The following is a 72,089-nucleotide window of genomic DNA, read 5'->3' as shown; positions in this document are numbered from 1 at the left end:
TTAAAATATCGTCATTGCCGTGTAATACTTCCTGGCCCAATTCTTTCTGCTGAAACTTCAGTTCCTGAAGAGAGTAAAGGTGGGAGGTTGCTGCTGCTCTGTTCCCCAGATGCAGCGGTGCCTGAAGGGCAGTCTCTGTGCAAGAGCGATGTCTGCCGCCTCAGCACGTGGGAGCCCAGGTGTGCTGCGGGATGGAGGGGGCTCAGGAAACCAGAGCTCTATTTCTGGCTTTGTCAAGGACCTGGCATATGACCTGGGGAAAGGCACTCTGCCTCTCCCTGCCCGCATTTCCTTTCCTGTTTATATAGCCTGCACGCTCATCAGGCAGAGTTTTCTCTGGCTGTGTTCGGTGTTGAATGTCTACTTCTCCTTCATCTCTGAAGGGCTATGGCCCTTGACATCTGATGGTGGATAAATTAAGAGACAGGGGGGTCCATCATGATCCTGGTGAGGGATTTGCCTGGGAACAGCAAACACATCTGCTCTTTCCTGTGAAAAATAGATGGTTCTTTCTGTCATGACAGCTATGTCACTTTTTCCCCAGTTAAATTGCCTTGATCTAAGTTCCAGAGAATTACTAAGATAGTAGCCACTGAATTTCTTTTTTTTTTTTTTAAAAGGTCAGAACGGACTTGAGAAGATAGGGTGCTGAAACAATAATTTGTTGCACATAGGTCTTTCTTGACGATTAGAGTACATTATGAAACATACTTGTGGTAAGGAGTAGTGACAACAATTTATGTGCAAGTAATAATAATTCAGAAACGAGTACTTTGTTAGGGGAAAATACGTCATCAGTGGCCTGAGATAGGTGAGGCTGCTGCATCCCCAGGTCCAACCAGCAGCAAGGCTGACAATGTGTTCCCGGACAGCAGCAAAGGCCGTATCCCGCTCCCCTCCCTGGCTGAGCAGGACAGAGGTCCTCTAGTGAGGGGTGGGGGAAAATAAGTTTTGGTGGGGTTTGGTTTTTTTTTTCCCCCCCCCCCTGGTCTCCAGTAGCCAACTCCCCCACGTTCTTGCCCCTAAAGGCACCCCCCCATTGACCTCCTCAGTGGCTAGTCCAGCTTGCTCTTTGCCAGCACTTACACACTCACTCGTGCACCTGCGCTCACTCCCTGGACCCACGGGCCCTCCCACCTGAGCTGCACTCAGACCCCCATACGCACATACACAAAATGAATAGAGTCCCTCACCCAGAAAAAGTTAGAAATGAATTTAATAAGAAGATAGGGCAGGGTGCAGCCAGACAAGTGTACCAAACAGCCAGGTGGTTACATGTGACCAACCTTTTATATCCCCTTACCCCTGTATTTTCCCCACACTTGTTCATCCCAAAATCACCTAAATCCATCCCTTTTCCCACCTCTGGTGCCTTCCCTAAACATTCCGTAGTAAGTCTTGTGCAATCCCAAAATGCTTTTCTCCAACATCCCATAACGTGTCCCATACACCTGGGCAGTAACCTCTCTCCATCCAAAAGGTGCTCTAGTATTGATACGTCTTGATGGATTTCATGCCCGGACACCAGGGCTGAGGCCCTGCTGGGACAGCCCCGGGAGGGGCTCAAGCAGGGTGTGCCTTCTTCTGAGTCCTTAATTTGGGTTCCCACCTGTCCTTGTGCCTCTGCGCTTCTCTGGGCTTGTGGAAATCAGGCTGTGGTGGGCTGATGGCTCCTGTGATGGGCTTGGGAGTAGCCACGGCAGGGTATTATTTGGGCTTCCCCTCCTGCCACTCTCTCTGTGCCCATTTGGGCGTGTGCAGATGAATCTTTTTTGTCGCATAACCTAACACTCCTGAGGTTTTCTTTTTAACTTCATAAATGACTAGGGAAAATGTGAGTAAGCAGGAAACCCCAAATCTGTAGCTGGCTAATTCATGGCCACCCAATATGCTTAACGCCTGAGAAACGCATGCATCATCCTTGTCAAAACCATATAGTGAAACCTAAGGCAAAACAATGTAGCTACTTTTCCATATTAGCGATTCATCTCTTGCTTGCTATTTTTTTAAACATTTTTCAAACTGTAAGCACAAAACCATGATTAGTGCACAGAGCAGATACAGCAACTTCAAAACCAGAAATCAAGCAATAAACCCCGAGGCAACGTAACCACATCTTGGTTGTCACTAGCGTGTTATAGAGGCAATAATGATATACGGAAGTGAATGGTTTCATGGGAAGATGAGATAGGAGGCATTTAGGAAGGTTAACACAATTTCTGCACAAAAATTGAAGGGCTTTATCTGACGATGATGATGTTGGTAACAGACTCCTGGTCTTGTCCTTGTGGCGGGTTAGGTTGCTTATCCTGCTAGTTACTTGTCAGGCTGTTCTCTGTAGCGAGGTGAAAGCTAGCAGGTTCCCTCTTCTACTCCTTTATCATTTAGTTACCAAATTGTTCTACAAGCTACCAACTTTCTTATCAGCCTGGGTGAACGTCAGACCTGAAAACAAGTTTGCTCTCCACCCTCAGCTTTCATAGAAATTATTTATTTTGCAAATTGCAAAAGCAAACTGGAAGAAAGGCACAGATCGTGAGTCTTTCTCTTCTGTGCACTGCTGGGTAGTGGTTGCGTGTTTAGCACAGAGCAGCCTTTTATAAAAAAGCACTTGCTCCAATTTGAGCAGGCTGAGTGCAGGGCTGTGGCTGGTCAGAGCTCGTGTGAGAGCTCGGTGTGGAAATACAAAGGGATTAGTTGACTGCAAGCCAGAATCAGATAATCAGTATCTCAGGTCTTGTCTGTGCTAAAAAATTGCACAGCCTTAACTATACCGGAGAACCGTATTTTACGCAACCCACAAACACAGTTGAACTGGTACCGCCAGTGTTGCGGTATTTTATATTGGAGTATCTTTGCTGTTCATTCCCGTATGTGACACCGTGAATGATGCTGGTAGAAGACACTTAAATAAAGCTGTTTCCACATCACTGTACCAATGGTCTCAAACAAATGCACTTTCTCACTGTCACAGTGACTGACTGGTAACCAGGGAGGACCTTGCATGATGGCACTTTGCACGCGTGTGTGCATCGGTACGTACAAAGCCTGACTGCAGTCAACAGACCTTTACGTGACTGATAATAGAAGGAATCTTTAAGTGAAACGCACCCCAGACCCAGCCATGCCCCTACGCCTTCGGTGGGAAAGGAGCCAGGCGTGCTGCACAGGCAAGGAGTCTGCCTCTTCAAGGAGCTCTGAAAAAGGGATGAGTGGAGATGAGAATCGGGTCAAAATGGGTTACTTTGGGAGTAGGGTGAGTAAGGGTCACAAAATTTGGCCCTGAATTGTAATCTGGAAGGAGAAAACTGTATTAATGATAACGCTTTGAGGCGCAAGGGAAAGGAGGAATAGGGTAAACAACTCCACTGTTTCTCAAAAAAATAAATCCCCTGTGGTTTTTTACTGAGGTTATTTTCCAGGTGCAAACACATAAGAGAGCAGTTACAGCTACTCTGTGAGGTGCCCTGTGCCAGAAGCCTTCTGTCCTCTCCCGGAATGGGAATTAGTTATATGGTTCTGAGCAGTTGTAGACTAATACTACAATGTTTACCCTTGGAGAACTTGTTATCTATGATAATCTGGGTAAAGCAACAGCACTTCAAAGCGCAGATAAAACAAAGATATTTTTCCACCTGTGACCCTACTATTCCACTCTATTATTCTGTATTTTGATCAGGCAGTTTCTAATTTCTTTTCCCTTCTTCTGATAAAATAATTTGTAGGTTTAATTGAGGTTTTCTGAACTGAAAACTGATGCCTAACACTTTTTTCTTTTCTTTTTTTCCCACGAGAACCTCTCACTTTGTGGTTGCTTGAGGAAGTTGACTTAAGCAATTTAAAATGTAGTCGTGGCTTATTTGGAAAGACACACTGGCCGTTAACACAAAAATATATGCCTAAATATGCTAACAGGTGCAAGAGCTGTCTAATCACATGATGGCTACAGGAAACCTATTAACCATAGTGTTTGGGTTAAAGACAGGTCACGCTGATAATTAAATACAGAAAGTAAAATTTTTTGCTAGATCTTTTCTTTTTTTTTCTTTTTCTTTTCTCCCCTCAGTTTTTCCTGCTACTGCCTGTGCTTACAGCTGGAAGTTGAAGTTTTCTGTGTTCTAGGGTTAGTATGAAAGGTTGTGACACTGATTAAAATCAGTGACAGTCATAACTGTAGTAGGAACAGAAATAGAGGTGTGAGGTTAAGCAGATGTCAGCCTTCATTATGAACTTCTGTGCTCTTTCAGGTTTCAGGTCAGAGGTTCCAAATACTTTCTACATACCACTAAAATAAAGCTCCTGAAAACATATTGTGAAAAATCTTAAGTTATTGTCTAAGTTACTGCTCAGATTGCTTTTAGCTTTAGAGGTCTTACATAAGGCAACACATTTGGGTTTGGTTTTTTAGAGCTAAGACTTTTCTTCCTCCTTGTAAGGAGAGAGCATACCAAAAAAAAAAAAAATCTTTTATTTCAACTCTAATAAGGAGAGGCCTTCTTCTATACTACCTATTCTATCAGGTCTATAGTCTGAGCATGTAAGTGTGTATATAGCCCATCTCAAAGCTCTCTAAGCAGCTGAGTAAAAGTCTGTTGGCTTTCTGCATCACAGATTTCTGTAGGCAGGGGAATCCTGGTGATTCATCCTTAGCTGCGATCCAAAGCATTTCATACCTTTGATATTGATGTGCTTACTGGCTGGAGGTTCGATGTGCAGGTACCATTTACTCTCACCTCCTGCCCTCTCACCCCCTGCCCCAGTCATGACTTCTAGATGATGTAAATTATCTGAAAGTTGGTTGGTGCCATCTTGCCACAGTACCTAATTTTGAATCATCAAAACACGTTTATGGAGCATATAACCACAACTGGGACTGAGCGTAGTGACATTTCTGTTTGAAATCTACTTCCTAAGGATGTTTAGGGAAAAATCCCAGAGAGTCTTCTCCAACGTCTATCCTTTCCAGGGCAAGAAGCACATTTGCCTGTCTACAGCAAAGCCAGTGGTTCTCAGAGGTTAGGTCCACTGTGCCTGTGTAGTAGGGCCAGTCTTGCAGCAGCAAAGAAGAGATATGTGATTCTGTCCTTCCAATGGAAGAAGATAAGTGACTCATCTGGTTGGAAGGCTGCTTACTCTGCTCACCTTCCCTTGTCCCCAGCAGGGCAAGGCAATGTGAAGAGCAAGATTTTTATTTTCCAAGATGCCTTCCGACATGGTGAGGTGACTTCATCCCTGTCTGGCCTCTGCCTGCTAGTGACTAAACTGGCCTACAGTGCACCCTCGGATCTTGGTGCCTAAACCTCCATCTGTGGTTCAAACGTCTTGCTTTGTTAGTCAGCTTGTGCTACTGTCCACACCTTTGAAACTGTATAGCAGCTAGAAGTTGCTGGGTGTTTCCTTTAGGATTGTAACTGTCCTAATCCTTTCAGTATTACGGTGGAAGGTTGATGGTGAGGTAAAATTAGTTAGAAAATATGAAAGCTAGACTTCAGTGGCAAATCTGTAGATTTTGATGCTTCTACATGATGCTTCTTACTTTCAAGGTGGGAGCATGTGAACAGCAGTTCTCTGTAGTGTTCCAGAGACACGCAACAAAGCTCTTGCAATCTTTCGTTATAAACCATTTGCCTTGGTGTAAAAACCCAAGCACTGTAAGGCTGCAGTAGACGCCTAACTTCTGTTCATACGCTAACTGGTTTTCTCCTTTAAACTGTCATTTAAGGATTTTTAAATTGCAAGCATCTAGCAATGTTGGTAAGGAGTGATGATCCAGTGATTAAGGGATTGAGTTCAGTTTGTTCTGCTACAGATTTCTTCTGAGCCTTCGACATGTTGCTTAGACTCTCTGGCTTTAGAGCACATATTCCTTGCTTGGCAAGCTATCTTAAAAGATAAGGATGACATGGGAAACTCCTGCCTCGTAGTCAAGTAGTCTGTGGTACCTGGCTTGTCACCACTGACATCTCAGGAACTCATCTGTGTGTACGATAACCCTTTATTATACAACTGCTGTTGCAAGTGTAAAGTTTTGTATTACTCTTCTAGTAAGCAATCATTTTTATTCTCGTAACTATTCCTTCCTTGTGTTGTTTAAACACTCTGATTTTGTATAAACTTGGTTTGCTTACCTGATTATTTTTAAGATATCAGTATATTTAAACACTTTTCCGACATGATACTTGGGTTATTTACCGAAGGTGGAAAACATGTCTAAGGTTAGGTATCTTCTGAGTATTCCCTGGTGACTAGAGTAACATGTTTGCTTCTCTGGATTCTCCATACCCTACATGTGGTCTTTGCTTGAAGTTGCAAAGCGCCCACCCAGATTGCCCACTCCTGATTGCATATATTTTAATTGCATAACTGTAGGAGAAACTGTAGAGAAGGGGGCAGAAGGGTGATTTAATACTATGACCCCTTGTTCTGCTGTGGTCTCTCATGTCACAAGTCCATTACCATATTTGATTGTAGAAAGTATTCTGGAAGGCATGGGCTCTGCATTTAGCAAAGGCAAAAAGAAACGGTATTTTGTGCCATATTTACATCAATGATGGCAGATGTTTTTGTTAGCGGAAAGTAAGGGAGGAAACAGAGTTATCAGAATATTATATCATGAGCTGCAAATAGGGGTGATCCAAGCAAATAAGAGGTGGAAAAAAAGGTATTTGCATTGCAAAAGGCTGCACAGTTCTCTGTTGCTCAGTACAGTATTGAATAAAGCCACAACAGATGCAGTGACATCGAATCTGTTCCCCAGAGAGGAGGAAGCCACCTTCTCTAGTTAATGGCAAGTCTTGGAGGGAGTGAAAAGAATTAATTTGTCTGCATTTCAACGTTGTCTTTTGTTCTTGTATCAGCTTTGAAACAGCTTCCTTCAGGAGAGAATTTGGAGAGGAGGTAGACATTACCAGTTGCTCATCTGGCATAGCCTCAGGCTATTCCATGCATGAGGAAACAGATAGCCTTCTCAACAGTTGTATCAATGGTATTTTGCTACCTGAGCCTGGTGCTCCAGTCTAAATGTCACGGTTGTCTCCACTGCTCACATCCTGACTCAAACGGGGAGTAAGTTGAGTGACCCTTCCAGGTCAATACTGGCACGAGGAGAAGGGAGGATTGGCATAGTATTAAAGTTTGCCTGAAGAGGCATACTGCTTTGTCCACTACAGAGATATGTATGGGATGGAGTTTGGAAGTTGGGCACCTCTTCTGGAACTCTTTTGGGTATATGGGTAGCAGAGCCCCTACATCCTAGAGATACAAAGTTCTTGTCAACAGTTTGAGGGAGGCTTTGAGGTTGGCCATACCAGAAAACATTAATCTGTGGCAATGACACTGCACCTGTGTCAGGGCAGCTTTACCGAAAGACCCATTGATGTAAAATAGAGAAATTGAAGAGCATGCGTATGTCAGTCGCAGAGGACTGAACTAGAGTCTTTAGTTTCTAAATACGTGTCCATCTTATGAGGATTCACAGGAAGTCTGCAGAGCTGTTATTGCTGAGCTCATATCTGTGCTGTGTTTTCCTAGGAGCACTCGTATAGCCTGTTGATGCCTTTGCTTGTCTATTCCCATCTCTCCAGTACAGATCTCTATAAATAAGGTACCTCGTACAAACTTCTGGAGTTTGCATGCAGGTTGCCAGCACACATAATAGAAATCCAGGACTCAACTGACTGAAGGAAAAGAGATTGTATTTTTCATGTGGGATTGGAGCACACCCCAGTGATGTAGCAGACCCCAGCACTCCTTTTCACTTGCCATGTTCTCTTTTCCACTCTCTCCTCCCCTAGTATCACTCAATCTGTCATTCCTGCCCTTCTCACCAAGTTACTGAGCACTGAACAGTATTTTCTGAAAATACAGCTTCTGTACCTCTCCTTTTATTCCCAGCTTGGGTCATCCCACCAGTGGTATTTGTCTTTGTTCTTGAGAAAAGGAAGCCTTTGGAGGGTGAAGAAGGGACAGATGCAGCTGTGGTTCTGTCCTCTGCAATGCAAACAAAAGGCGTTTGGAGATTTGTACACAGCTCTTCTGCAATGACTGCAGCACCCTGGAGGTAGATCAGAGGCTAAAACCAGCACACTCTTTGAGGTGCTCTTGCCTGTCTGATGCAGTGCAGGAAGTCTGAATTGCTCTGAGCTGAGGTCCCTGTTACTCTTGCTAACAGGCACTGTGCTGATGGAGAAGAGTCAATATAAATGGTGAAAGGGCTGACAATGTGTTCCTTACAAGGTGCATGACACAGCTTGGATAAGCAACACATATGAGCCAAGAGGCCTGGGACAGGTGATCTTGTAGATGTATGAAATAGCCACTGAGCCTGAATTTGGCCATCTGCATAGGCATGAATCAAGTTCATCTGGTTCACTGAATGTGAATCAGGATTGAGACATGACTACTAAAGGCAACAGATGTATCATAAGATACTAAAGCCAAAGTACAAAAAGTATTTGAACATTGCTATGGTTCTGTTGACACAAGAAAATACCTTTGTGCTCTGCTGAATCCATGCTATTCCACAATTACAGGCAGAATTGAAAGCCATAGATTTACAAGATCAGTATCTGAAGTCCTTAGTCCTGTTGAGCTGCTATTTTGTTGGCATTGCCCAGTAAAATATTTATCTTCTCGAAAAAAATTGTTTTCATTTCTTGTCTAAAATACTGAACTTCCATGAGATGGGCTTTATGTTTGGAAATAATTAAAAAAACACTGAACAGGTGAAGAGACAGAGCATTCTGAAATACCTGACTTGGGAAGAGGTGACAGGAGTTGCTTGTGAACTGGAATCTGGGTGTGGTTCTTGCATCCACACTCCTTTTGTATTTCAAGCAATAGCAGGTCACATAGGTATTCACCTATGTCCTGTAGATATGAACAATAAAAACAGCTTGAGAATTATTTTTCTTATTCCACCCTGATGGCTGGCTGTGTTCGGGAGAAGAGTTTAACAATGTGCTCTTCAAGTTTATGGCCTTTAAATGCTTACTGTGCCTATCAAAGATGGAAGAACATTTGTATGCTTTATAATGAGGAATATTACATAGAGCATTTTATTCTCTAAGTACTTTGCCATATTCAGTAATGACCAATGCTTATTTTCACTTTACTCTCTGAGAAACTAAGACAAAAAGACCCTGTGTAATTTCCTCTTTGAGCTACCTTGGAGCTTCATGCAGGTATAAGGGATAAATTTCAGTCTCACAAGCAGAAGTCTGCATTACTACATTTTATAGTTAGGCTTATATTTTAGCTGTGAACTAAATATAATAAAAAATTGTTTGAAGGCTTCTCTGACCAGAACTGAATAATTCTTTGCTTGATTTTTTTCCATGCTTACGGCAAAGTAGATATGATTATTAACAAAGTCTCCACAATGGTTTGGTGACGTTTATACTTACAAAAAGACATTGCATATAAAGACAGTCTAGGATCAGTAAACAAAAGAAGAATAGCTAGACCAATTCAAGTGGTTTGTGAAATACCTTGTGAGATAGGAGAATCTGCTGTGGGCACAGGAGTGAATGAGGTCACTCTTGGGCACGATCTCTCCCTATTCCTAGCAAACCATGGTTACAGTCTGTGAATTCAAGCCTGAAAAATCTTGAACAGAACAAAACCACAGGAGGTGAATACCTCAAACTTGCAAAAACCCCTAAATTTAAAAGAGGAAGTTAATATTTGTACTTGATAAGAAAGAATATAGTTTTAAAATTGGGCTAGTAAGTCTCAATGCTGCATTAGAGCTTATTTTTCACAGGATACATAGGAGAGAGTTGATTGGGGGGGGGGGGGAGGAAGTAAAGGAATAGCTCTGGCAATGCTTTTATATCCTGTTGTCCCCCAATAACAAGGTTATGTAGATGACCTAATGAATAGAAACAAAGTTTTTGGAGACAAGGTACCGGTGAATTCCGTACAAGACAGGTATGCCTTTGGCTATGAACTGTGATTGACATTTGAGCCTGGGTGGTAGGATCACTTTTGACAAAGAAGAGCTCATGTTCAGAAAAGATGTGAAGAACTTGGATGGAAACCTGCTTATGGGGCAGGAAGCCATGTAAAACAGGGAAATAATTTCTAGCCTGCTTATTTGCCAATAAATGTTAAACTCTGTAACACAAGGTTATTGCCTATCCAGCAGTTGCTTAGCAATATTAGAAGTTCACTTACCCCCTTCCCTTTTCGGCTTCTTTCTCTGTTACAAAGTTACTTTCAGCTGAGGAGATGATCTAGACCATATCAAATGTTACAGTGGGAACAGTTCACGCTGTCATACTCCAGACAGAAGAAACCCTGATTCTGATTTCAGGAGGAATATGAGTCCTAGTACGCTCCCAAAACCCATGGGACTATCTAAGTCAACCCTGTGTGGGGAGTGCAAAATTTGAGATAGCAGGGAGGTCTAGTCTGGGTTTTGTCTGGTATGCAAAGGATGAGAGCATGAAACCAAATAGGCAAAATTAGCAATAAATTAGCTAGTCCAAAGATCTTTCATCGTCTTCTGTTATGACTGTGTGTGTTTTATCAGGCCTTTGTACCACCAAGATCAAAGGCAGGGTCTTCCACAGGGCAGTTCAGTGGTGGCTCTGAGTAGCCCTGTGCAATAATCTACCTCTTGTCATTGCCAATAGAGTGAACCAGGAGAAAAACTGGCATTCAAAGACTAAAGTTTGGGGTTTTTTTAAATGAATACTGTGCCCAAAATGCATATAAAGTCATATCTTGAGAAGACAGCTCTTACCGCTTGGGTCTAGAAGGGAGGGATTTTTCTAGTCTCTAGTTTATCTCTGATAATTGCTGTCCATTATATGGGTAAAACAAAAGGAGCATACCAAAAATTGTGACTCTTGCCAACATCTCAAGCAGTTGAGCATTATAAGTGATAATTATGCTCCTGGCAACAGGTTAAGCCAGATGTTCAGGAGCAGCTGCTGTCGACCTGTTGGCAAAGCTAGGTGTTTCATGGTATGATGGAGTGATTCTTGGCATCTTTCTAGGGAAAGAGGGCTTAAAATTGAGGGGAAATGACATTGACTGTAAGGTGTCACAATATGCCATGATGATAGAAATGTACATCAGTAGTTGAGAATGGAGAATCTTGAAAATTGTGGCAGCAGGTAGAAAAATACCTCCTGGGCATCATTAGTCAGTGATTTCTGCTCATCAAAAAGGGCCATTAGGAGTGGCATCTGGATCTGTTTCAAATAGTCTAGCTTTGGATTGTGGGAATATGACCTAGAGGCTTTTCTTCCATCACAGGTACTCAAATTCAGGCACTTGGGATTTCTTTGCTAGCAAGTTTTGTGAGGAAAGGAAATACAAGGTTACAGTGGAAGGTCACAGGTACTTTACCACTGGCACAGTGGAGGGGAAACGAATGATAATCTTGGTACTAACATTTCTTGAACCCTCATGTACTTGTGTAATTCCTCTAACTCCACTTCATAAACAGCCCAGAAGGCATCTCAGCAATTGTGGGAGCAGTTGCAATGATGAGCACTTGCTATCACAATGAGGATTTTATGACTTTCCCGTAGAGAAGTGGACCATGCAGGGAAAGGTTTTGAAGGAGCTTTAGTCCTCTGTTCTCTAATGGATTCAGAAGTAAATTTTAAAAGCTTGTCTTTATGGATAGGAAAAATGTAACAAGTTTTTTTTTTCTTTACATTTTATAACATGCTTGAAAATGTTCTGAATGGGATGGTTTTGCATCTGTAAGTACACTCAAACAGGCCGTATTGCCTTAATCGTACATTTGCACAGATAATTCAGTCTCTAGACCCAAGTTCATTTGTGTTTTGTCATCCCTGAGAAGAGTAAACAACTCGCTCTGTCCATGAAATGCATCTTTTCTGCGGCATCTATAGGAAAACTGAGTAGCACAGAGAAGATGAAAATACGTATTTATATTCTTTCCAAATATAAAACTGAAAGTGGACAAGCTTTGCATACTGTGTGGTGTATCTGTAACTAAAATATAATTTACCTTTATGTATATCTGAGATTTACTTAACTGAATTGTCAGCATTTATATATGCAAAACGCTTGGTACCAGGCATCTGCCTTCAGAAGCCCAATGCTGACCCGACTGTGTGTCATCATGACCAAGATCGATTTCTCACCACGGAAGTTTTAAATTCCAGCACCCAGAACCTCTGGTTTTAAGGTCTTGTTTTCACTAAGTTGTGACATTTTGACTCAAAAGTACCTTCGAATGAGATCCCAAGTCTCAGCCTTTGGTATTCATGCACATGTTTGCACATGAATGAGCTTACATAAACAGTCGTTTGTGTGCTTCATTGCTTCACTTTTCTTAGGTAAATGCTCATGAGAAAATATGCATGCATCTGGGAAGAGACATTAAAAACTCCTTATCAGGGCTAAACTGTTTCAGGGATCCTAGGGGGATGATAGAGTTCATTTGCCGTCCTTCAAAAGAATATTGCTAAAGGGCAAGCTGTGTAGGGGAAAGAAAAAAAAAAAAAAAAGTAATTTTACCCGCTGCTTACTGGAGAAGCATAAAGAAAGTTCAGGTTTTCGACTGCACAGTTGTTTTGGTGAAGAAACATATGGCGTGATACTTGCGCTTGTCTAGATGTTCTTTTCTGCTTACTCATCCCAGAGGGCTTAGTCTGTTATGGTTTTTCTGTTATAAGCATAAACATTGTCTAACCATTGGGGAGACTTTGTCTGTGATCAGATCTGCTGATGTTAATGTTTCCTTTAGGAACTAATAAGAACACCTCAAGAAAAAATGTTTTTATATTGAGGAAAGACTGTAGAGTAAAATATACACAAATTATTGCTGTGTGTTTCCCTGAAATAAGTATGAAGGGTGGATGGGTGAGAACATGTATCAAAAAGCTCCAAGAATAAATGAAATAATATTGTGATGTTCCTTTTTTATGGCTGTCGTTAAACTATATTGTTCTGTTTCATAACATCTTTGTGTTAAGCTCTACTCCCTCAAAACTAACTTTGGGATGTGTAAACCCTTCTTCAGGTCCAAAATCTTGCCTGAAATATATGGGGGGGGGGGGGGGGGGGAACCTGTCTGTCTCCCCCCCCTCCCCCCCCCGTTATAACCATTAAAATGTATAACCCTATATACTTCCTGCTGTGTAGGTATTCTGCCTTTAAAGCCATCCTTTTAGAACTAAAGCAATTGAGGGGAGAGATGGTACTTTGGGAGTTTCAGTGTTTATTTTTCTTGTATTTCTAAGTGTGTGCCCTTCATGATACCCTGCAGCATTTCTTGACAATTTCTCTGCAGAAAATTTTGAAAAAATTTGTGGAATAAACTTTAAAAATTTATTAAACAGCTGTAGCTCAAAATCCTAGAGTAGTATAGTATCTCTTATTTCTTGCTTTCCTAAGGCTGTTAACAGCTGGGCTCCTTACAATTTGGGACAGTCTTAAGGTCCCTGTCCTACGTTTAGATCAGTGAAGTAGGCTCCCATTCTTTCACATGTTTCTGTTGAATTCGGAAAGTCTCCACACCGAGATCAGACTGCACTAGCTGAGGACGTGGAAGAGAAGAGCAAATGAGATGGGAAGGGTTAAGCGTGAAAAATAACCATAACAATAATGTGATCTTTCCTGATGGTGGGCTGTAGACTATCATTTGTTCTGCAAATGGTTTTGCTTGTCCAAGCAATGTGTGGTTGTTAGTTTTGAAATGGAATTGAGGCACTGTTACTTAGTTTTGTTTGTCTTTGCTCACTTTGTGTAGCTGAACTTCCTTCAGAAAGATATGGTGGTTCATCCGGAGTATTTAAAAACTGCTAGAATAGCGGCTGGGCTGGGAGATGGTGAAGGACTAGAGCTCTAGATGAAATTCAGCATTTTAACTTCACAGGGGTAGGTCTGTTAGCTTGCTATGAGGGGGGTCTGCTAACTGCCCTGGATCTCATTGTGTCCAGGGTGGTCAGTGCAGCAGGCTGTAGTTTGTGTGGTTTGAATGAATATGTATTAACTGATGCTCATGGACTCACCCCTGCCACTACTTATGATTAGAATTTGGGACTTGGCTCTTAGTGATTGAAGACATTAATGCTGAAGACAGAAAGTGTTGCTCTGTCAAACAGGGAGAATGCTACGCCCTGCCCTTGGGAATGCAGGGGAAAAGGGTTGTCGTGAAGCTGTGATGCTTTGCCTCTAGTTGGGAAGTACTCCAATCAGCAGGCCTATTGATTATTTTGTGTGAAATGCTGTTTTTGTTGGTGCAAGGGAAGATGGGCTGGGCATGAAGAGGTGACCAAAAATTGCCTAGAGGATTCGTATGTAATGCTGATGTAACGCATTGCTAAGCCAAAAAGAAGTGCACAGCAGTAGTGTGAAAGCATTACTGGTGAGTGGTAAGTGCTTAGAGGTAGAGCCGGATATAAATACCTCTTCTACATTGTCATCCTGTGATTTAAATTCCTCTTTCTTGCTTCGTATTATTTATATCTCTGGAAATTTCTGTAGGGCCACAAATGGCTTCAAGGTTCCGTCCTCAGAGGTACTTTGAAAACCAGCAGGGAGAGAAAATCCCTACACCAGAGAGCTTCAAATCTAAATGGACTAGCAAGGCAAGGAAGAGAAAGGGGTGCTACCCCCATCCTCCTTCCACACCTTCGGTTCCTCCCTGTGTGGCTGCAGAGCCTTCTTCCTTCCCGTGGTCAGCAGTTGGGAACTTGCTGTCCCCTGTGCACACACCTTCTCAATTTCCAAATGTAGCCTCAAGACTAACCTTCAGGACCTTCCTGAGCACCCTCAAAAGGTCTGCAGACCTCTGGTGCTAAAATGAGGCAAAACGTGCTGTTGGGGGTTGGCTGGCATGGTCCCCATTTCTTAGTCCTCCTGCTGAAACTGATGCTCCTGCCTGTTGCCCCAGTGCCCTTTGGTGCACCCAGCAGGCTCTTGTGGCCACAAAGGATGAAGGTGAGGCCCCATGGCTTCCTGGGGCACAGACTTTCAAAGAAGAGGTGCACTGTTGTGGTGGGGGTGCTGTTGTTCATTGCTCTGCTCTCTCCGTGCTGCTTTTTGGCCCTCTCTGCCGTGCCCTCCCTCCCTCCCGTGCCAGTGCGTGCCGGTCCCCCCCTCGCCGGAGGAGTGCCCAGCTGGGCCATGCAGCTGGCGTGGCGGGGGCAGGAGGCGAGGGCAGCCCCCGTACCAGCTGCACCCTCACGCAGGAAGGCCTCCGCAGGCTGTTTCCACATCTGCTGGAGAGGCGACGTGTCTGCCGACTTACCAGTCGTGTGTGGCTCGCTGCCCTTACAGCTGTGCAAAAGCAGTGGGGCTCTGTCCCATCCGCCACCTGTGCCCCCCACGGGAGGATGAGGGTGCCCGGGGGATGCTTGCAAGGTGGTGACTACCCCCTGCTCTGCTGAGCGTGGGAGCTGCAGCTGGCAGCACAGGGGGGACGTTCTTCAGGTCAGGGCATGCGCCTCCGGAGGGGCAAAGCACAGATTGCGCCAAAAACGAGGGAAGTCGGAGGTGTGGTAGGATGGTAAAGGCTGTGCTCCCCCGCTTTGAGGAGTGCCATCATCCTTTTCCATTGCTCCTCCCATATCTTTGATGACTCTAAACGATATTCCACCTTTAAACTTGCTTGAACGTGCGTTGCCGTGTCACCTGCTTTTCACCCACACGCTCTAATTCACGAGCTTCCCCTTGCACTACTCCCAGCGACGTGACTGACTTCTTTTCGGCAGAAGGTAGTTTGTCTTAGGGGAGCATTTGTTAAACACGCTACAGTCTTGAATTAACATCTGACATAAGTGTTGCTGAAGGAAAATGGATCCCATCTATTGTGCAGCAGGTATAATGGGGCTTCTTAAACAGCAAGGTTTGGGAATAACCCAGTTCCTTAATTAACTCTCTTTTTCTATGCCAAACCCGAGCTGCTCGGGCGGTTTTATTCTTTTCCCATGTCTGGGAGGCAGTATGGTGTTTAAAGACTTCAGTAACGCTACATGTTGATTTTTAATAACACCTATGTCTTGAGGCTGATTGTGGGGGATCGCTGCCTGTCATTAGTCAGTCATCTTGTTTAAGCTTACTAACTAGTTTGTTGTCAACAATATCTCTGTTTTGCAAGAAATCTGACACCTTTTTGCTCTATTTCTTTAACAGATTAGTTTGCTTTTCTTCAGCTCCTGTGCGAAGGGAGTCTGCCACCCTGAAACCAAGCTCCCGTTTGAAATAACTAGCGTATACCTATGTAGTATTCATGAAAGGATTCAGGCTTTTTGTTTGTTCTTTAATTATTCCTAATTAAACATCAGAGGATCACTTGAGATAGAAAAGCCATTTTAGCTTTCAACTGCACAGAACTCTTCGGATCCGTCAGCTCTCAGTTATTTACCTGCCATGGTACTGCTGATGAGTGGCTCAGGTTTGTCTCCTGTGAAGGAGAAAAACAAAAGTCCTTTCAAATGTCTGGTTTCTGTGGGTGGATGTAGGCACTGGCTAATAGTCATGCACACGTGCTGTGGTGGTAGCTATCAGACTGGTCCTGTGACCCTCCGTGTACTCTGCCCCAGTCCTCCCACACCCATCTCCGCAGGCTCCACCTGATACGGAGGGTGCTGCTATGCTGTGGGTCTCTTTGCTCAAGGAGCGGGAAAGGGCGGGAGGTAAACAGCCTTTTTCTGTATTCTCACCAGTGATGCTCCTCCTTTCTCCTAGGAAAGTGCTGAAGGTTAACCAGGCAAAGACCATATGGAGGTACTGTTGGCCTCTACTGTGGCATGATAAATCTTCACCCCGTCTCCATGGACTGGTTGGGGACAGGAGGTTTAGTGACTTGGTACCTCTAATCCTCTAAAGGCCCACTGACTCTCAGCTCAGGATGTTATAGGTGACGTGTGAAGGACTCAAAGCTTCTGTCATAGCCTGGGATATATTGTAGCGTATTTCTCATGTTTGGCTTATGGGTTTAGGAGGAAACAGGTTGCCTGGATTTTGTCTATAGATGCATTATGCTTTGAATCTGGGAGCCATCCTTCTCCCGGGTTTAAGCCATGGCACTGTGCTTGTTGTGGTATCATCCTGCTACAATCTTAAAAGATAATCTTGCCCCCTCCCCATCTCCATGCCCTTTTACAGGTATAGCCAGTGTCTTTCAGACAACTCTGAACCACAGCTGAACCTTATATATTCACACTGGGCAGCTCTAGTGACACCCATAGTTTAGGATGCCCTGTGGCATCCTAAACCTGCAATGTCCTTGCCACTTGTTCAACAGATGGTCTGGCAGCTACTTAGGTGTTTAGAGGATCAGAAACAAGCCTTCCTCTGATTGCTATTATATATTGGCTACTACTTTGCTTTCCAAAGCAAGGGTGGGATGGAGAATGGTATGTGATATTCAACAACAACAACAACAAATACTCAAGAATGAGCAAATTCAAGCCAGGAATGTTTTGAGATTACGATTTCAAGTTTATTGGAGTTGTGTGGGGGTTGACAGTGTCACCTTTTGTGGCACCATCCTGTAATTGCGTGTATTGCCTTGTAAGTCTCTTTGTGTGCCCTTCTGTACTCCTATTGACTTGCGACAAAAAGCTCCGAGGAGCACTGGCAGGTTTGTACTGCAGCCCGGGATGGCTCTGTAATGAATCTCCGAGTGGGAATTTCCATCTCCGCTTCTAGCTTCTGCCTCCTGCCGGGGATTATCTATATACATGTAGCTCATGGTTTAGATGGATTAATGACCCAGGAAGGTCCCAGTCCCTACGCAGGTCCTAGACACATCATATGCGGGCACGGGGGGAATCGGCTCCTTTGTGTGGGAGTGTGGTCAGCACAGCACAAACTCCCCGCTGCCTGCAGACAGGCGTTTGCTCACTGGACCATCTTAAGCCACTGATTTGGAACTTACGGAACATATTTGTGACCCTACCAAAGCAGTTAATAAGATTTTATTTTCATTTAAGCGTGTTCACAAAGGGGAAGGCACTGTGACTGCCTTACATCAACATACAGCCCGTGCTCCTGTAAATTACAGGGGATGTTGTAATAAGATGGCTTTCTGCCTCTAAGGTTTAGCAGAAAAATTCTCTAATGCCATTTTTTTGCTATTACTTGCAAATGGGGATTGAACCAGCAAAGAAAAGCCATTATAACTGTGGTATCAGAGGCTGTTCAGCTTGAAACAAAGAGATTTCTTCACATTCAACCTCATTAGTCTGATTAGTGGGCTTGTAAACTGAAGAGTGAAAATGAAACATGACATAGACAGGAATTGATTGTACTAAAATTTACACAAATTGCTGCTTGGAAATGAAAGGATGACAGCCATCTTCTCTGAGCTGTTTAAAAAGTTTTCAACGTAGGTAATTTTTTTTAGAGCATGTAAATTACATTTGTGTAGCCGCTAAGGGGAGATGCTAAGAAGCTAAAAAACCTAAATAAATCAGTCAAGTGATTTTTTTTTTTTTTTTTTTTTTTTAAATAGAGCAGAAAAATCTGAAGATGTAACAAATTATCAGTAGAAAGAAATGTTGGGCAGGAACATGTTATGATTGGGTAGAAATGGATGGACAGTCTACTTGTTTCCCTTTTAAAAATGGAGAGAATAGTCCGTATTATTTTCAAAAAGGCCTCTTTGTATCCTGCTGCATTCTGCCTTCAAACGCATGCTGTCCTGTTTCCTTGGTTATCGCAAAAATACCTGTTTGGTTGGATCCTGACTGGAGATCCTGAAGGAAGGCGGGTTTACTCTTTCAGCATTAGTTCAGTTACTGGCATCGTGTGGCGCAGGTGCAACACGGTCTCCTATATCTAGCATTAGCTGTACAGCTACAGATATTATCTTTAAAATTCAGTTTTGCATGCCTAGTTTTCTTAACAGAGCTTAGTCCCACAAAGCCCATATCTTTTTGGGTATGGACTGATTTAGTTCTATGTACGTCTCATACTGTCAAAACTAGGCCTGTCCAACTGCAGTGTGCTGCACGTGACTGCGTGACTGTCCATGTCCTTTTTCTTCTCTAGCTCACTTTTAAAAAAAAAAAAGAGAAATTCACAAATAATTTGAATGCATGTTTCAGTGCTGCTGCAATGCTCCTTTCAAAGATGAGTCACAGTGGTACAGATAAGATCCCAGAACTCCTTTTGCAATTGTGTGGTCTGCATTTCCAATAAGAGCATCTGGAAAAGGATTTCTAAATTTTGTTGGATGTTGTGAAAAAGTGAGATGGAGATACTCACTTGGGAGAAGAATCTGGCATTCTTGGCAGTTAAGAAAGGGAGGCTACGGCTGTGGGGTGCAGCAACTCGGGGAAGTACGGGATTGCTGTGAAATTAGCTGTGTGAGTGAGGGCTGCTGAGCACGAGTGTGCTTGGGGGACCCTGCAATGCTGCTTTTGGTCCTAGCAAGCTGGTGCCATTATGGTTTGGCTCTCTGGGAAGAGCAGGGTAGGACGTTAGCCGTAGCATAGTGGGTATGCTATGCTGTTGCCCTTTGGGCAGTGAAGCTTGGGGGTCTAGTGCAAAAGAGGAAAGTATGGTTTATGGAAAGCTTCCTGGGGCAATCTCCTATTAAGCAGCTTTTGCCATGCATGGTGTTGCTCTGTAATGTGCAGCCACAAAGTATTCCTGTGAACCATGGAAGAAATGCATCGCCAGGCTGTCGTGGTTTAGCCCCAGCCAGCAACTAAGCACCACGCAGCCGCTCACTCACTCCCCCGACCCCGATGGGATGGAGGAGAGAATCGGAGGAGTAAGAGTGAGAAACACTCCTGGGTTGAGATAAGAACAGTTTAATAATTGAAATAAAGTAAGATAGTAATGATAATGCTAACAATATAATAATGATGATAATAATAATAATATACAAAGCAAGTGATGCACAATGCAATTGCTCACCACCCGCTGACCGATACCCAGACAGTTCCCGAGCAGCGATCGCTGCTCCCTGGCCAATGCCCCCCCCCAGTCCATATACTGAGCATAACGTCATATGGTATGGAATAGCCCTTTGGTCAGTTTGGATCAACTATTCTGGCTGTGCCCCCTCCCAGTTTCTTGTGCACCTGGCAGAGCATGGGAAGCTGAAAAGTCCTTGACTAGCATAAGCAGTACTCAGCAACAACTGAAACATCAGTGTGTTATCAGCATTCTTCTCATATTAAATTGAAAACACAGCACTATGCCTGCTACTAGGAAGAAAATTAACTCTATCCCAGCCGAAACCAGGACACAGGCTTATTTAACCTCTTGCTCCATATAGAAGTGGATTGTGCATTATCTACGTTAAACCTAAGTAAATGGGTTTCACGTAGGTGACCTATGTTGGGGACAGCACGTGAAATGAACGGTTTGTTCAGGCACTGCGCTTCTGGCCCATGACTCAATGTCTGCTGGGCACAGCCGCAGCATGTCCTGCAACATGCTGGGTGCTCCCGTGTCAGGGTCAGGAGTGCCCTATGGACAGCACGAGTTCCTGCCATAAGCTGCAGAAGACCCAGTTTTCAGGGGCTTGGAAACGGTCACCCCTCAGCAACCAGTTTGTGGAGTAGGCTTTGCAGACACTTGGTATTTATTTCCTTGGTATGAGTCAGGACATGATTTTTCCCAGAAGACTCAAAGTACTCTTTGAGACATTTCTATGGAAAGGAGGTGTGATGTGGGGAAAAGGGAAGGGGAGGAAGGAGGATCACTTTTGTTTTCTTGGAAATGTCCTGGGGAATGGCTCAGCAGGAGATGGCACGAGCATTTCCTGCTCTCCGAGGTGGCTCATTTGGGATCCACCAGGGAAAGCATTCTCCTGGTAGGTTTTGAAGCAGACTTGCTTTGAGCAGGTTTTAGGACAAGTCTTTTGAGTGTGCCCAGCATGGCAGTCTGCAGTTCACCTGTTGGTTCTTGAACACTCAGCACAGGCACTTTTCACCCTGTTTATTTTTTTTCAGCACAGGTTTGTGGAATTCATGCACTGAATGTCCTGTTCCAAAGAAATCCCAGATAAACAAAATTGTATTTAGCTAAGTGTGTGCATGTGTTTCTAATACAAAATCTCAGTGCAAACAAACCCTGCCCACCAGGGACTATGTTGTAGAAAGAAGAATGAGAGCACTGTTGACTTGAACATTCCCTGTCTTTCAAAGGAACCTAAATGAGTTCCAGATATTTCATTGGTTCCTGGTTCCTCTGCTGTTACCCAGATGAGTATTTTATTTTTTAGACTTTCATTTTTTCTAGAGATGCTTTCTTCTTGGTTTTGCATGGCGGGGGGGGGGGGGGAGAGAACATGTAAGGCAGGAGGTTGGAGAAGTCACTCGAAAAATGAAAGCAAAAGTTAAAAGTGTTTATTCAGTATATTACGATATAATTGATGGTTGCCAAAGCCGGGTGGTTGTCCATTTTTCAGAGTGCTTGGGTGGCTTTGCATGTACTTTGCTTGCTGTGGATCTGGGGAAGGCAGAAAAGGGTGCTAGATAAGGGCAAAACCAGCACATGGTTGTTCAAGGTGTTGCCTGTCATTAAACAGAATCTCTTCTGCAGAAGAGCAGTTTCAAGAGGTGAGAGGGAGGTTGACCAAAAATTAGTGTGTTCAGTGTTGGTGTCTCCTTTATCTTTGAGATTTCTGGAGTGACCACAGTAGCACTGAAAGAGATGATACTGTGCACTCCAAAAACTGACCAAAGTTTAAACAAATTGAAGTTGTGAACCACAAGCTGTGTTAAAAGGTGTAAATACGCAGAGAAGTACAAGCATTTCTGTAGTTGAGCAAGGCACAGGAAAGCTCATCTTGAGGTTTGTGGCTGAAGTTAAAATAATGGGGAGTGTTTTCCCAGTAAACTTCCATTGGTTTGCTTTCTGTTAACTCCAGTGTGGTTTGGGGGCTACAGTTAAGGACAGCACTGTCTGTGTTAGCAGTAAGGCGATAGACACAATCAGTATTGCCGGCTCTTCCAGGAAAAAAGCCAAAAATGTCATGCAACGGATCTAAAAATGGACAGTGACAACATCCATTTTATGCTTCGTTTGATCCAGTGTAATACTGTTGTGGTGCTGCTGTGTGGAGGAGGGGCTGAATTAAAAATATATATGTTTGTATTGATCATGAGGCTCATTGTATGGTGTAACTTTTGTGGTTTGCCAACTAGAAGTTCCTGCAACTTCTGCTACAAAGTAATGTCAGGGAGCTTTGGTCTAGGTTTTTGGCAATTGTGAAAAAGAGACTAAGACTTCCAAGCTGCTGTTTTTTTTTTCACTAGAGAATCTAAAATAAAATTCAGTTGCATAAACAGTTGTAACTGGGAACATGCATCCCCATCGATGTCTTTAGAAAGAGCTTTATTCTGGAAAACTCTGCTGACCATGATGAAATTGTGATCACTTTACTGTCACTCTCTCCGGCAAAGATACGAGCGGGTTTTAGTTTGCCTGCGGGAGCATTAACCTTTGATTTTTCCAGACTTAGCAGTTATAACCGGACAGAGAGATCCCCATGGATCACTCTCCTCCAGGGTACCCCAGAGTTCTCCAAATTCTGAATGGCCAAACTCTGGAGTGAGTGCCTAAGGATTGCCCAGGGCTGAAAATACCAGGGGACGGAGCTGGACTCGGAAATCACATCCTAAGTGAGCTTGTTGGTGTCTGTCAAGCACGTAGCAGTGTCTGGAAGTGCTCTAACAAGGGTATGTGCTGCGCTCTAGCTCAACCTTAATTTTTGTCCTGAACACAAAATTATTTGTATGGGGACAAGGTTTGGGGAACCACAAATACGGATTCTCTTCCCCTTAGTGCTAGCTCTGTGGTGCTGATAGGACTAAAAGAGCAAAACCATACTGCTTCTCTTATGGCTGGGAAATTGTTCTGCCTTGACAGAGAGAGTCCAGCCATCTGGGGAAACGGCTCAACTCTGCCCTCATTTCCAAAACTGCAGGAGAAACTATATGTATGTCTGAAACTTGTTAGGATTTTGCTTGAGGTGCAGTGTCAAGGGGATGATGAAAGAGATAATGTCTGTGAACCAGCAGAACCTTTTTCATCCATAGCCTGCCATGGCTGGCTTGAGTAGCACATGGAAACAGCCACCTAATAGCTGAGGGGGATGTCTGAAATGAATTGGTGGTGGTGCAGTTCTCGAAGGGGGGATGCACTCGCCTCCTGTGACTTGGAGCATTAAATCCGCTTTCATGTCAGGGCAAGGATTGTGGTCTGTCATGCCCAGCAGCTAGGGAGGAAATGGGGTTTGGATCTTTTTTTTTCAGTTTCAGTAGTGATCATAACGTGTATCTATACCTACCACGATGCTGAGAATTTCCTATTGTATTTTGTTGTAGACATTTGGTTGATAAACGGTGTGAATCTTGCCTGCATGAAACATTGGCTTCATCTTAAAAAAAGATGATAGACTTGAAAAATCAGCTGGAGACTGAGACCAGCCCCAGTCACGAGCATTTGGCAAAACTGCCTGATTTTTTTTTCAGGACGATATCATGAGTCTTGAACAACCTAGTTGTGATCAGTTCTGGCTATGGTATTGGAGATGCAAGCTCTGATGCCAAGAAATGGTGTTTTTAGGCAGCGAAAGATGATGTACGCTTGATTTTAAGCACCTCTGCTGGCCTACTGGGGAGGGGAAAAAAAAAAAAAAACAAAACCCCAAAACCACCACACCCAAAACACACCAAACCCCTATGTATTTAAAAAGCTGTAATAAAACCCCTGTTCAGCAGCACAAAGTTCAGCTATGGCGCAATCTAGGTATTAGGTTTCTGGCCAGGATTGGGTTCTTTTGGGTACATAAATTGCAGTGTCAGAGCTTAGCTAACCAGGACATTCATATGCATAAGGGAAAAACCCACTAAAACTCACTAACATGAGAAGTGGTTAGCTGTAGTAGACTAAGGGAGGGGGGGGAGCTGAAGGTACTAGTATGTTCCTTAAGCTTAAGGTGAGTGGGATACCCCCAAAAAAAGGATGCCTGGCAGTACTGTTTTACGGTTGCAGTTAGTGATTACAACTTTTGAAAGCTAGAAATTGATCTGAACAGGTTAAGCTCTACTTAAGCGATTGCCTTTTCTTTTAACACTCAGTTGGATAAGGCTCTGACATGCTGTTAGTCTTTGTCCAGGTGCCCTGAAGAGCAATGGGACACTTTAAAAGCAGGGGTTAACAGGCACACCACCATTCCCTGTCATGCTGGGCTTTGTGTGATTAAGTGTTAATTAAAACAGCTTTAGAAGCAAGGAGTTACCTTCTAGGCCTGCTGAGCATCCATCTAGAAAAGGAGGCGATGACAGCCCGCTTATGCAGATTATTCAGAAGATCCTCAGAAGTGTCTGTATGGGCACTGCACCTTTCAAAGGCAGTTACTGGAAGGGTCAAGCACCAACAGCTTCCACACCTTCCCCTCTGAATTTAAGTATGTTTGGAAATGAATTTCTTAATGTGTCTGTCCTCCTACAGCGTGATCAGTGTTATAAAACAGGCAATTTCTATATGGAAAAGGATTGGCATGGTTAGCAGCACTGGGATACAGGACTGGGGGGGTTGAAGCAGAGGCTCCGATGGGTGAAAGCCCATTGTTCCTGGGCTTGTCAGGACTGCCAGAATATGGCAGCTTATGTTACTGCCACAAAAATTGAAGTGGGCAGCTGTGGCAATTCAGCCTCCAAAATGTCATTTTGTCAACGGATTTTTTTTTTTTTTTTTTTTTTTTTTTTTTAGGGTAGCATTACCAGAGGCACCCTCAGCTCCTCAGACAGAAATACACTCTTGAAATGGAAGCAGCAGTCTGAACCATAGGACGTGTTTCAGAAGGGTGGCCTGCAGGGCATTAATCCTCCATTGAGAAAAGCTGGGTAAACTCTACAAAAAGGTTGGTGTTACAGACCTTTGGCAGGCTACTTCCCAGCTCTCAAATACGGGTAACCTGTGTTTGTTCATTCTTCAAAGATCAATGCAAACCTTTATTTTCTATAAATAATTTAATAAATACTTTTGTTTTACAATGATACAACAAATAACAAATTCATTGCAAATGAGTCACAAAGAATTTAGGATCAGTATACTTTAATAAGGTATCAGTGTCAAAATACATTTCCTTATCAAGTTAAAGTTCCCATACAGTTATAATATTGTCAATAAGAAGTCAGCAATATAGATTAGGAAATAATTATGATAAAAAGTATGATTAATATTAAGACATGGAATATTTTTTCAGAGTGTTTTAGTAAACTGTTAGGGTATAACATTTTTAATGCCGAAACTACACAAATAAGAAACAGAAGAGCAGTATTCAAGTGTCTTTTAATCCTTGAAGCCTTTAAGTCCTTGCCACTGCAAATTTGTCAAATCTGGCTTGCCAATTTTCATCACATTTTGATGCTTACAATGTATTTATTCCACATGGTAATAACTTCACTTTAGGAGTAGGTTATTTTTGGTAATAACCTCTTGGAAGATTGCCTACAATAGGTACTATTTTTTTTTTTTTTTTTTTTTACATTATGTACCAATAACAAAAGATCTTCAGCTTTTCTAAGTATGTGTGGTTAAGACTCAGTGAACTCTGAAGTGCTCAATGAACCCAAGACTCCCTCTCTGCAAGTGTCAGTGCATGATACAAAGCAATTTTATAAACCAGGCTTCAGCGGAATCGGAAGTCTCAAAAGAATATATCTTTGCTCTAAGTTTCTGGGCCAGATTTTGACCTTTTGTACGTTGCCACTGTTCCACTTTCTTCAATGAAACTACAACAATTTATACCAGTGGAAGAAACAAGATGGTATATCCCAACATATATCTAGGTCTTTATGTATTTTAAAGTCAGAACTGCTCACCTGCCTTTTTATTACTTTAATATTTTTGCTGTTTAAGTATGTTGTAATTTAAACTTTCAAAGCCCTTTGCCTTTGAAAGCATTCAAGGCCTTATATTTTAAGATATGTGCATGACAACTAATGATAGTTGTAAAGGAGCTCTGAAAATGTCTGGCTGCCTTTCAATGACGTTTCAGCTACTGATTAATGTAAGGCAAGTAACAATTGAGAGAGACCTGCCTGCCAGCTAGCTATTCATTGCACTACACAATCCTTAATTCTTTTTGTCTACTTATAACTGATAAATAATAATATGCTGGGAAATACTACTTTTAACTTTTAGTTTTAATGATTCAACGTTGCAATTATATTGCTAGCTAGCATGTAAAATGCTAAAGGGTAACATTAATCAGAGGTGTTAGTACTGGCCGCTGGTCGGATTCCTGAATATCAGCAACACCGTAACAAATACTACTAGTTCTAGCAGAAACAGCTCTTAAAATTGTTGTGTCCTAGATATAGCAAAAGTATCAAGAGATGATTAACAACTGACCCAGAGAGAAATTAAAAAAAAAAAAAAAAAAAGGGTTTTGTGTTTAAAAAACCCAACAACAAACCATACCACCAACCCCCCGCCCCCCCAAAACAAAACAAAAAGAACAACAAAGAACAAAGCAAGAAACCCGAACACAAATGAAAACACAGGTCTAAATCCTCCACTGGGGTAAATCTGTAGGACTCCCTTGGCTGTAGAGCTAAGCCAGGTTAAGGCAGCTGAGAACGTGGCTTGCTTCTGAGGAAAAAAGCTTACAACGTGCAACTTTCACAGATACCCACAAACATTGCAGTTCACCATTCACATTCTTTCAACAAATGTATAAAAAATGAAGGGAAGGGGGGAAGGTGGAAGGCTGGGATTTTTCCTTAGTATGCTTTTCCAAAAGTTATGAAAGTTACAATACAATAAATGCTGGAAAACAGAAAGACGCGAAGGATTTCAATTTGGCAGATCAACAAAAAACTGTGGTTGGAGATCAAATTTGTTTCATTCATCTTTGGCAATAAAAATAAATCTTTGCAGTACTGCAGCCAAAGTATCACATGATGAGGCATTTATACCACAGCTTTTTATTAGCATGAAATTTGAAGAAAATTTCAGAGTATAAATTACAAGTAATGAGATAAGGGGAGGAGGGTAATCAAACTCTCTAAACAACACTTTAATTGCAATAGAGAAAATACAGTAGATGTATTTCTTTAATATGAATAATAAAGTGAGTAACTTCAAAAGGCCACTATTTGGTAACGTGGACAGGTTCAGTATCTAAGTAAAATCCTGTAAAAGTGTATTGATATTAGAAATTGTCTACTTGCAAAAATATATTTAAAAACTGAAGCTGTTTTGAACTGTATAGGCCACGGAATATTGCAGGATCGCTCAGGTTGCCTGGTCCAGCGCTCTGAGCAGTTCACTGCCCTGCAGAAGCGTAGAGCTGCCCAAAACGGGGACATTCACCTCACAGTCATATCTCGTTAACTCGGGCAACAAGTAGGGTTCAAAGGAGGGCCCCAGCAGACGACTGGTCATACCTGGAAGAGATTAGTGAAGTAAGTCATGGTGCTGAGACCAGAGAGAGGACTTCTTTCCTCCCCCTTCTGTTTATACCAGTTATAATTTCATTTTGTGTTTAGGTCAGTATGCCTCAAACCACCAGCAGTTACAGGTTTCGGAGCAAACCTACGCATCGCTCTGCCTTAAACTGTTGTAAGCGCATCACACGGACAGGTGCAGTTTTTCACCTCCACCCCCAATTTAGATTGTTCTGAGAAAAATGCTACTGGTGCAGATGAGGAAAACTCTAGTAAACAACACGGTTTCTAACTTGATACCCACTCCCCTTATATCTTAAAAGGGACATATATGTGTCCCCTTTAATTACTTATTTTAACTTTTAGAAGGCACGTGTTAAGACTTTAACAAACCTCCAATATCAATGCTGCAGTGAAGTTGTTTAGTACAATTTAATCAATTACATCACAAGACAAGAGTATGGATGGAGGATGACTGGACCTCGAAGGTAAAAATGTATTAAGTTTAACTGAAATGAAGGGCAAGAAAAAAAAATATTTCCTCATACATTACAAATGTAAACATTAAAGTTTCACACTAAACAACAGAACTAATTTTTCATTCTGCGAAGCGATACATATTTGGTTCTTGGTTTATCATCCTCCTCCGTATTTTTTTAAGTGTTTTCTTTCATGGAATCAGTACTGGAACTAAATACCAACACTTTGCAATTTCTGTATTTGGCAACTCTTACCTGATGCTTTATGAGCTGGCTGGACAGTATAGTCCTGATAATGGGAACTGTAAAATGGAGGGGGAAATGCTCCTGCTTTCAGATTCTCACCAGGACTGCCACAGGTGGGTTGTTGCTGCTGCTGCTGCAGTTGATTCATTGTTTGGCTCAGACCTCTCGAGTTACAGACAAATTCATCTGATTTACATAGTAGGGAAAAAAAAGAAGTTAAATTAAGCCAGTGTAGTAATTATAGTAGATAATACTAATTCAAAGCAAAGTGATACTCGGTCTGACGGTCACATGGCATAGGCATATCTACATCTTGTCACAAAGGAAGTCCAGAAACAGCACTAGCTCTAGAAAAGTAGTATTGCACCCGCGATACGCTTGTGTAAGGAAACACAATGTTGTAGAGATTAAGTATCAGTTCTAGCTCCGAGATGTCCACACCTTGGATCAGCACAAGGTAAACTCATCTCCATTAAGCTGATCTGCGCTACCTCCAAAGCAAGGGTGTGAACATACACGAAACCATCTACCCGGTAGTTACCAAATTTACCTTAAATTGTTCAGCTCTTAGTCATACAATCTGATCTTTAATTTTAGCTTAGTGTACTATTTACAGATCTTATTTACATTCCTTTTGAAAGAGTTTTTCTTTGTATTCGAACTGTCTTAAAATTGTGTTTCAACACTTAACATTGCAAAACCACTTTCTTTTCTCTTACCAGTAAGAACACTTGTGCTGAGAGACTTCTTTTCTGTAACCAAGGAACAGTTTTCCCCTTTGAGAAATTTCATTCTCTTCCACATTAGGTGAGATGGGTTAATGACAGATGGATCTCCCTAGAATGCGAAGAAAAGCGAAACAAATAATTACACCGATGACCGTGGTGAGTCCAAAGTTGTGAAGGGGATACATTTCTTATGATTACCCCACTCAGCTGTTGCAACGCTTGCTCTTCATAATCCAGTTGTCGCTTCAGTTTCAAACTGTTAGACAGAGCAATTCTTGCTGGGTTTATATCTATGCCTCGTTGCCCAAAAGCATCCAGGGGCCTGCTGAGAAAAGATCTCTGGGTGAGTGAGCAGGCAGGCAAATCTAAACCATCTTGTTCATTTATACAGATTCTTCTTTCATTTAAAGACATTTAAGGTGTCTTTGACACATGACAGTGGACAGACCTCAAACGCCAAATGTTTTTATTTCCTTTTGTTAGTCATCCCACAAGCTTTGGAAAATTTTGACTTTTGGGATCAAAGACTAATGAAGGTCTAGTATAAACAGCCTCTAGGAATCTCCGGGCAGACATAAAAATGCTGTGGAAAAGAAAGTCATGCGATTTTTAAGGATAGGATTTTGAGAGCCACGCCTGTCCCCTTGCTTTGTGTACTAAATATGAACATACGGGTTGCCATTTGGGGACAAACCCTCTCTTTCCAGATGCATATCTGGTATTTCTGCCAACAACAAGAAATCCCAGAAAGCAAACTGCAGGTAAACCGCATGGCTTCATGTTTTAAAATTACCATTGCTATTTTACGTACTTCCTGAATGTTTTAGCATGACCAACACTGAAGACCCACACTCTGCATGCTACCCAAGAGCTACAGAGAAACTTCTGGCTGTGATATGAAACTTCTAGGACTGTAGCCTCTGATCCACATCTGATCCCATACACATGTGAACAGTAAGAAAGTGATCAAGGCAAAGAAGGGCTGTAGAAAAAAAAACCTTGTAATTTCAAATCTTAGTTGTAATATTTACGTATGCCAACCATAAATGTACTGTCATCCCTCCCTCTCCCCTATTTTCTGTTGTGCAAAAAAATACGCGTAAAATAAGAAAGTATGCGTGGGTCCCAGTTTACTGCTGGACCAGTAAGCCTTTTCAGAATTTTTTTTTACATCTGCATAAAGTCAGGCAGGCTTTGCAAAATTACTTTGGTAATCTTTATCCAACCAGCAGGAAATCCATTCATGCATCCTTACAGGCAGCAAAAAACTAGCCCACTTCTGATTCCCCGAGACCAACTGCTGCCAGGAGAGCATCACACTAATTTCCCCAAAAGTGCAGTCTGATGCCTATCAAAACAACAATTCCAGATGAACTGAGAAAACAGAATTTTTCAGTATTATGACACACCACCCCCATCCCCGAAAATCTTTTCTGAGTAAAATACATAGCTATACCCCAAAAATTCTTACCTTTTTTTATATATGGGCATGCTGGGAGAATGTACTGGTGGCCCTGAGGGGGAACTTGATAGGGATCCTGAGTATTTATCCATGCGTCTCCATTTAGCAGGAACATATTCTAATGGGGGATCAGGTGGCCACTGGGTGTTTGGTCTTCCTCCCATCGAAGACAGGGGAGTGCTGGCTTGGTCATGGTATGGTGGCAGCGATGATCTACTCACATTGTTGAAGAACACCGATGACAGGGACCCGTGACCTGGGTTAATGTTTTTATTTGACAGTTGTGGGCAATATTTCTCTGGAAGGAACTGATTCTGCGAAGCAGAAGCAAGGGGTTGGAAGATGGTACTCATGCTACTTAGACTCTGCTGGGTATTTTGTGCACTTTCAGAGAGAGGACGTTCTTCTTGGCAGATTGGGCTGAGCTGGAAATCTTCTCCATCCATAGGAATGTAAGGAGCCAAGGTTTCAAGGTCCAGTTCATTGAAGTCAGTCTGCACAAAAATAAATTTCAGTTGATAAAGAAATTAAAAGTTAGTAAGATTTGTGGCAGTTAGTGTGATTTGAAATACTAGTAGATGTGAAGCTGAAAAAATCACTGTATGCCAAATTTACCTACATGAAACTGGCCAGCTTCTAATTAAAGATGTCCTATTTTTATGAGTAGCATACATGCTCATTGTATCATCATCAGCAAAGACAACAACTGAAGAAAAAAACCTTCCAGATACTCAGTATTTGGTAAAGCAGCTTGCAACATCACTGTGATCTGAACTAGCTCTTGTGTTTCATTAAGCTTTGAATAACTTGTCTGCCAAGACTCTACAACAAGTGGCATGTAGCTTTTTGTGCTAAAATAGAAAACACAGCTTTCTCATAATCCAGCTACATGAAAAAAAAGTGTCTGAAAATGCAAAAGTTTTTAAAAATGTAGTTGGAAGGACACTATTGCACTTCAATCTGTTTTTTTATTTGTTTCTTGGAGAACTAGTCATATTTAAATTCATTTCTCTTGGCGTTTGACCAGAGCTGAACAGATAGGGAAATGAATGTTGGCCCACCAGTCAGCTCATGACAGGGGCACTTTCCCACCAGACAAACCTGCTGATGTGGTGGGACACACCTGTGAAAGCAGATGCTGAGTCTGACAAAACTGAAGTTTGCACGTCAAGTCTTGCTCCGAGTTTGATCCTGATCCACATTTTCCTCCTATCTGTCCACTCTTTCTATTGTTTTCATTGCTATTTCTATGTCCAAACTTAGATGAAATTTCTTCAGGATACGGACTACAGCCTACCTGTATCTTACTTAGTTTGCAATTTGCACTGGCAAATTGAGGCACCTCATTGGGGCCCAAATCACCCCAAACTTTCCGTAGGATTAACAAAAGGAGATGAGTCTAAGGTCTGAGCTGCCAGCCAGCAATGCCTGTTCCTTTCTTTTAAGAAATATGAGTTCTTAACAAGGCATTTCAATAAGTACCTAAAGTTAGGTGGGCTGAATCAGGCCTACGCTTTTTATTAGTGGAGGATTAAGAGAGTTATTTATAGAGGGAATTTCTACACTTAAACCCTGATTTAGAATGCAGGAGACTGATACTTCATGTGCAAATAATTGTCACATCTCTCTGAAATCCTCCAAGAAGTAAAACAAGAGGAATATATCCCAAATGAAGTTTTCATTTTGTAGTTAAAGGAGGCATGTGCTATGAGGGGCATTTTTTTCTCACTTTGAGGTTTTGTAAGAATTAGTTTATTTACATTTTGTTCTAGAAAGGACGTTTACTCGCTAGTCATTAGGCCAGTTTAAAAAAAAAAAAAAAAGCTGCTGCTTATATTCCTTATCCAGTCTACAGAAGCTTCCAAATTCTGAAAGCTCTCTGCTTCTTTCTTCTTAGCAGTGCCACCACAGTGACACCCTGAGGCACTTGCTTCAGAGAGTTAGGCATAGAAATTTACACCCCAGCTTTTGAATGTGTATATTTTTGTTAGTATTGTGCATCAAAGTTTTGGTGTACATGTATTAATGCAGTTTGCATGTATGTTGCTATATCTGCACATACAGTATGCATCTGTATTACCTGCTAGCAGGGGACTGATTCTTACGGCTTTTGGAAGAGATACTAGCTCCTTACCTGGGAGTTGCACTGACTTTTTGATTCCGTGTCCATGGCAAAGAGTTTTTCAATGACCTCAATCTTCAAATCTTCATCCACAGAACTGTAATAATCTCCTGGGCTGCTTGGCTGCACAGAAATAAGAATTTGCGATAAGCAGCAAGACCACCACAGTACTGGCTTAGCATCATGCAGTTTATACTGTGCTATTCAGTAACAGAGCTTTCCTATGATACCAGGCTGTCATCAGAACCCGAAACTGTCCGCTTCTATCATATGCTTTTCTCCAACACAAGAACCTAGTTGTCATCTTAGTTTAAATGTTTTTTTGGCAACTCAGACCAGCAACACGACATGTACATTATGAAATAGCTGTGTCAAGAAGGGAGACGCTTAGCACTACAGCTCAATGTCTTTATTAAAATTGGACATCCTCTAGTAAAGGCTGGCTAAGAGTGGCTCCAGCTCTTGGGGGCAGTGCCCTGAAAGCACATTCACATTCAGTGAGGAACTCCATGGAGCTGCTCTCAAAATCCTGAGCTGAGTAAAGTTTCTGGACTAGAGACTATAGCTTCTAGTTAACAAACAGAAAGAGGCCATATGGGTCTGGGCCAATGTTGCTAGAGACCACACCATTTTACATTGGCTTTTTATTTAAGGCTAACTCCATGAAAGGTGGTAGCATGTTCTTCTACCAGTTGTTTTGTAAGTTATAGTAATTACTGAGGGACAGCTGGGAGAAAAGGAGGATTGCAATGTAAAGGCAGGATATGGTTCCCATTTGATGTTTTTGCTATTGATGTTTAAGGTATACACAGTACAGGAGGGATATAGATACACCGGGCCTTGTACATGAGCGATGAGACAGGACTGCTAACATGAAAACTTCTACGTATATTGATAGGACTTTTATACAAAACATAACATGCAATTTTTTTAAAGCTCTTCTTACCGTGGAACAGCTACTGTTGCTGCTTGCACTTGGAGTACTGCTGCCAGGTGCAATCTGAGGCATTGTAAAGGATGGTATCGTCAGTGTTTCACCTTGAGCAGCGTGGCTTTTCACTTCCACTGGCCATGCTTTGTTTGGTGTCAAAACAGCACTGGTGAAGGCAGGGGCTTCCTCAAACTTCTGTGTCCCTGCACGGAGTTTTAACAATATTAATGGATGGTTTTCAGTTGTGCTGTGTTATGATATAATTGCAGCTATTCATTGAAAGTAAACACTGCTCCTAGTTGCCATGACAATAAGTTGGCATAGACTTAATGCATGTTGTTTAGTCAGCAAGAAAGCCTGATTCTGCGCTCATTCACAGAAATTTTCCACTGGTGTGAGCACGTGGGCTCTTATAGCCATTACTCCTGATTTGTACACACAGCAAACAGACCTTGTCTGTTAAGTTTCTAAATGTAGGCTCACATGTGGTTCTTTGTTGCACAAAAATTATTTATACAAATACCAACCAAAATCCAGGGAAATAATGGCATCGCCAGGTGTTGGTGCCAGCTGAGCAAGTTCCTCTGGTTCCTCCTTTAACTTCGTAAACAAGAAGTCGCTCTTCTCCGTGCCGGGGATGCCGCTCTCATAGGCAGTGCTCATCGTCAGCAGGTGAGGCTTGAAGAGCGATTCTGTTTGGTCCATGGAGAACACAACATCGTTCTTCTCAATTTCACTAACAAGAAAATAGGTTTTAGGTATTTTGCACTCTAAAAAAAAAAAGATGCGGGTAATGTAAGCAGTACAAACTCTCTAAAGCTGGGGCCCATGCAAGCGTTTTGGCCTCTCTCGGTCGCATGCCAGGCTCTCGACAGGCGAGGCACAGTTCCAGCGTTGCTGAGCACCACCATCTCAGATGACGCAGAGAGTGTGGTCAGGACTTGTGTGGGAATACTCAGGGCTTTGTTGCTCTGCATTTTAAAGGGATGTAGTCGAGGCTATTATGACCCAGACTATCACTCAAATAAGTATTTCCTATTTTGGCCCCATCTAGGACCAAAAATACTTGACTTTTGCCAGACAGAGGCAAAACTCCTGATTGGTCCTGATTTTTGAGGCGGAAAACAGCTTCTCCTAGCAACCTAAGATACAATTACTACTAAATTTATCTCTCTGTCACAGCATTAGAAAAACAAAACATATTAGCAGTTGTGTTACAGAATAAAATCTTCAGTGCAGGCTTTCTACTCTGTTATATCGGCAGAGCAGCCACTCTGCAGAAGAGAAAGGCTGTGGTGTATTTCAACAGCATGTATGGGAACGGGCATGCCACATTTTTCATCGATGTCTAACATCAGTAAACAAGACTGAACAAACATGACTAAACTGCTTTCAGAATAACAACACTGAATAAATAGACCCTTCAAAAGTTCCTCTGATTATTGCATTTCTTCCAGCACATGAATCCATACATGTTTTTTTCTGTCCCATACAACTTACCTCAGCACATAGTTGACACAGACAATACACTGAGGCTGTAGGTTGCGCGTGTTGTAAATCACCGTTCCTTGAGTCTCCAGCCATACGTAACCACCATGCTTGGCAAGCATACGGTACTGGCCTGTCACTACTTGACCTTTTGTACACACTGAGAAAAGGGGGCAGAGAGATATAAATAATGCAGCAGGACAGGAACGCACAATATGTAACGCTTGTTTTAAATAAACCCACCTCTGAGTTTTCATTATGCAAAGCTACACTAAGATATTTGTTAGCGAGGATGCTTAACTTTGGGAAAATTTGGCCATTTTAAATGTAAAATGGACTGTTAATTTGAGTTCTTTAGATGATCTGAGTATTCAGATCAGAGTGTGGGAATTTTTTTGCAGCTAATGTAAGATCCTAATTGCCCCCCAAAATAATGCTTGCTGACTGCATGCTTCTTTAAAGTCCCTGTTCTAGAAGTGCCTTAATTTAGGATCCCAAGCTGGTGTGTAGACAAATGAATTTATTTAGGTGATGGGTAAGCCCAAGAGTCAGATGATTTAAAAGCTATATTCACAAAAAATTTTAAAAATCTGTGGTTTAAATCTATACCCATCTCTTTTTACGCCTTAGCATTAGGAACTGGAGATACCAACACCACAAATAAAGTGAAGGTGTCGCTAGCACAGCATTGGTCTTAAGAGGCTGAAGAAGTAATCTCACTCTTAAAGAAGTATCAAAATTATGAACAGTCAATGGGACCGTTTTGCCTAGGAGAAAAAATAAAGCTGAACTACTGTATTTCTCTGTCTGCTCGAACTGTGTTGTTCCCCTGCAATAGCTTGAATTTAGTAGCCTAGATGGAACCGAGACACCATGTGACAAATCAAATCATGTTTATTTAACTCAATGTGTTTTTCTGAACTGCCCTGTGTTTCTCAAGCAATAAACTGACAATAGCACAACTTGGGTTTAAAGCTTCATCTAGATGTTTGAAGGGTGAAATGCCCCTCCCCCCCCCCCCCCCCCCCCCCCAATATTTTGTAATACTTGAAGAGAATGAATTTTCTGGACTTCTGAGATGTAAAGTTTTATGACATCCTGTCTGTTGTAAATCCTTTCCTAGAAGCAATGAATATTGTCATGCAATTCGCAGTTGTCAGTTGAGGAAAAATATTGTTGATCAATGGCAATAAAATCAGGACTGGAGTATGCAAGCAGTACTTGTACTAATAAGAGTTTGTATTTGTAAGCAGACATAGTTGCACTGAGTAGCAAAAGTGGGAACTGCCTGAACTAAACCTTTGACCACTTTGGCAATCTTTCCTTTTAAACAGCTTTTATGCCTGAAGATAGTATGCCATCAAACTAATGCCCTAAAAATAATGCAATTTGACTCAGTAAGGCTGGAAACTTGATTCTGCAGTCTTTGTACAGAAAAATTCCTTGTGAATGTGGCCATTAACAGAAACTATTTATTGTCAGTCTCTCCTACATCGCCACCATACAGATGTACAAATCCAGGCCTGTGAAATGCAACAACTGTTTTGCAGATAATTGTTGCTGTGTTTATCCTTCTGTCTCTGAATTTTGTTTGTTTTCTTCCTAGGAGTATTTAATCATCCTTCATTTAATTTATTTAGACAAAGTAGAACATTACTTTTATTGATTAAATACTTCTGGTGGAACAAAATCAAAAGGCTTTCATTTCAAAGTGTTTTAGTGACTGGACTGTTCTGCTCTGCTTGTGAAACATAATTACACTGCTTCCTAATCATCAGCTCATCAATAAGAGTCACAGTGTAGGCGCCTGTTACATTACAAAGAAGCTTTTTACTGCTTTAATCTTTTTTATTATTATTATTCAAAGCATGTCATGTTCTGATATAATAAAGCACAGCAGAATCCCTCCGTGGGGTAATCTCATAAATTACTAATACACTCGTAACTACTGACTTTGTTATCAACACCACATTTAAGGTTCTGCTTTCAGAGTGAACTTCTCGCTTCTCTTTTTTTTAAGCATACATTACCTGTATCTTTACAGAACTAGTAACATCTCAATGAAATAGGCTCCAATTATATTCCTTATCTTTGGGTGGAAAAAGGGGGAAGGCAGGGATGAATTTAACTGAACACAAAATCTGTTTTTTAATTGCTGAGAGACACGTGAGAAATAGAATTCACTTGTCGAATTTCTGCTACGTACTACCAAGTGGCAGGTCCCAGATGGTGACATTCAGCTCCCCGCTGAATTCAACAGCAAAATTCCTATTGGCTTTAATGGCAACAAGACCAGCCTCTAAATGGAAGTGATTATAGGTTATTAATTGCCAAATTGAAAAATATAGATTGTTAATTGCCAAATTGGAAAATATAGCTCTACAGTCAATCTTTTGTGTAGATTTATGTAACAAGACAGAGATTTTCATCTTACTTGCATAACACGTGAAAAACTGGGTATGCTAAATACTGCCAAATGCGCTTTGATCTTCCACTTGATGGTGAGTAATTAAGTCTTTCGTATTCTATATGCACTATACTTCCAGCCAAGAACACAAACACTATTGTGGCTTGCTTGAACGTGAGGTTATTTCACCTCGAGAAAAAAAAACCACCACCCTGCAGTACAGTAAAACTGCAATAAGCATGATTTATCACTAAATTAGAAGGAAAGAGGAATTCTGCTTCTATCCAAGAGACTCATTTGAGGTTTTTCTCCCTCTCTCCCTTCAACTTCAGTCTTCATCCTCTATTCCTATGCATCTTTACAACACTAAATGGTTGGCACTGGATGACTGTATTATTGCATGAATATATACTCTATCCATACCATATTTCTAATAAAAATTATTGTTTAATAAATACCAGTGTGCTGAACGTGGATTTTGAGGTGGATATTTCCATGTATAAATAACCGTGGCCAGGAAGAACTAGTAAGTTCTGTATAAACTATATACCTGCTTGGGTACTCTACGCATTAGACAACATCTCAACGGCACACATTATGAAACCTAAGGATTTCCTATTTAAAGGGCTTATGTGTGTTTTCTCAAGTCACAGCTTGCTGTCACCTTGCCTTTGTGGTGGTTCTCCAAGTTGGTAAGAATCCTGACTAAAAGGGTCAAATTTGCTGGCAATGTAAAGTGATGGTTCTGTTGTGGACAACAGCATTTATCACAGCACAGAGTTTGGTCCTGTGCTTCCAACAGTAAAGATCATCCAATGCTGATGCTGTGCTATCAGAACGCTACGGAACAGTTTGATCCTAAACATTTATAACCTGTGCAGCGCACAGTGCCTTGAGCACTCTTGCTGGTGTAACTCACCCCTCTAGGCTTTCCTTTGCCTTTATTCTGCTTCTTGATCAGTCCACATGCCCAACAGCAAAAGGCTGTAGGACACAGCCCTTTTCAGTAGGCATAAATGGCATCTAGACATAAACTGTGCTCTGCATGAGGTAACTCAACTTGCTAGAGTGAGGAGGAACCTCAATCAATGCCTGGTCAAGATGGTTACTAGAAACTCTCCAGAAATCTTTATGTGAACAAGTCCCAACTCAATGGTCCCATTTAATTAATTGATAGGGATAACCAACAAGGGCTCTCTCTCTTTCCTGTTACCAAAGAGACCGCCAGCTCTCATTTCATTCGCTCCCTGATGTTGTCCCATTCTTAGAAATGCAACTCAATGATTAAAAAGCAACAGGGCAGCATACCCACTGATTTCTCAGGATGACTCTCGATAGCCCAGCATAGGGCACGGACATCCTATCTATGAATATCACTAATTCCTTTTCATTGCTAAAAGCAGGAACACATATTACCTAAGAAATAATTTAAAAAAATACATTCCCAGACAACTCTCTGCCTTTTTTTTTTTTTTTTTTAGCAGCTCTGGAAACAGGATGATTCATACCAACACTGTTTTATAGCACACAACTTTAATCACTGCCAAACATCCTTACAAGTAACATTTCAACTCAAAGCTGTCCTGAATCCTTGCCATTGGAGCTAACACATATTCCCTTTTTCCCTTAAGGTCAGACAGTTAGTCTTTGCTGCTACTTTTCTCTGGGAAGCACAGAAATACTTTCTGTAAGTCTACTTGGTGGGCAATTCCCTACAGACATGACTTAAGTCATGAGGTTTTTTCCTGAGGACAGAGACCTTGATAACAGTAACTAAAAGGTGGGTTTTTTTTTAGCTTGTGGACTCCAGTCTAGCAGCTTTGCTTTGTTTTTAATAAAAAGAGCAGCAGCAGAAGTTTTAGTGGTTTGTTGCTGAGAACTTTCCCATGCACTAGTTCAGTGGTTCTAACAGCCAGAAGTGGGAAATGTTATTTGTATATTAGTGCACCATGCTGCCTCCAGTCATAGCACCAGCTCTAAGGACAGAAACTGAAGATTTAAATCCCATAATTTTAAGACACCTTGTGTGAGAGAGAGAGGAAGCATAACTGTGTGGCTTGCTGAAGAGAGGGAGTAGATCTTGCCTCTGATCTCTGCTCCCAGAATGATATGGGTACTTTACATTAGAAACAGTTAAAACTGGCAGTTCACATAGGCATAAGAATAACAAGAAGCAGCTGCTCCTGGCAGTATATATTATTTGTGTAATGAATATCCCTTCTAGAAAGTCTCCTCACACATCTGTTTTGGGTGGGGAAGGTAGTTGTTATTTGGTAGCAGAAGACAGACCTTGAAAAATACACTGCAGTAAGATCTTCCTATTACACCTTACAGCTGCTCTTCCTGCTGAGCCCAACAGCACACCAGAAGGATAATACCACCAGTAAATGCACTTCTCGCTGCCTAACTCAGCTTTTCAAATTTTCACTTGATCCTTGTATTATCCCTTAGAAAGACAGTGATTCTCCTCTCTACCATCCAAGTTTAGTTTTAATTATGGCAAAAATCAGACCCTCTGGAAAGATCAGCAGCAAGGTTTCAGCTAGACAAGCATGGTAACCTGTAAGCTTTCCCATAAAGTATAAATACTGTTCTCAGAGAATATCTGCACACAAGGTGCATTTGTATTTTCAAGTATTTATTGAGGTACCCGCAAGCTGTGCTTTAGGTGCTAACTCTGAAGAAAAATAAGAATGTGACTTACAGTTCTGGTGACTCTTGGTCATACTCTCCGAGTCCAAGGCATGATAGAACTCGTACGCTGAACGGCCCAGCAGCTCCTCTGGATGGTATCCAATCAACTCTGTTATTCTTGGTTAATAAAAAACCAAATATTTAAAATTCAGGTTGCCTTAGCCTTATGCTTACATGTGCAGGGCAGCTATCAGCTCTAGTCCTTAGACTAACAGAATTAAAACCACAATATGAGAAATTATGAACTGCTGAACATTTAGGAGCTGTAGAGGACTTCTGATCACGTTCTGAAATATTTCCACGTTCAGAATAAGCTGCCTTATAATAATAAAATATAATGATAATAATAATATAAACATTCCTAGAGATGTCTTCACGTATGTTGCAAATTTTCCCAGGCCTATTGCACGGTATCTCTTATAGAAGGTCTCAACTGGAAAACCATTGCTGACGAAGTTCTCAGGCTGTCCACTACATGCAGAAACTCCCAACTACCTTCATTCAAAATCAAATGCATGTGAGGGGGGTAGTGGTTGGCACCATCAGGTTGAAAAGTATGTGTAAATTTAAATAACATACATAAAAGGGTTAAATCACTACTTTGGGTATTGCATTTAATAAAATAAAAATGCAAGGTGAGAAATGAAGGGCAGTTAAAAGAAAAAAAATAATCTCTTCTACTTAGTGTTTCTCAATTATATGAGAATTTTGGCATGTGGATTAAGTTACTTGGGTGACTAATCCACAAACTAAGTAGGATTTTACACAAAGAAAGCTATGATCTCAAAAACTAGACTTTTTTCAGAACCTTTCTGCATACTCAGGCAAGGCAGGTTTTCTCACAAGTTCCTGAATAAATGAAAATAGGTCATCAAATTGTGCAGATGATTTTCTCTAATGAGGGGGTGGAGGAAAAGGGTTCTTTTTTCCTAAATTCAGTTTGAAATACCATCACACACAACTTTACGGGAAACCGGTTAGTAAAAAAAAAACCAAAAACCCAAACTCAAAAGCAAAGATATCATCTCTTCTGGGAAAATAAGGAAACACTACTGTTTTCCAAGTCAACAACACGCTTGGATGCATTTTTCTAGCTTTTGAACTGCAGTAACAAACCTGTAATGTAGCAGAGAGCAGTAGCAGAAACAACTACAAACCGACTGCTAAGCTGTCATAAACCTTGAAAAGTCAAGAGGTTTGGAAGGAATGGTCACATCTTGCAGCACATCACTGCCATCAATGGTAGTGCCCAAGTTTTATGCCTCGTAACTAACTCCCTTGGAAAGGCTTTGTCTGCCACCACGACATTTGATTCATGGCGTTGCTACTTTTAAGAGACACATGCTCAGATCTGTGTACTCCCTGGAAGGACAGCCTTGGCCCAGCCCTCCAGGCACAAGCATGTCTTTACAAGACAGACATGTAAATACTGTAAAACAAACAGAGCAAGAGCATGACATTCATCTCCCAGATCCCCCTCTAGCAAGGAAGACGCATGAGATGGAGCTATTTTGTGTATGGTTTGAAAGCCAAGGCATTGAGTCAGCTTTTCCCTTACCTCCACAGAACTGTATAGCTCAGGACACCTTGGTTTTGTCACTCTGAAAACTACTCTCTGTCCTGATTTCCATAGCAAACCTGGGCTTAGAACAGTTTGGTTGAGCAAAGACTGTAGTTGATTTTATTGGGTTCCCCCCGAAGACTTACTCTTCTGTTTGTTTACAGTTTTATTGATGCTTACAGTTAGACTGACAAAGGGGAAATTCTTGAATCGGGTTTCAAAAAAAGAGTTGCTTCTTTGACCCTCTTCACTGACAAGCTTGTGAGCTTTTAAACTGCACCCCAGTCAAATCTGTAACTTTTTCTCTGAAACCACAATTGCTTTTTCTTTTTTAACAAAAGCATAAGTTCTCATAATGAGTTGGTCATCAGAGCTGAACCATCAGGAGAAAACAACAAATACAGAAGGAGCCCTAATAGAAGTAGGGCTCCCAAAATACAGTTGCTGCTTGTCTCTACGTGGTCAGCTGGGGCACACTGGTGTAAGTGGCCAGAGGCTTTTGCCAGGACCTGTGTAAATATACAGTTTTTAAAAGCAGAAACTATGGCCTTTGGTTACATAATGGCATAGCATCATAAAACCATCCTGGTTAGTTTGGAGCTCACCACAAGGGGCAGGCTTTTAAAATTCAGGAAGTTGAGGATTTACTCTTAATCCAGTCATTGGGAGGTGAGCGCCAAGTAGGGGTTGAACTGGGAGAAGGAAAAGGAAATAAAGATAATAGGAAAAACCGAATCATCATGTACCCAGCAACGCCAATGCAAATCCAAAACCACGTTACAGCCTTCATGGGCATCAACAGTGGAACTGAGATAGGAGGCAAAAAAATATGCCTTACAGCAGGCTGAGGGACTCTTAACTCTTATGATATTGGAAGTGCAATCTTTATGCCAAATTGTCTATTCCGATCCTGTAATTCCCATCTCAAATTGCTCCTCACTGATCAGTTCATAACGAGCATCCTCACTATAAAATTACTCTTCTTGTCATTCCATGGCACAGAGCAACTTGTGGTGCGATCCTGCTGTGACAATGTCAAATTTAATTAGATCAAATGTAATCTTGGATGAAAGTTAGCAAGTGGTGGGTTGGTATCTTTTTACTACAACCAACTAAAAAGTATACAGAAAGATAGAAATAAGATATCAAAGAGTTACTCACAGACTCTACAACATTGGCCAAATTCTAAACCCACGCCTGGTAACAGTGAAATACTAATCAAGAGTAATTGTTTTAAAATACTTACTTTAAAAAAAAAATAAATGGCTAAACAGCCTCTATGCCCTTGTTAACTGATCTTATACCACTATTCATACACATTACATTTCTCTTTAAACATCCCTGGGATTGAAATGATTTTTTAAAAAAATTAAAGAATGTTTCTTTCTTCCATCCCAAAAAACCCTAAAACTGGCTGACATGTTTCCTAGATCCATTTTTAAATACCACTACTTTATAACAAATACCCTCTCTCCAAGAATTGTTAGCAGTATTGTTTTTGAGAGCATGAATTGGCAGATCACACCCTCCTTTATTCCTCCTCTGGTGCTGCTGACCCTGAAAAGCTTAAAAAAAAAAAAAAAAAGAAAAAGAAAAAGAAAAAAGAAAAAAGAGCTCACGGGCTGCAGGCGGTGCAGGGCTGGAAATCAGATTAGCCAGTTCCATGCCACATTATGCACCAGGGCCGAGGTGGGCAGCTATCCCTGTCTCCATCACACCTGTTCCATGACTCTCCTGAGAAGTTTGTGGAAGAAAACTGGCCACAGCTGACAGCCGGAACAGCGCCTGGGCCAGAAGGCAGCAAGTGCTTCAGCAAAGGCATTGACCTCACTTGAGCATCGCTTTGAGGTTCACCAGCAAGGTGCACCCTCCAAACTCCGCGTGCTTTCCACAGGAGCCTCTTAGCAATACAAAGTGCCAAGTGAATACACAGGGGACTAAGTGCAAAGGAAAAAGCATCCTACAGAGCTATGATGAGGAGGAGTACATAACTAAGAGAGTCACAGAAACGTATACACCCTGTGGGACCAAAGGGTCATTTACAAAACCTGAGTCCAGAACAGAAGACTTCTACTTCTGCTTAGACACCAGACAGAAAATTGCTCTTTGTGCAAGCTGTGGAATGACAAAATTGGAAAACAAACTGTATGGTGGTTTTGGATGGCATTCCTGCCATCATAGGCTTTGTGTTTCCTTTGCATTTGTAAAAGCTAAACTGGTGCTAATTAGATGGATAACAATAATTTTTGTTGAAGACGACAGGTAGGCTGAGAGGCTGTTTATTCTCCTGTCAACCACTTGTTTCTGAAAACACAAATACCTCTGGGGGGATCTTAATTTTGCCAGACTGGGACTTCTGTTTTCTGAGCTAAACTTGTCACCATGATGTATTGAGGTCAAAATCTCAGAAAACACAGTGAAGAGGTGGGCAGTAGCCCTCCGCAGTAGCGGATCTGTCCCAACTACTGCTACTTAAATGCTTTTTGAGCACTACTTCAGTTTCTCTTAATATAGCCATTTCTTGGGATGTGGAGTAAAGAAAAAGTTTTGTGCTTAGGGTACACAATGGAGAAACAAACAATCTGAATCCTATTTCTAGATTTGTACAACTTTGCCCTACTTTATCTCTCTGAGACAAGGCAAAGCAAACAAAGTTCTCCTCTTCAAAGGTTGCATCTCCTAAGACATGAGATATTTCAAGTGCTTTGGTTTTTCTTAAAATTGTGCTTTTCTGTCTCTTTATAGGAGCACAAAGCTTTTTATTGTATACCATTTCTTGAGTTAAAATAGTACCGCAAGAACCATCACGACTGAAAAGTCAGGCTCTTTGTGAAAGACTGCTGTAATGTTTACTGCTCATTAAAAAAAGAGCTGTGTGTATATTCGTCGGGCTGTGTGTGGACTGTGTGTGTCAGGGTGTGGATCTCTTAACAAAGTCTTTCTGTATTCAAACCGTTACCAAGTTATTGAAGTTAAATTGGTCTTGACTCTTGACGGGAACAAACAAACAAAGTTATACTTAAAGCAGAATGAGTTAAAAAAAAAAAAAAAAAAAAGAAAAAAAAAAAATAAAGCCCAGCCACTAGGCCTGGGGTAAAGCACTCTGCCAGCCTGCTAGAGCAGGCAGCAGGGCAGTCCTGCCAAGTACCCACATTTCCTCTTGAAAATATTCATGGCTTCTTCTACTCTAACCCAGGCCAAAGAAAAAGATAAAATGCAAAATCCTGGGACCCCTGTCCACTCCTTAGAGGGACAGCTGGCCTGGTCAGGTGCATCTGCCCCACTAAGCAAAAAACCTAGATGGGTACATTAAGAACTTCACCAGGACTCTGTCTGTCCTACTCACTCGGTGTATCTAAATCAAAGTTTCATTATTAACAAAAGGTCATTTTTTTTCTTAAATACGGCATATACCAAAAGCCAGTTTTGCCAAATGTGGATCTTTGGCTTCAGATATCGTCACTTCGCTGTTGTCTCCATAATGCAATCTCCCCATGAGCAGGGATTGAGGGACAGAAGGTCCTTTCAAATGCTTATTTGCATTCTCACCTAATTTAAAAATATTCCCCAAATATAGGTCAAATGTCAAGCTGACTTAAACCCTCATATGAGGTCCTGTGTCTGCATATTTCTGTTTTACAGGGACGTAACAGGAAGAATAATACAACTCAGTTTCCCCTCAGTCAGGCACAGCCTGGATCCCGCATGTACACTCATATTAGGAGAAACCTAACTGGGATGCACTTCCTGCACCATCCTATTCTGAATCACCACACATCCTCCATCGCTCCTTTTTCTTCTTCAGCTCTTCCATTAAAATGTTCCAATCAAGAAAAAGTAAAAAAAGACTATAACTAATTGGGTTTCTTGTAACCAGGAACATAGAATTCCCCAAAGCAAGCCATGCCTTCAAAGAAATGGAGAACATATGCTTTTCAGCGTGCCGGTGCCAGGGAACTGGTTTGTGACACAGGCTCTGGAGCTGCCGCCTGCACATCTCGCCCCATGCAGGATGGATTTCTTTCCTTAGCCATCTCTCTTTTCATGTATGCCACCCACAGCAATTATGGGCAAACAGCACTTCTCCCCTCCCCACCCCCCCCCCCCCCCCCCAGCACCCCAGAGAGGTCACAGGGATGAAGGTGAAAAGCCAGCGCTACCTGCAATGCCATGTTACCCTCCCTGCTTTCAAAACCCTGGTCCCCTCCAAAACACAGCGTATGGTTTTCGTTTGTTATGCGTAAAACAAAAATGCTCAGACCGCATGTGCTGGGGCACCTGAAGTAGTTTCAGGGTTTTCTATCAAATTCAGATACAGTTTTCACTTTTGTTTTGTGGATTTTTTTGCCACAGAAATATATCGTTGCTATTTCTATGTACCCATACAGCCCCATGGCCCTGCACAGGTAGATAATGCTGCACACCAGCTATGCCGGCAAGGTAACAAAATTGCCTTTGTAAAAAGACTGGCCTTTTTTTCCTGACTAAAACACCCTCGCTGGAGATCTTCGCTGACACAAAAGCATAGTGCAGCTGAACTAAATCCTCACTCAGATTATTGAACTGTACCACCAATCAGCATTTCTGTATTACGGCTAAAATAATCCTGCCTGTAAACCACTTAGCCAAGATAAGTGGAGCAAGGGAACATTTTTAAATTGCTCTCCAGGAATGGCTGAAGCAGGCATTTAACAGAAGAACCTATTTTTAATATTTATATCTCACAAACCTTTCTTTACAGGCTCATCACCTTGCAAAAGCTGTTTTAAGAATACAAATGTATCCCACCTAGCCACTGGCAAGTCACAGGCCCACATACATAAATTATTTTTGGAAGGCAAAATATACAGGCTAGCATCTTACACATTTTAAATTAGGGAAGGCCAGTCTTGCCTGCTTCGTATTGCATCTGTCATGTACCCTCCTGAGGAAAAGCCAGAAGAATCAAGGCACTTCATGCCAGCCAACTAGTTTTTGTTACAAAGTGTTGAAAGGTAGCCAGCCTATATTTTCCGTGTTTCTTTGTCACAGAGACTATGAGCTTTCCTAAGGAGATGACAGGTGTGATCCTCATTTTCCACAAGGATAAATTTCAGCTTCATGTACAAGGGCAGCTCTCTTTTGTTCTCACTTGAGCTTCACGCTGAAGGTGGGTGCTTCCCTTATTAAGGTCCAGCACGGCTGCCATTCAGTAAGGTACTTCCTCAGAAATCCTAGAGTTTCTCTAACTGAATGCTTCAAAAATAAAAACTTAATGCTCCCTGGAAGCAGACCTGTCCACACCAGATGAACTGCAAAGGGAATACTTGGATCGCTGCAGAAGCCAGCTAGAGGAGGCACGCTACCCTCAATGATATCAGCCCTGAACTGGAAAGACAGAGTCTCTTATGGAGAAATAAGCTGTGTCAGCCCTGCTGCTTCACTGCAGAAAGGCCAGAGCAGGTTGAAAAGGGTTTGGGCATCTGACTGGCACATGCTGCTTTTCCTCCCCCGCTCCTCAGCCTGGGATTTACATTCCTGCCATAAGCTGCTCCTTCAATACAATTTGTCTAGCAGCACCGAATTTGATAAGAACAGCTGAGAGTTTTGCATTTTTATGTGTCTAGTGAAGTGTCGCCTGTTGGAAAGAAATCAACGTCCCTCTGGGGGGAAGCAAGATCCAGGAGGATCTGCTGGGAAGAACCTGAAAGGTGTGTGAGGTCTCTTCTTTCTCTGGCCTGGCTGGCTTTTCACAGCTTTATCATAATCTCAATAAAACCTGAATGAAACATCCAACCAAATCTATCTAGTAAAAGACATGCTGTTTTGTTGCCTGGTGTTTAAAGTGAAGTCTCTGAAATTCCTCCTTACAAGTTAAATCCTCCAGAGGAAGCTGTTGTATTTCACTGCCATGTGAAGTTTTCCCTGTAAATCAACTCCCACTATTTAAGACATGGCATAATATTTCATCCTTTTTAAAATAAGCACGTGTATCTTTAATGGGATAGTATCAGTCCCTCTAATTCACATTCATAACTGCTTATGCATCAAGTCTGGCAGAGACATCTGAACGCTGCAATACAGCAAAATCCTCTGTCACTCTCCTCTAGCTTGCCACTGAATGGCCCCAGTAATTCAGAGGTACATTGCTTTTAATAATGAGTCACTACCATATTGTTGCTTCCCCCTGTCCCCCAGCAGCAAAATCCTCTTGATATTTCAATATTTTAATCTTGAAAGTATTAACAAGTTAAAAAAAAAAATAGTCTGTTTTATTGCGGTTACATCAGAGGACATTTCTAGTTACAGCACACTTGCTGCTAAATTCTCAAAGAGGTCAGAGGAAGGTCAGTCACAAGTTTCACACTTGTAATCTCGCCTTCATCCACAGCTGCTAACACTGCTATTTTCTATGGCTGCTTCATCACATTGTTTAAAATAATAATCTCGCTTAGAACAAGTTTCAAAAAACCTTTGAAGGATAAAAAAAAAAAAACCCAAGATCTCAATCCTATGAGTTCTTGCATAAAATGCGAGCATATGTATAATTCCACTGATAACCCTACAGAACTCAGCTAGCATCTCTGAATTTCAGGAGACCAGTTTCATTAGACAGAAAACTTCATATTCAGTTCGGGGATGATCTCATAAATTTAAAAAACCCCAAAACAAACACCAAACCCACAGCAGTACAGACAGGACTTTCTGGGAAAACGGGGAACAGGAGGACACTTCATAGGAAGGCATCTCTGGCTCACTCATGCAGGGAAGATGGTTACCACAATATATAGACAGGGAGAAGAGGAAGAAGCTATGAAATGCCACAGAGATCCCAGGGGAAATCAGGCAGGCAAAGACAAGGGGGATCTCCATTTTTCCACTCAAGAGGGAAATGTGGGGAGTGGAGGACACAGGCCCCTTGCTTGACTCAAGATCTTCCCCTCCGTTCATTTCGCCACTAAAAGGAGCAGACAGATAACCAGCAAAGGTTGTTTGCTTTTCATTGAGCAAGAGAGGCTGCAATCCCATTTCAGAGCTGCAGATGCTCTGGATGCCTTAGCAAGTCTTAGTTAACCTAGAGCATAAAGTACTTTCCAGCTAACCGATAATAGCATCCTGGGCCAAACCAACCATAAGGCAGTCCTTGACTAAGGTCCATAAGGCATGTTGTTATGAGACGTTCTCTAAAAAATGAGAAGAGAAATCCTGCGTACTCTTCAGTTTGTTAAAACCCAAGAAGCTAATGCTTATGGCTCTAAGTTGCCTCCTCTTCTGCCAGTGAACTTGAATTCCTCACTGAGCAGGAGGAGGAAATACAAGCAGCAGTACCATTTTGCCTAAACTGAGATGTGAAGTGGATTAAGTGAGCCACTGAATAAGCTGTCTTGGTAACAGATTGTACTTTCTTCTAGTCCTTGCTTACCAGGTCCACAGAGGAGGACATTTGGAAGGACTGCTTGTTTTGTTGAAGAGGATAGAACACCCACAGAAAGGAAAAATCAGTGGAGTTTACCTGTCATCACAGTAGGTAAATTTCATGTCCATGCTATGGCGACTCAGGAAGGTCTTGCTGTCCAGGGGGATATCGATGTTTGAAGGATGCTGAATAGGCTCACACATGATTATAAGGCAGGTGAGAAGAGGCTCTTTATACCCACACAGAGTGTGAGGAGGGCAAGTGTTATAAACTTTAACTTGTCCAGTGCAGTGCAAAACCTGGAACATTGATTTTTGAATGAGAAAACAAATTTAGCATGTACTTTCTCTACATGCCAAAATGTCTTTTAAAATCAAACCCACTTGTTATGGCTCAAATATGGTACCTTCCATGTGGCAGACTTGAGGTTAACAGTTCTGCCTCTGTTGGTAACAGTGCATTTCATCCTCATGAAGAAGTCACGCTCAGTTGACATCTCTTTGCTTTTCTTTCCAAAGCCTGGACCTGTATAAGGAACATGGCAAATGAGTTTTCTCAGTTTTGCTTCTTGATTTTTTCTACTTATAAGCATGAAGGATTCAATAGAAATAACAGACTAATTCTCAGATAATTTACCTGCAGAGACCATCAAAGATGCATGGACCATTGAGGAGCAGTTTGTAAAGCTCAGACCTAAAACTTAGAACTTAAGTGGAACTTAAGTAGGACTTTGTGCATTTAAATCTATGTTTTAGCTTGCAGCACATAAATCTTTGCAAAGCATTACAAGTGAAAACATTATGCCTGTCTTAACCTGATGAAAGGGAAACACTAAACAAACAGTTCTTAGTGCTATCATATATAAGCAATATTTGGCAAAACGAAACAAATCTACAAAGTATTGAATAACAGTTAATGATTACTCTGGGAATGAAAATCCCCTTTACCATGACTAACAGATCTCTACTGCCAGCCAATTACTTCATTTGGTTATTTAAAAAGCAAACAGTGTCTCTCTTCTATTTTCATTACCATTTTTCAGACTCAGATTCTCTCGAATTTCTTCATGGTCACATGGATGAGTGAAGTCAAAAATGCTGTGTCCAGTTAATTCCACCTGTGCAGAAGAACGAACTATATTTAGCCAAATAAAAGCAACTAATAGCATTTATCTGTTTTTAAATACCACCTATTCAGATGAAACTGGTCACTAGAACTAAGCGCATCAACAGCTAGCTTTGGGCTCATTTCCAGGATTTTTCCGAGAGGAATTAAGAGGAATCAAAGATGCCAAATTCGACCGTGGTCTATCAGTGGCGTGCAGTGGGTCAGAGTAGGTTTAACTCAGTCTCCTTTTTCAATAATTTGCGTTGTGTCCTATATTTAACCTGTCCCGTAGTCTAAGGCACAAGTTGAATAAATGCCCATTCTCCTCTCCACGGCAATATCTAGGAAGGCAAGTTTGCAGTCACCAACGACACTACAACTTTGATAGGGAGAAGGGAAAAACACCACACTGTTGTCTGGTGTTCAGGGTACCTGCCTGAGAAATAAGAAATTTTATTTCCAGTCTTTTTTGCAGTGACACGCAGCTGTTTTTCTGCATTTAGGCATAGGACTCATTTCTAGGAATTGTATTACAAAGACGGAAAGTGTTAGGGAACAAGTTACCTGGGTAAGACCCATGTATTTGTTGACATTCTCTGACAAAAAGATCATGTCTCCATCCTGTGTCACCACGGCAATAAATCCCTCCAAAGCTTTCAGGTACAAGTTGTCCATCTGCTGATCTGCCTCTAGTTCATTCTCGTTGTCAGCACATACTGAGAAAAAAAGAAAAAAAGCATCTAAAGCCTTCAGTACCCTAGCCAGACTTTTTCAACACAAGCACATCGAGTTACAAGGCAACAAATATTTTTCTGCTGTTAGAATTTCCTTTCCACAAACCCCTTCTGGGGTGGGGCCTTCCTTGAGAAGAAAGCTCTCTGCATGTATATGAAAGGGATGTCCTTATCACTAGAAAGATATTTTTCTAAACTTTTTGGCAAATGCAACAGACCCTCTATTCACCTTTAGCATGTTTCTGTAAGACATGTTTTCAGCACATAACACCTATATACTCAGACACTGAAGTGCATCTTCTTTGTGCACATTCTTTTGGCCACATGCAACCTTTATTATCTCCCAAAAGGCACAAAGTATAGGGCAAATCTTACAGAAGGTAAGTAAATTTGTGCATTCCTAACGACCATCTAAGAAAAGACGTTTCCATCAGGTCAAGTTTTCTAAGAAGTTCAAATACTTTTCCTATGAAGCATGCCTAAATAAACCTCTCGACTCAGTATGGAGAGGTCTGTTAACATGACCTTGAGAAAAAGTAGAAAATACACTGCCTTGAAGCCCTTTCAGGGGAATCTCTCTTTCATCCCATAAACCTCAGTATTCCTGGGAAAAACACAGATCCATCCCACCAATACCTGCTTTTTCATCTGCAGACATCAAAACTCCCTATGTGCCACTCCACCAAACTCTGACAAGCTTCGTCTCCCACCCACGCTCCTCCCGTCCCGCAAGGAGGAGAGCCTCAGACCCCGCTTACATCCTTTACGTTTGCCTATGCAGATTCACGAACCCAGTGCATCTTACCCATTTATGGAGATGTGCCACTGTTGTGCTGAAATCTAAGGCCATGCTAGAATATTTATTAAGGTGGGCTTTTTTTGGTTACTCATTTTCCTGTTGCTTTTTGGCCATGCTGTAGAGATAACTGATGGCACTGCAGCGCCCTCGTTGCATGTGCTCCACATTGCTCATCTGCAATGGGAGGCCGTAAGTAGGCAAAGCCGCAGGCGGGGAGGGAGGGAGGAGACACTGCTCCTCCTAATGCCAGTCACCCAAGTGTCCACTCAGCACTCTTGCCTTCCCTTCTACACTTTTAAGCATGTTTCAGCACCATGAATAAGAAGCCTGCAGGAGATGATTTGGAGATGACTAGTATCGAAAAATTTCTGTGTAGGAGCTGGCCCATTAATTTATTGACATGTTTTATGTGAAACTTCTGGGATTATTTTTTTTAAAAACTATTTACAGATACCGCATCTGGTCTGTGTACCTCAGACAGGCTGTGGTAAGCTTATCTTTACAGTTTTGTCAGTTAGCCTGCACATTTGCGATCAGTCATTGCAAATACAAGTAGTGGTAAGGCTCTGAATTTTTTGGGAAAAAGCAAACAAACAAACAAAACCCCAAACCCCTTATTGTCTCAGAATAAAGAATAACCAGCTCCAACCATACACTGCTGAAGATACAAGTCCATGGGTAAGTCCCACCTAGATCAAAGGCTCTCCATAGCCCGAGGCAGCAAGGATGATCCCAGAGGAGCTGCAGCGAGCTGCTCTGCGCCCCTCGCCCACAGCACAAGAGTGCTCCAGGCTGGGCCCACCACCAATTTTGCCGGCCAGAGGCTCCAGCCATAATTTCATCAGCCTTATTTGCATGAACAGTGAGACTCTCAAACGAGTTTCGTGGAGAAGTTGCTCCTCTTTGTTGGTTTAATGTTGCCGTTTCAGCATACAGTTTTTGTTCTCTAGTACACATTCTATTAGCACTTGAGAAAAGTATTTCAATTTTTTGTTCTTTTCCTCCCTGAAACAGCACATTCATCATTTCCCTTCATGTTTCTTGTTGAAATGCTCATTTTGGAAGAAGTCTAGAAGCAGGAACGGGGTATTGCTTTGTAAAACACTATTAGAAGTGGTTTGGGTATTTTTTTGGATAGGGAAGAAGCTGAGCCAAACTAACAGAGTTTTGACTTTGAAGTATTAATGAATTATGATTAAAGGACAAGTCCGATCTACATACCTCCTGCAACTGCATCGGCTAGTGCCTAAGGATGGACAGCGAGCAAATGCAGAGGGATGAGCATTTGCAACACAGAGCCCACTGAGCCACTGTTTGGAACAGATGAGTGGTGACAAAAATGATGCTGGCTGCCACTTCTGCACCCTCCTCCTGGCAGCATCTCATTACCCGTCACGCAAACACAGGAATGAACAGACTCAGCCCCAAAGCCATTGGGAGCACTTAGTTTATCACCCTTTGCTTCTCAGCGCAATCGTTTGGTAGCAGGGAAGAGAAGACATCTCTGGGGATGGCCAGCACAGGCTGGGGATTTATCATTTCGTGTCCCTGCACAGCAATTCTAACTACACACGCAGGGGCCAGTTCCTCCTCAGCACAAAGCAACTGACTTCAGGAAATTACATCAGGGCTAGCATTTAAAATACAGAAAATACACAATAATATATTTGAATAGTATGCACTTTGACCATAATGACATTTAGAGAAGGGGGGGCGGAAAAAAAAAAAGGTAAGTGACCATCTGCTCCCAAGCTTGTTTCTGCTGTGTAAAGAATGTCAAGGGTCTTTTTTTACTTTTCCGGAAGCAAACAAATGGTTTATTCAGCAGGGATCATGGCTATAGCCCAAGACAATCGGCCAAGTGTGGGTTCGGTGAAAAAAATGACTTTTCAGCTCTAACCCCAGACCCTCCTTTCCATTTTTTTTTTCCCAGCTCATTAAGTTTGCATTAACAAAACATGACCATTCAAAGGCAGGAAGGCTATTCAAAGCATTTGTATTCTTAAATGCCTCCAACAGTGAAAGACAAACACTTTACTTGTATTATCAGATGATTAGGTTTGCTTTTCCATGTATATAAATTATATTACTTACACAAACACACACAGAGGACATAGGATCACTCACATCGGGGCTGCAGGTTCAAACTCTTAACATCCTAGCTGAGCACAGCACTTGAAGATATAGTCAGCTTTAAAGCACACGGTTACGTTAGCATTTTGTGGGATCAGAGTTCAACTTCTTTTATTAAAATTACCTTTGTCCAGCTGGAGGCACCTGTGGTGTAGACTGGGAAGAGGGAAGGAAGAGGGTTTGTGCTGCTGTGCACCCCCTCTCACATAACCCAAAAGCACAACCAAGGTATTTTGCAGGCACCCTCCAGCTTCCCTGGTAACTCAATAAACCCCACTGCATCCCCTCCTTCCCCTTTAGCAGCAGGCAAGGGGAGCTGGCAGATACGGGTTTCTTGTAGTACTTAATAGGGCACGCTTGTGTTTCAGAGATGGAGCAGCTCTATCAAAGAAACTGTGGGCACATAAAGGTAGGTGACAAACACCGCCAGTGCTGCTGCCCATCTATTCCTTGCCTGTCCCCCACGAGCATCCCCCAGCAGCCTGCCCAGGGAAGCCCAGGCACTGGGGGATGCACCAAAGGTGCTCACGTCTTCTGGTGTGCCCAGGTTCTTGGTGGTGGTGGCAAACACGCAGTCCCAGAACGTGTCATCTGGGCTAAAACCCTGAAGCATATTAGCTACCTGAAGATCCTTAGTCCGCAGCAAAGAAACAGGCAGGGCATCACTGTGGTGGCCCTCCTATGTCCTGTATCAGTTAACAGTATAATTATAGTAATATAAATAATAAACTTAACAGTCCCTCATATGGCTGCAGTTACAGCATTATAGCTTGTTCCCTTTCTCCTGTGAAAATCACTAGCTACTAATACACAGAGGATATACACACATTGGGAGATTGATACATCAGAAGCAAATCAGTTATTGCCACTAGCAAAAATGCGGTTTGCTTTAGAAAGAATCTGTTTTGCAGAAGAAAAACAAATAAAGCCATCGCTACTGCAGGCTGCTCCCAGAAATCCCTACTGTCTTTCACTTTAGCACAAGAAATTTCAACTTCAGATGGAAAACACTTCAGAAAGCTGGGACCAAATGAAAGTAGGAGGTTAGCATGAGGAGGTGGGGCAGAACTTGGTTTCCAGTAGGTCTGAGGTCACTCTACCTAGGTAGCAGCACCCCATGTAAACTTGCCGGAATTTTCCAGGTCTTAAAGAAAGGTAACCATGGACTCATTTTCCCCTGATTTTTAGGTAGAGATTTTGTCATCAGTATTGCTTTTCAAAATAGCTGCTAACTAAATTTTGAAATAAGGATGTGTTTCTTATTTTTTTCCCCGCAACTTTTTCCATCTCTAGTAATGGGGGTATCTCAGTTCAGGCACCATGACAGTGTAGCAGGGAGACTGGACTGCAAATATGCCAGTTTAACTATAAATTAATAGCACATTCAGCAGAATGAAGTACTGTAATATTACTGTTCATAGTACAGTTACATTTATGGATCCCAGCCAAGACTGTGCTCATGTAGTGCTGGGAAGCCTACAAAGGAGGGAGAATCCCTGTCTAGCTGAGATCGAGAGATCTTGAAACACGTCAGAGAGCCACAGAAAAGTGCAGTGGCCTCCCTGGGGTGACTGTCAGAGCTACAGCAGAACCAGGAACAGAGCAACCGTGTCCCACGTCCCAGTTTCATGGGCCATCCACTGTTCCTATTGCCCCAAGGCAGTATTTCTCAGTCTACATCAAATTTTGATACAGTATTTTTCAGTCCACGTCTCAGTCTTCACCAAATTTTGCTAAATATTTTTAATCAGCTCCATTTTGAAAAATTTCCTAACCACCAAAGTAGAGTTTATTCCTCAACAAGAAACTTTGAACTGTAATGGCAAATGCTTATTGCAGTGTTTATGATAACCTTTTATGCTAAAAATAGCTCTTGTAAACAAGCTTTGATTAATTCCCACTGTCAGGATGTGCACTGTTCCCAAGTTTAAGAACACTTTTTCCGTAGATGCTTGCTCATTTCCTTCAGTCCAACCTCTTGGAATGAGTCTGAAGGCTCAAAAATCAGGCTCTCCTTACAAGAAATAACTGCTCAGGTATAAACAACCTCCTAGCAAACAGCCTATACTCCTCTCAACACCTTTGATCTGACTTAAAGGGGCCTTTTTGGTCAGTTCGGAGGTAGAGAGTGATAAAAAGGGTTTTTACTGAAGGTCATATCACCTCCACAGAATTTTCATGGCTTTGTCTCTAATCCTGGATCCTGCAAGTACCAGAAAGTCGCTTGGATATTGTGCATAACAGACACCAGGCTATAGCTGCCACTCCTGAGGAGAGCTGTAAAAATGGCCTGACGCTGGTAGGCAGAAGTTAGGGAAGATCTAACAGCAGCTCCATCCTGCATCAGAGAGAGAGCAGCTTTGAGACAGACTTGTCTCTTCCTGGTTTCTTGTTTTGCATCAAAGGAAAGCGACTTTTCCCCCCCCCCTCCCCTTTTTCTTTTTTTCCGTCTTGACAGGGCAGTACATCCTGTTCAAGGGGATATTTTCAATGTGTTTCATAAAAGCTTTCAATTTAGATACATCAAGAAAAAGCTACTCTTAAACTTGAAGCTTCCTGAAGGGCTCTTATCTCCAAGTGCACAAGCAAGTTCGATAAAGAAAACACTTATGTTAGTGTTGTTTTGATTGCAGAGTTTGTATCTAGCCAAATTATTCAGATGCTGCTCCCAGGAAGCTGCTTCGAGTCCTGCAGCCATCGGTGTTGAACAGTGGGACGCAGCACCCCATCAGACCAGGCTTCCTGAGCCCCGTGGGACCTTCTGGTGCACCTTCCCAGAAAAGGGACGTCACTTCAAGCAGCTGAAGCACTCAGCACCCGGCTCCACTCTCATCTCTCATTCCTAGCAGCACGGTTGGCACAAAGGTATTTTTCCAATTTAATAAAAGCAAACAAGTAGACATGCTATTTTTAAAGCACTGTTTTATGCCACAATGGTCTGAGATTAGATGCGGCTTATCCAGACATTCAAAAACAATGCCCACATCACTTCTCCCTGCAGTTTGTCCTCTCCCTTAAAAGCCTAGAGAAAAGCTATTTTTTCCCTTCTGCTCCCTGCTGGCTTTCCGGCTCTGTTGTCTCCCTCCCTTGAAACAACTTCACACTGGCTTCCTCGTGGCCTCCCTTCTCCCAAACAACTTCCTGTCTGCTTCCCTGTTCCCTCCCCATTTCTGCCGCTGTCTGCCTGCACAGGAGCAACTCCCATCCAGTTTCCTTTGCTGGGTCTCTGTACAGAAAAGACACCCGGGTGACCACACAGTTGGGATGGGATTAAAGAAAGCTGATTAGCCTGACTAAAAAGTCTCCAGCCCCGACACACAGAAACTCTCTGGTACCAAAGAGTTCTGGTTCCTGTAATGCCTTTAGCATCAGCATGGTGGTCCAAATAAATGCTTAAAATGATTTTCATCGCATGCCAATACTGCCCATACAGGCTTCCTAAAGTGGATTCTCTTCCTCATATTCAGACAAAAAGAGGCTGTCTGAGGCAGCCTTAGCAATTATCACGATGTTAGCTGTTAACAAAGACAGCTGTTCTTTAGCAAAAGACAGTCATTTCTCTTTTACCACCTACTAACCCCCCCAAAAGCATTAGGCTAATTTACTAGCTATACTAGAGAATAACAGAGGACAAGTACTGCTCTCAATTTTTCCAACTATATTAAAAGACTTAGGATCTCAAATCCAAAAGCTCCACTGCTGATAAGCATCAAACAGTCTATTTTCAGCTGCAACTTTATGGGATCGAAACCTTTAATTGAAATGAACAAACATCAATGCTAAATTTATCCCAAACAGTCGAATGTGATGATGGCAAAAATGTATCACACCAACAGAATTAGGAGGCATCTTGAAAAATATTTAAGACGATCATAATTAAATTATCTTTCTACTTAGCCTTCCAATTATACTGCGTACTGTTCCATGCACAACATGGAAACAGTATCATAAAGCTATTGTTTCAGTTTGCTTCCTGTGATACTAATCTCAATCAGGCCGTCAGACGAACAGCCTGCATTTCTAAATGTTAAAGGCTTCCTCTCCAACATTCCCACACAGAATTGCCTACTGTGAAAATCAAAGGGAAACGTGTTACTAAGTAAAGCAGCAACTTTTATAAAGCAAAACCTGGTATTTTTTACCCTTTTGAACTCTGAGATATACAACCAGCTATTTCCTATTATGATAGGATACAAGGGCCAAGCTTGGGCCCCGCAACGCCTGCAGGAGACGTGCACCCTGCGATCCAGAAGCCGGGATTTTCGGAGGCACGTAGTGGGAGAGCTCTCAATGAGGGCTCAGATTCGTGGGCTCTGCCATTCACCTGCTGGAAGAATGTGGGCATAGATTTCCCTAGGGCTTGGCTTCCCAACAGACAGATAATCATTATGCAGACACAGCTAGTGAAACAGCCCGAGTTACACAAGTGAAAAGCCCTATTCCAAGTCAGGGATAATGGGAAGGGGCATGAGACACGCAATGCCAGCGGACTGAGGCTGGCAAGCTGCCTACAGCCATCTCCGAAATCCCATCTGGAGCATCAGCTTACAGAAAGATGAGGATGCAGTCCTGGGAAGGCCTTTGCTCTCTCCGCTCCCAGCAAAACTGCCACAGAACGAAGAGATGTGTTTGTGTTTGAGAACCCTGCCCACAAACAGTAATATAAAATAAAATCTGGCGTGCCGGTAGTTTTTGGTAGAATGAACAATAAATAACAAAAATGCTAATCAAGTGGTACTGTTTTCTTTACTACCTTTGGAAGCATTTTTCAAGCTGCACTGCAAGCTTATTTTAGTGACATTGTATATATATGTAAATGCAGTAAATGTTATTTTAACATCCTAATTAACGACAGAACAAATACTCCCACTTAACTCCAGTTTAAACTAAGTGTCTAGCCCAAATAATCAAAACTATTTCCATGAAGACAACATAAAGCACAGGGCGGGTCTGCGGGCTGGGGCAGGCGTTCGCTTCTCATGCACACTGCAGTTCTCCACCTCCCCATTTCCCAGTTCACCAGTCAGAGGCGACACAGTAACCCTAACCCCCGCGCTCCCCGTCAGATAAACTGGGCTCCTCAAATGCAATGCGGAATTAATGGCCAAATTCCAGCCTGCTAAACATGCGTGTGGAATGGGGGCGGCTTTGGTTGGGGCTCAGAAAGGGTTTAGAGCAAAAGCGAGAACGGAACGCGGACAGGCATCACGCAAGCCCAGTGTCCCTTTGCTCCACACTCTCGTCAAAACATGATGAGCAGCAAACTTCTTCATCTGAGAGCCAAAAGCTGTATCGAAAACCTATCGCTTTGAATGAAATCGGACAGCCTTCTAGTGAAAGCCAGTGTCCTTATAAAGACAGACATTATTCAGAAGCCTACCATCAAAGACTCAAATTCTGCTTTTACTGGAACAGATCAGAAAAACAGTACCCATCAAATATTAGCTGTATAAGCAGCTACTGTACGGCAATGGTGTTAATCAGTCCTGAAAGGCAGTATTTTTTCAACAAAGCTCACCTGCCAGAAATGCTTATATTCAGTTTTACAGCCTTGTCTCCTGAGAGCAAGAAACAGTTCTCAAGCTGACAGAGATTTACTTGGGCCAGAGCAGTACTCTATACCTGTGAATCTCAGGAGCCTCAGCAAGCATAACCTGCCAGGCAATTCCGTGAGAAGAAATAATAGTCTGAAGTCATTATTCTGATAATGATAATAAAAGTTCCCTCTCTGATGCCACTTTATTCCAATGACTGATAAATTTTATCTTTCAAATATTCAGGGCTTAAATTTTCAGCCTTCTCGTTTAGCTTTGCTAGTTTAAATGTTAGCTATACTCAGAAGAATATAAGTAGCAGACGAGGCCTTTAAAAGCAAACAGTGGTTTTCTGGTTTGAGTTCTTTCATTTCAGTGTATTCTCATTGTCAGAAAATAATACCCAGGTCTTCCAGAAAATCAGTCCCTTTAAAGTACGTCAAGTTCAATTCCTCAGAATAGAATAAGATTTTAAAACCTTTATCTACATCTGCAGTGTCTACAGAGGCAGCGATGGACAAATCTGCATTTGACTAACAACACAAATTGTAATGAGAGGACTTACTCCAAGTCAATATTTAGACTGTGGAAGTGCATCACATTTAAGGCTAAGCAAATAACATAGAGAAAGCCTGAAATATTAAATCACAGCCTGTCACTACTGCTATGTTTCATTTCCAGATTCCTTTCTAACTGCTGGGCCCGGGTGGTACTTCAAGAAAATGTAAATCAGCTACATGAATCACACTGTTTTTCAAACAGTCACAGAAAAATCATGTGTATGTGAGAATATTATATACATATATTGCGTTGTCATCACTAACAAATTATATGAGCCTAAGCCTTAACGCTACAGAAGCCCTAAACACATTTTTTTATCTGTAGATCTTTTCGTCACCAAGAAATGTACACGTATTTGAAAATTTCACTTTAAACTTAGCAATTTCCAGGTAAGCAAATGTATATTTCTGACAATGACAGTATCAAACTATTTCATGTCAAATTTCATAGACACACACGTTACTTATGTTACAGCCCTTCAGAAGCTTGTGCTGTGCCAGTCTCTAGTTCACACCATATAAATATTTGAAAAGCTGAAGCTGTGTTTTTATGAGAAAGCTGGTAACAAATTGGCTTGGTGTACGGCATGTTTAAGAACACTTACCTATTTACTCAACTTCTTCAAGTATTAATTACATGACAAAATCAGAGCTGATTTGCAAATGCTGTTCAGCAAATAAACTTTTCTTTTCACAGAAGTAAATGTTAAAACGACATTCTACAAGCTAAGATGAAAATACCCACATTTGATACAATAGCCTTAGCAGAATCCAAAAAAGCTACAAAAATTACAAAGCACGGAGAAGCAGAACTGAGTTTGTCATATTTTCAGACTAACTGATGACAAACCAACAGCATACTCTTCCATAAAATGAGATACTTCCTAATGACATTTATTAAAGTAATTGTTATGTATGACTCAACTTTTCTAAAGAGAGGAAGTGCAATCGTGACCTTATTGGGAGTTTTGCCATTAATGAAGGAAAAGATAAAATTATGGCTTTACCTTTCACAAACAATGCAGGCATTGTTTTGCTAACGTATTCTGGACACTTATAGGTCACCATGTGAAAGCTCCCCCAGAAACATCAGTTGTTTTCATTGATCTCACAGGCTACTCGAACCACAGATTTCCATCAAAGTGATTATTCAAATATAGGTGCAAAATAAAAACATTGTTAATTTTATCAGTTTTCACAGGCTATGAAAATGATGCTGGTTCACATTTCCTACTAGTCCAACATGAGCAAGATTCTGATTACATAGAGTCCATTCACGTCGAGTATTTAAAAGCTGTTTGCTTTAACTATTTAGTCACCTTGTCATAAACAATCTACCTACTACTCATTACCAGCACATAGCACAACTAGTCCTTTCAAACAAAGTATTGGACCTTCAGAACTTCCCAGCTGCCTTTTGAATGCACTGGCACAAACGTGCTTGCCATGCCAAATCAAAATTTACTTGGTTCAGCATGGAAGCTTAAGATGTATGTTTGAATTCTGATTAAACTCTTGTAAGTTTAAAATCTTGCAACTGAGCTTAATAAACCACATTCAAGAGTCTTGAGAGCGGTTTTTTTACAGAGGCAAAACTGCACCTGTTGTTATTTTGGTAACGAAGACCTTATATGACTAATATCACTCAGATTTTTCTATCCCAATTAAAATATACATAATTCTGATGGAAAAAACCCACCAACCTATCTTTAAATCTAGTTGTATTCTCACAACACAAGCAGTTGTGTCCTGTTCTCACTTTAGGACCCAGCACTCAGAGAAGAACATGCACAATCTTACGAAGCTGCCATCAGCTAGCACTGACAACTTCTTTTAGCCAGATCTTACCTGAGGACAGAAGCTTGTGAGTGCGTAGGAAACTGATTGCCAGGCGCATTATGGATGCCTTGTCCAGGTGGGAACTGATGTTGTGGGGCAGGGGCAGCTCATGTGCCAGTTCATAGAAAACTTCGGTTTCTTTACTTCTCCTGCATCTCGCTGCATCTCTTGATTTCTCCTTCCTCCGTTCTGAACTGCTCCTGGTAGGTAAAGGAGAGGAAGGAAACAGCATTTCTTGAAATGCAATTCACGACTTGAGAAAGGCATTTACAAGACTACATCTTCTCAGCAATGAATCCATTCTGTCAACTGGTTTAAATCAACTGACCAGACATTAATATCTATTTGCTCCTTTTAAAATGGGAATCAGGAGAGGACTGCCACAACTGGAAAGCGCTCTGATGCTACAGAAGTCAGCCTTTGGACCCCCTGAGTCCCCATTGATTGTAACAGGATGAAGATCTGCCTTAGGTGAACGATTCAAAATGAAAGAGCAAACAATTATTTCTGGGATTCAGGAAATGTTAAAAATAAAAATGTAGTTTGTTCAATCTAAATTAATTTACTTGAAAAATACTCTGGGATGAGGTGGCAATCCATTTTAAAGCTGGAACAATTATAGTGCATGTGGCTGTCTCGCAGATATGACGACTTGCAAAGGCTGTTCCCCACATTAAAATAAAAGTAATAATAGGGTATCAAACTGTGTTTGTATATACAACTGTCTCAGCTCTTAACCTGACACTACTCTGGAAAACCACCTTTGCTTGACCATGAAGGATACAAAATGGGAAAGAAAATACTGTTGCATGCAAGAAACCCCTCCTTTGTAGAAGGTAATTAAATCACCATTTCTCCATTGTCTACGAAAACAGATTCCTTCTTGAGTAAAACAGCATGACCGATAGAGTCGGCCTCCTTCAAACTCCACAGAGAACAGAAGAGCAGGAAATAACAAAGGGGAAGACATTTTATGAAGCAAGTATGCAAAATTAAGTCACCGAGGGACATAAAGCTAAATTTAAGATGCGAGAAACACAAGGGCTGTATTTATAATAGATCTGGGATAGGACAGTTTAAGAGGGAACTTCAGTGACTCTAAGGTTCTTTTATAAAGTACAATTCTTGTTTCAGAACACAAAGAACCTGAATCCATTCAAAACCATCAGCTATTTCAACCCCACGTAGCTCTGCTAATACTAAAAGTTTCCTTCACTTGCATGAGTTGAGGTTTTGCACCTTAGTCATGCCAACACAGGATGTATTTCTTTTCAGGCAGGCTCCTGTAATACTGTACCAGTGCAAACAACACAGCTTGGATGAGCACAGAGCAGGGCGTGGAGAAGACCAGCCCCACCATTTTTACTGTTGTGGCTGCACATTCATTTCTAGAATCACCAGTGGCAGCTCTCCATTTGCAAGGCTGCCTAAAAGTGAAGCATCTTATAACCTGCTTTTTCCAATGTCAGTATAAAATAATGAGCCTATAAATTAAAAACGGATCAACCAAAAAAAAAAAATCCTATCAAAACAGATATTTCAATAAATGTATTCTCTTGTGTGAAGATGATGAGGAAAGCAAATATTAATTGCATCACTTAATCCTAGAAACTGTTCCAGATCATGGCTGGTCTCACATAAAACCGCATTAAATAGAAAAAGAGTAATAATACATAGAAACATAGAAGACAGCCATTTCTAGAAGAGCTAAACTGCCTGCAAAAGCTTCTAACATGGAAACCGCAGGTGGCTTCATAAATTAGAAAGAAGGAAAAATAGCCAGGGTGCGTGTTAAATGCTACGAGTAAAGTTAGTTACAGTAAGGTGTTTGCTGGGCCCAGGCAAGGCTGGGCATTCAACATCATCATCCAAAGCAGAAATATGCTCACAGCACATCAGTAGGGCCCTCGTGCTGCAAAACATGTGAAGCTGGGCATGCGCTTAGGGATCAGACAGGTGCTCACCAGCGGATGTGCTAACAGGGCAAGGAGCCTCATAAATGCTTACAGTATCTTCTCAAGATCCATGATCAGCTCTCGGCAAACGTCTTTCACAATTTTTTTGCCTGAGGTGAATATTTCCTAACATGGCATCTGTTACAGGAGGTATGCACGGGATGAGACCTACACACATGTCAGTACATAACGGCAGGATCCAACTTCAATAAGTTCAGGGGCATTGCTGGAACGAACACCAACTGGCCCAAGTTTGAATCAAAAGGATCAGATATTCACAAGGTGACACTAACTCCTTACTTTTACCCTTGCCAAGCAAGAGTCATACTACATCCACATAAAAAAAAAGTCCCCTTGTACAGCTATCCGAGAAGGTACAACAGAAAATGCCCCGTGTCCTCCTGGGGCAGGTGCCGGGAACAGGAGAACCATGTGAACTACTTACACCGATGCTTCTTTCAGAGGGACATCTTGCTCTCTGAAGAAAAATATGTCTATACTGTGCCTATAAAGATGCTGGACTAGGAACAAATCTTCTCAGTTTCTAATTCTACCAATGCAATAAAAGAGTAGAAACAAACCAAAACCAAACAGAAAAAAACCTACATGGCAATATTTGCGAGAAGTTCCAATTGCAGCTTAGAAAATTTAACTTGAACCATAAATGTTCGAGCTCTGCTCTAAATCTAGAGCCCACAATTTTCACATTAGAACCAACTTGGGCAAAACAAGATCCAATCCCTGCTTGTTTAAATATGAAGCTTTGGGAACCAAGGCCAAAGCCGTGTCGCAATTTGCACAGTAAAAAAGGGTTGTATAAGGCAGGGTCTCTCATGACGCCACTCTGGCCACAAAGAAAAATATTTAGTTTTGCTAACCTCTGTAAATGTAATTTTGAAGTGTGGCTAATGAGACAAGCTGCTTTCATTAACCATGGGTTGCTCAAGGTTTCTAATAACTAATGCTATGAGCTGAGAATGATTTTTTCCCCTCTGTACAGCAGATGCTTTCCCTTAACACTGCTTCTGCCCGTCGTGCTCGCTTTCTCTGCAGAGAGGCTTCGTTGTTCATTACACACCGCAGGAGAGCTTTCTCACATCAGAAAACAAGGGGCGGAATCAGCCTGCCTGGTTGCTTTCAAAAGGCTTTCTTGCTCACCCATTATCATTTTAAATAAACAATTTGCTTGTTAAGCATTTCCCCCTGTGGCTTCCTGCACCTCAATTTTCCTCCCCTTCTCCCCTCCCTCAGCACACCCTCACGTTGCGCTATGATTGCAGCCAGCCCTGCACAAGCACAGAGAGGCCCCCAACACCCCCACGCCGCTCGCCCCGCACAGCCCCCCCCCCCCCCCCCGCCAGATATCCACGCTTGCTTGCTGTCCCTCCCAGGGACACCCACATCGGAGACGGTCACTCTCTGCTTACTCGTCCTGCTTGCAAAAGCCTCCAAAACTTGCAGTCGAGTGACAAGATTCTGCAAAAAGCAGTATTTTCACGGTTTTCTTTCGCAGGTGGCAGGCCACTGACTGTCTCTGCAGTTGCCCCCATTTTATGCATGGGATTAGCGTTTTACCCTGGGCAAGGCTGGACTACTCGCAGCTAGAGAGTGAAAACGTAACTACTCAACAACCTGCCTGTTTGAAGGCCAGGAAGAAAGGCTGACACCAAATCCTCTTCAAGCATCATTAGAGCAAGAGAGAAAAGGCCCAGGCTCTAGCTAATTTATGAATCATTCCCTCCCAGCACATAAACCACCCACTTATGTGGCAAAGAAAGAGCACGCATGTGCGTCACTGCTTGGAGAAAGTGACGCAAGCAGAAGCAGAAACCTCACTCATCCAAACCTGTGTCAGATTTTTAAAAAGGCAGAGGGAGAGAGAGAAGAAAGCCACCACAAATCAATCCACCCGTACCCTGGTGCAAAGCCCGGAGGTACTGCAGGGAAGCCTCCTGGGAGATCCCCATGCTCGTTGCTTCAGGAGTCCCAGGATCCGGCAGGATAAGGCCCCGCTTGACCACACACGCACCCTCACATTGCAATCACAGCCTGACCGTTGCCAACAAAATGACAAGAAAGGAACGGAGAAGCTCAAATCTTCGCTGGAAACAGGGTGTCCGAGCTCAGGAACGGGCCTAGGGACTCCACTCAGGACGTGGCTACGTCGAGGGTGGTTGGGAGGCTCGAGGAGAAGGAAAAGGAAGGCGCCGCTTCCCAGCAAGGACTCTCCCAGGGCTGCCGGACGATGCTCTGGGGCCGCAGCGCTCACACGCACGCAAGCCGTAGGGAATGGAAGAGTTAAGGCAGTGCAGGCAGCTCCCCGCCACAGAACACAAGTATGGCACTGTACCCCCAGGACGGCTGTTTACATGATTTCCCACTCCCTCCTTGCCGTGTTTAGTTTGTGCTCTGAAAATAGAATTTATGGGCCAACGTGCGTGAGCAAAGATGACAAACAACTGGCATGTATTTGCCTTTTCAGGTGAAGCTCCTGAAAGGAGCAAAAGCTCTCTAACAAACTGGTCCCAGGGGTACACCCACGCACGGGAACAGAGCACGTGATCCCATCCGCTGGAAGCATCCAAAGGGGTGCAGGAATGCCCTGCACAGATCCCGGCAGCCAGATTCCTATCCCCTTGCTCATCTCCGACAGTCCCTTGCAACACAGCTTCACTGAAATGGGCTGGAATGCCTGCAGACAAAGGTCTTGCTTGCTCGCTCGGGGTGAAGATCATAATCTGGCTTTCCAAAGCCTGTCTTACTGCAGGACTGGAAACTCCAGGCATGGCAACTTATTGGCAAAACCTGAAGCCCCACGTAACCGCCCCGGCTTAAATAACCTTGCAAAAGTATCATGTCGGCTTAGGGACTGTCTTCCCAGCGCTCGCTGCTGCGACAGCTCCAGGCTCCGGCAGCTGGGAGAAAAGCTGGGGCAGCCAGCCTGGGCCAGGGGCTCCGCTGCTGCCACTGCCCTGCCCGGGCGACCGCAGAAAGTACCCGCGACCCGGAGACAGTAGGGATCAGCCCCACGAACACTGGGGCAAACAGACCACCCCCGCACGGGAGCTTACGTGCAGGCGTACAGTGTCACTCGTAGAGTTAGGCACCCGCACAACCCTCCTCGGCTCAGCAGAGAGGGACTGACGTGACGTTCCAGTACTATTCCCATTGGCTGTGCCCATACTCCCTCTCTGCAGTCTCAATTCTACTAGCACTTCACCTCCACCACTAACCCCTGCCCACCACCTCCACCCATACATCTCCCTGGTCCTTCCCCAACGCAGTTACGCCCTCAAAGCCCTTGGTACCCACTCAGCTGACGACAGTGCCGGGTGGTCAGCTTCAGCAATCCTCCCTTCTGTCAAGGACATCGGTGGCCTCCTTTAAGCTGACGGAGGGGACTTGCCAAGATAGCAATCTTCTGCTTAGGGTTTCGCTGCTCACAACAAGTCCATGTGGGTTGATACTTTGGTTGTGTACACACACGCTTGCTTGTTTAAGACTAGGCAGCACAGTAATTGCACTGAATTACACTCCCACCTTGTAGGTCCAGATCACAAGAAGCTTTTAGAGAAATCGTAATCCGCACCTTGCATAAAAATATCTTATATGTAACCTGGTAGCCTTCACTGGTACATACATACTGCGTGACGCATTCGTACAACGCTTTAAAATACATAGTTCAGATTCACTCGCTGGGGTTTATTTCACGATTTTGGTGACCCTTGGACTTTGCTTCAAACTGCCATGTATGCAAGCTAGTAAAACAACAAGCATATTACTTTATATCCAATGGCTGGTTATTAAATGTTTCTAGCTCCAGCACTTTAAAGGTCAAGAATCCACAGTTAATTAAGCTGTTACATGAAATTTCTGTAGTAAATGCTTATTTTGGATGGTTTAGTTAAAGCTTCAAATGGTAACTTGCAGAACAAGAAAAATACATTCTAAAGATGCAAAGATAAGAAAATATTTTACAGTACAGATAAATGAAAAAAATGATCAGATGCTTAGCATAAAAAAGATTTTCCAATTCAAACCAGTAAAAGCTCAGTAAAAATATTTTAACAGGCAGTACTATCTTAGATAACAAAAAAGATTTATTTCAAACTAGCAATTCCATTTTTTGCGATGTGTTTGTACTTTGCTTTACCTTCTGCTTGGCAAATCTCTAGATGATTTGAACCAGGATAATATCTAAAAAGGAGTTTTGCTGACTGTGAGGCACTCCAAAGCTATCTCAGAACCACACCGCTTGACGGCCCCAGAGTTGTGCTTGCACAGACACCAAGCAGCCAGCAGTCATGCTTACTTAGCCTTAAAATTCCTTTAAGAAGTATTTGTAACCATTCTACCTGACAAGCAGTTTATTCTGGATGGCATGCTGTGCTTTTGAAAGCCCCCTCCATTCAAGTAATAAAAGTAACCATCAGTAAATAAAAAGTGCTACAAACAGCAATTTACTCGTTCACCAGGAACTCAGGCCAAACTATGAAAGCTGTGAACAAAACCCATACACAGTGCCATAGAGATCCCTCCTTAATACCTCTTTCCAGTGAAAATAATTATTGCTGAAGTCTGAGAAGATACCTGATGCCCAGGTTCAGCACACCAGTACGAGCTATGGGAAGGGGAAGGATGCAGAGTTATTCTTGGACAGAGAAAAAAAAAAAAAAAAAGGCTTGAAAATTTGTGGAGTGTTCATGGTGGGCAAGTGCTAAAGCAGCATTGCTGCACATTGGGATATAGTATCCAGCACAGAGACAAAACAAACAGCACCAAAATGGGGAATTAGTTAATAGAGGAAATGAGAGTTCGAAGGTAACAAGAAAAACTACTAACAGAAAGGGCTATTACAAAAATAAGGAAATGAAATACCTTCCACCCTTCCTTTAAAGCTGCCCTAATTTACAGTAACTCACCACTGACTCCTTGGTTTGACTGGGGGATTTCTTGTGTTTCCGTACATACCCACTAAGTAACAAATCACTGCTAGTTCAGTAAAGCTTGGCACCTACTGCTATATCGATACGTGATGCAATTCTTTCCTCCAAGTTTAAAACTGAAGGCTAGATGAGAGTCAGGAAAATAAGAAATACGAGTGTCTCGGGGACAGATGAGGGAAGAGTTCGTGTTAAGGGCGAGGAACTCATTTCCATTCTCATTAGGCCTTTTCAAAGGATGCTTGGCACAACGATAGGGGACTTGGCTAGGACAACTAGAGTATCAAGAGATGAGGTCTAGGTGAATGCCAAACTTTTGGTGTCTTTGAGCATATTTATGATTCACTAAGTCCATGTCACCCTAGGACCACCACAGCTGACAGTAACACAGCCAGGAATATGCTTTCTTGAATGGGGAATACATCAGCTCTTTAGACAGGATAAATTCCGTATGAATTTTAAAACCACACGTAAGACTAATTTCTCCAATGTCTGAAGCTCTGGTGGTACCTTCAGTCTTAATAATTAAGCTGTACTGGATCTGTATTTTATTTATTTTCATGAAGACTCCTGGCATTTATTTCTGAAGAAAAGGTGGTGCTGAGACAAAAAGCATTACACCTATACAGTTTTAAAATGCTTATACCACAGGCATCTGCTTTATACCACTAGCTGCATTTAATGCAGCTACTAAAAGAAACTAAAAGAAACGCTTTGTACCTGCAATTTAAAGTATCATTGTGAATAATTAAGTTATCACAGCAACTAAATAGTACTTTGGGAGTTCAATGTTGAAAACCTTACTGAGGCTGCAGGAGCACTTACATATTTTTAAAGCATTTGGGTTCACAATATGTCACCAGAGTCTGATAAATTTAATCACAGTAAGCAAAACAACGTCTACAGGATTTATGTTCTACCATTTTTTCTCTAGTTTTATGAGTACCTTGAACCAGAAAGATAAGTATTAGGATTTCAGCAGCCATTAATCTGGTCCTGGATTATTTTACGATGCTGTGAGTGCAGCCCATCCTGCAGCCGCCACACCAGCACGAGCCTGGTACCTCAGAGGATGTGCCGAACACATTGCTCCTGGGGCAAGGCAGAGCCCTGTGGAACCATGCGAGGTCTATGCCATGCGGAGAAGATGCCAGGCTGCTGTTTGATCAGCAGTTAGAGCAGACATAGAGCAGATCTTTTTGCCTTTTCAACCTGTTCCCTGCATTAGGGCTAGATGGCAGAGAGACTTTTCTTGTGGCTTAGTTTTCAGGCAGAGCAGTTTCCTGCTCCAAGTCACTGCATGCTCAGCAAGCCCCAGTGCCTGTCACAGAAAGGGTCAGGACAGCTCTGGATCACTCTTGTGAAGCTGCTGCAGCCCAAACTTAAAACAGATCAGTGAAACACCTCCTCCATCTTCTCAGATAATAAGGAAGTTTGGAGAGAAACAAGCAACCCAGTACATGGTCAAATCTCAGTCAGAGGAGCACAAAGTCATCTAAACTCAGTCTTCCCTTCCAAGACTGGTTTTGCACTGCTCTGCTCCACTAAGATATGGGATCATAGATTCCTTCCCTGTGGCAATCAACTCTTTGATATCAGCCAAGATACGACAAGCTTCAGAGATAACCTTCAGACTAAAAAAGCCCACCACCAAACCCACTAAACAATGCTACAGAAAGGACTGTTTCAACGTTGGCCAAAACTGAACTTGCTTTCAAATCAGCAAATTTTTTTGGGGGTGATAAATGTACCACTCTGCTTTTCTCCATAGTTTTCACTTACATATTCAAGAATCCCTGCAGCACAGATAGAGCTGGCATCGCACTGCAGCAGCGGGGATAAGGTTATGACAATGCACAACCCGAGATCTCTATCAATGATTTGTGTTTGAGAGATTACAGATCCTTATCTTGTGGCATTACTTGTAGTAATCAGTCAATTTTGACAGCTAATCTAGAGGTCCATACATATTGTTGCTCAGAAGCTCAGCAGGTATTGCCAAGATCTGTTTTCAGATAACCCAACTATTTACCTACTCTAAAAAAACACATACCAAAGGATGTGCTTTATCTCTTCACCAGCGGGTTAAAGCTAAAGGTGAACGAAGTGCAATTTGCAGGCCGGGGCGGGCCCTAGAAGTTAAACTGAAAACCAGCCTCATTTTTAAGATGAGGCACTGACCACATCCCAGCCCATACCAAACCACAACCAGCATCACTTATCAAGATGGTGCAACTGCAGGTAAATGAGGACAATTTTTCAATTAAGCTTTATTTCAAGCCTAAGGGACAAACATTGCCATCACATGACTTTACTATCAGTGGTATGTGTCCCTTCACTTCAGCCTCAAACCCACTCAACCGTAAACAGTTGAGAGAGTCCCAAGTTTTACAATCTAATGCCGTGTTACGCCTTGGGCAATACCCACCGATATTTGTGGGTGAAAACTCTGGCGCTTCAGCAGGCTCGGACCAATATCTCACGACATTTTATCTCATCACACTGGCACATTTGCTGACAGGTTCACACAAGGGGCCTTTGTGGGTAGGAACAATGAGAGAGGCGCGCACAGCACAGGAAAATGGGTGGTGACCACCAAGGGCTGGAAAAAAGCCTCTTTCAAAGGAAGGTCTTTGAAAACATTCATTACACCCCACCCAGCTATTTTCACTACAATGTTTCAGTACATAAAAACAACACAGGGAAAATAAACAGCCCACCCTTCAATATGTTGTAGGTTCTGCAACCCCTGAAAAGACATCAGGAAGCCATGAAGACGCAGAAATCTTCACCAAATGGAGCCATGTAAGAGGTTTGCAGGCATCCACCAAACCGCCCCCATCACCCTTCTTCTCTCATGCATCTCTAGGCTCTCTATGTAAGCTGACTCAATTATACATCTTTATTTCCAGAGTAATCAAAATTTAAAACTGTATCGGCTGGTCAATAAACGATAGTGAGCATTTATAGGGACCATAAAGTAAATATATTGCCACAATCTAAAAAATTGCTGTATAAGTGAACAGCCCTCCACAATGCATTTCAGTTGCGATATTTTTTTTTTCTAATTCTGCCAATTAATACAGTAGCTAGAATGAATAAAATATTTAAGATAAAACAGCTGCAAGACAGAAAAGGAGCAATGAAGCCAATCCATAATGAAATGGGTCTCTGAAATCAGCAGATAGTTGAAGACTGGAGGCCAGTCTTCAAAGGTGTGGAGGCCATGCTCTCACGCAGGCTTGCTTCCATAGCAGTCGGCGAGGTTACCAACAGAGCAAAGATCAAACAGGTGAACTCCCCAGCCTTGGGAACACAAAAAGAGCTCCTCCTCCTCCTAAGGCTTTGGGCTGCTCTGCGATGATGTCCTCTACAGCACCCTCACTCCCAAGTTCAGTATATAAAGACAGCAGAGCATCTACAAAGGAAATTCAGCCACTTCATGTCACTTTGTTTCAAGCACAGGGCCTGTGTTGGGTGCTCTAAAGACTGCAGTGGCGGCACACACCAGCTCAAAATGAAAATGTTTTGTCTCCTTTAGAGAATGCTTGAAACGATCATCAAAATTACTTTGCGCTGTTGCATGTTAATAAGCCATGCCTTGTCCCTCCA

At 42.2% G+C, this 72,089-nt stretch overlaps 1 protein-coding gene across 1 annotated transcript; it reads right to left on the bottom strand.

Moving 5' to 3' along the window:
* Positions 1-24,981: 24,981 nt before the first annotated feature.
* EPAS1 (endothelial PAS domain protein 1) lies at positions 24,982-66,905 on the bottom strand. Its single transcript, XM_075706811.1, has 16 exons — positions 66,847-66,905; positions 61,589-61,779; positions 50,545-50,696; positions 49,906-49,990; positions 49,280-49,398; positions 48,970-49,172; positions 39,927-40,033; positions 34,828-34,975; positions 33,855-34,063; positions 33,343-33,530; positions 32,409-32,519; positions 30,284-30,768; positions 29,011-29,134; positions 28,804-28,921; positions 28,094-28,270; positions 24,982-27,359 (listed from the first exon to the last, which is right to left on the bottom strand). The coding sequence occupies exons 1-16, from the start codon at positions 66,903-66,905 to the stop codon at positions 27,208-27,210; spliced, it is 2,628 nt and encodes an 875-aa protein (XP_075562926.1). The 3' UTR covers positions 24,982-27,207.
* Between the last annotated feature and the right edge of the window lie 5,184 nt (positions 66,906-72,089).

Source organism: Pelecanus crispus, chromosome 3 (genome assembly GCF_030463565.1).
Source record: "Pelecanus crispus isolate bPelCri1 chromosome 3, bPelCri1.pri, whole genome shotgun sequence".
NCBI classification, from domain to species: Eukaryota; Metazoa; Chordata; class Aves; order Pelecaniformes; family Pelecanidae; genus Pelecanus; species Pelecanus crispus.
Note: the sequence above shows the minus strand (reverse complement) of the source record. Positions and strands in the feature narration are given on the sequence as shown.

What these genes read in the sequence shown, in the direction of transcription:
- EPAS1 (XM_075706811.1), bottom strand. Translation starts at nt 66,905, where the DNA reads ATGTCCTTGACAGAAGGGAGGATTGCTGAAGCTGACCACCCGGCACTG. An exon ending in AATACATGGGTCTTACCCAG is followed by an intron (nt 49,991 to 50,544) that starts GTAACTTGTTCC and finishes TCTTCTGCACAG; the next exon opens with GTGGAATTAACTGGACACAG. An exon ending in ATGCCCATATATAAAAAAAG is followed by an intron (nt 29,135 to 30,283) that starts GTAAGAATTTTT and finishes TTTTCTCAGCAG; the next exon opens with GCCCCTGGATGCTTTTGGGC.